Raw genomic sequence first — 70821 nt, 5'->3', positions numbered from 1 at the left:
AAAAGCATTTGCTTGAAGAACCGCCTCTCTGCTAGGATTTTTGCCAATATAGAAATGTGTTTTTTTCTGTCTTCTCTCCTCATCCCCCAGTTTCCCACCTGCTGTCTACATCCCTGGCTGACAGGACTGCAGGACAAGGATCTGTAGTTTTGGCCTCATGCAAGAGTATCATAATTGGGTTTTATTTTTTAAATCCTTGCAGGGCACTGCTGAGCCTGCCCGGAGCAGCCAATGCTGTGGGGCAGTGGGAGACCTGGAAGGGTTTTCTGAACCTCTCTGTGGGCCTGGAGGTTGGGAACTGAGCCTGAACCCACTCCAAACCCTCCAGTGAAAGAGGTCTCTCCTCCCTGGAAAACTGCATGATGGTAAATGTGAGGCCAACAAGGATAGGAAATGCAAAATACCCTGGAGTGCAAGAGGAAGCATGTCCTGTCTGCATGGGGACACAGTGAGCACAAGTGCATGGAGGCGGGACTAGGTGGATACCATAGCAGGGTTCAGACCCGTTCTGTGCCTAAATATATCTCCACTTGCTCTTTATATAAATATATATTTGCATGTATATACATGTACACACACACATTTTATACCTAGCTACTAATACTTGCTGAGGTTTCCTTAAGGCAGCCCCCCTGTATTCCCCCCGTAGCTCAAGTAGCCATGCAGAGTCCCTCTACCACAGCCGGGCCCACGGCTTCTCCCACAGACCCCTTCTCCGCGCTCTATATGCGCTGGGGAGATCCTTCCCCACCCCAGTACTGCTTCCTTTATTATCTCTGCCCAGCTGTGGTTTATAAGTTTTTTAAATCTTTTCTAGGAACAGATAGAGATCAGAGTTACCCAGAATCCAAAAACGCAGACAGCTTGAAATGTGGTTAGACTCTGCCCTACTTTCATTGAGCTGAGAGCAAGGCTCTGCCAAGGTGCTCAGGGGAGAGGGGAGAAGGAGAAAAGAGAAATACCCATCTCAGCAAACCGCCCCTTCCTCCTGCCCTGAGAAACAAACCTAACCCATCCCCCTCCAAGCCTGCTGCATCTGTTTGAACCACACTGCTTCTCCTCCTGGTTTGCCCAGGAGCTGCAGGGGAGCAGGACACCGAGACATAGAGCCTGGGAGAGATGCTCTTCTGCACCGCAACACTTGACACAGGCGCAGGCCTCTCTCCAAGCTGAGAGAGGCATGAGGGTTTCGCTGAATCAGGGCTATGAGGTCGGCAATGCAGGGAGTGCTGCAGATTAAGAATGAGATGTGTCAGTAGAGTTTTTGCCATCCACACACTCACCAACAGCTTTTCCCCATACTAAGTTGCTCTGAGTCTGGGGGAGCTGCAGAAGTGGAAGAGCCGCCTGGGACTTCCCTCCTGTGAGAAATCCCCTCCCTGGGAAGTCCACACAGGGTTGCAGAGCTGCTGCGGGGCTGCGCCTCCACAGTGAGCACGGCTCCCTTGTGCTGTGAGGTTCCTCCAACAGCAGTACTCCCAAGCATCTGCACTGACCTGGAAAGAGATACTGCTGAAAAAATGCTGGGAGGCCTTTTTCCTTCTCTCAGTGGTGCCAGCCCACAAGACCAACCTGTAGACCAGGATGCACGTTTCCCTTGCCCATTTTGCCCGGGGTCTGATTCTGATAACCCTGGGCTTTTCTCACAAGCGTTGATTGGTGTTCAGAGGAGATGGGACTCGGGTGGGGGAGAACAGCTTCCAGATATGTACCTCCAACTCTATGACTTTCTCCAAAGTAAAGAATATTTGCTAAGTGATTCCAACTATATTCCTCCAGCTTTGGAGCAGTACATAGACAGACAAGCCAGCTGCAGCCACTGTATTTTAAGGGCTTTGCGTAACCCTGCTTGGAAGAGCATGTACCAAAGCAAGGATAGGGGCAGCAGTGGGGTATTTTTGCTGGTGCTCTAACTAGTGGTAGCAACAGTGAGGTGTTTCAGGAGAAGGGTTTGCTGTAGTCAAGGCCACAGAGGGATGCTAAAGAAGGTATTGCCTGAAAGATAATATAGTCCAAGATCATTATGGTATTATTAACACCATTTACAGGGACTGACTTGAACAGCCTTGGAAGGAAGAATGAAAAAATGCCAGCATACACATTACATTCTCCTGCAAGAAGTTTTTTCATCCTATTGAAAACCTTTGTTAGAAAGAATGATGAGAATGGTAATAATAAGGCACTATAATTATACCTGATCCTTCCTATAATCTCTCTCTCCACAGAGTTCGGGAGCACTTTACTGCTATTATTGGATTTGAACAGTCCCATCTGGTAACATACGACTGATTTGTTTGCATGGCTTATTTTAGGTATTTCAGCACGTATATTAGAGCTGCCTTCGTATCTAGCTGATTCCCTGCACAGACTGTGAGAGGACTGTGAGAGCAGGAAAAGATCTTCGGCTCCTGTTCTCCACCGCCCTGCTCTCCCATCCCAATTCCTTGGAGAGCTCTTCACAGAAGTCCAAGGATAGAAGGAGCCATCAGTCCTTCCTCACCTGACCCAGTACTGCAGAGCAAGGGTTACAACCTAGAGGATGGATACTACCTAGAACATCTGGATTTGCACCTATATTATTTTAGCTCAGTGAATCCCAAAACCACCCTAGATGCACCTAAAAGTTTAGCAGCAAGGACCTGACACGTACCTTGTGCTAATGTACTGCTCTGCGGTCAGAATAGCTTCTACCTTTCAGGCTGAAGCTTTCAAGCTGCTGCATGCGTGTGTTCTCAGCACACACAGAACCAGGGAAGGCGTGACAGATGCTGGCGTCTTTCTGGACTCGGCATTACTTGCAATGCCATCTCAGTTACAGTGATGCTGGCAAGCTGCCGCCGCAGCTCCCATTCACCGTGGCGGCTTAAATGAGCAAGCAGCTCCATCAATGTCAAGAACTTTGCTGGCCCCTTGCAGGAGCTCTTGGGTGTGAAGCTGGGGACTTGCTACTTCACTCTGCCAGGGCCAGGAGAAAGCAGACACAATTCAAAATAATTCAACTCATGTTTAAAGTTACTATAAAAAAAAAAAAGAGATTAAAAAAAAATAATGAAAGCATGATACAAAAACTACAGTTTACATAAACTGTAAACTGTAAGCCTGTTTTCAGGCTGAAATTCACAGCTATTTGTTACTATTTTACAGTGCAAGGAACGTCTCTTGCAGACTGAATCCCCATAAAACTTAAGAAACACAAGTTACCTAATCCTTTTGTTGCTCTCGCTGCTTTTCAAGAGTTGTTTTCTCCCGTGAACTGTAGCAGGGTCTTCTCCTGCATCCCTTCCATGTCCCACCTGGCCTCATCAGCACAGACAGTTGGTGGGGTTTCCAGTGCCTGCCCATCCCCAAGGCTGTGAGCACATTTTGTTGAGGAGTTTAAAAGGTCCCATTAGTTCTGCATTAACTTTTCCTCCAGCTTCATTTTTGGAGTATTACATCCAGTCTCCTCACTTTCATTCTTTTAGATTCTTCAGAGCCATCTTTGTCAATTTGTTTACTTCTGGTTTATTTTTAAAAGACAAACCCCCAATGGACATAAGCTCTCAAGACCCTTTTGAAAACGCTTACTTGTCTGTAAGTGCTTTGTTTGTGATCCTCTCCAATCCTTTAGGCTATTGTTTATGAGCTGGAAGGCATCTGCGCTTGGGCTAATCATGCCGAATGCCAGCAATTCCCCCAGCATGATTTGTTGCACAAGCCAGTGGGAGCAGGGTTTGTTTTGATTACATTTAGTGTGGAAAACCTGTGTTTGCCCATATCTGCTGGACAAAACAGGGTGGGGGGGGCCTAATCCAAAATCTTCTGAGGAGAACAATAATCTGGTCATTGATTTCAATGGCATCTGGGACCAGCTCAAATGTCGAGAGCTCTGTCAGCAAGGGTGGTGCCATGGGAAAGCAGGTAGCCCAGGAGCCAAAAAATCTTCCTTTAAAAGCATATGCACGCCATTTGCTCTGGGTTGGATGAATCACACAGAGATCTAGGAGGTTGCCAGTGCTATACAGCATTTCGCACGGCCTTTTCAAAGCTGTGCAGCTCCTTTCCAATGTGAGATTAGTTGGGCTGGGACACCCCAGCCCTGCCCCAACCAGCACGCCTGGACAGTGCCCTCCCAGCCGTCAGCTCGGGCTGATGCTGGCCTCCCCTGATGCCCTCAGCTGACAAGTCAGACCCTTTCACTCATTCTGGACGGTGGCGACATTTTTCTCCTGAGCTTGTGCTGGTGCTTGCCTCCAGGCATCAGACAGGTGTCCCCATTTTTCTGCTCATGAAAGCTGGGAGGAAGCACCCGAGGGCTGCTCCCGCTGGGCTGCCATCAAGCGGCTGCTGGGGCGCAGAACCGCAGGCTGCAGGGCTGGGTGCACGGGCCTGCCACGTGCCGATACTCCCTCTGCCTCGAGAGGCCCCAGTGCAGGCACCAGGAGCTCCATGCGCACCCGGAGCCCAGCACAGCTATCCCAGCCTGAGCCTCTGGCTCAGCTGGCCCGGTCTAAGACTGCGCTTAGCCTGGCTTGTTCCCAGACTCCTGCCATAGCAGAGATGCGCCCAACAAGGCACAGAGCTCAAAGCTGCACCTGGATCCCACGTCTCCCCTGTTTCCTGGATGATCATTTCCTGGATGATCATTTCCTGCTCCAGAGGTGCTCCATTAATCCCTTTTTGTACTCACAAGGTTAGCATCTCCAGTGGCCTGCGGCAGGGACTTCCACAGCTTGAGCTGTATGTCACGTGAAGAAATGTCTCCTTTTGTTTCTTCTGAGTCTTGCACTTAAATATTTTATTGGATGCCTCCTCATTTTTTTAAGAAAACACACTCTGTGACCTAGTCCATGGCATTTAGGCTTCACAGATCTCTGCGGCAGACCTCAGCCATCTCTTTTCCTAGCTGAAAAGCCCTAGTCTACCGAGCCAGCCCTTACACGGGAAGCATTTGGAAGTACTCTGCTTTACCTGAATCAAAACCCAGCTCTGCCAGCCCCAACTGAGATCACAAAGCTCTGCTGGGAGCACGCAGAGACCCGGGCGGCTCTGCAGGGAGGCGCTGGGAGTCGCAGAGCGGATCTGCCACATCTCCCTCTCCTTTCACACCCTCTCTCTCTTCGAACGCTGCCCTCGGTAGCCCTGCCTTTGCACCAGGCAATGGCACAGGGCAGACAAGAAGCTCCAGTGCACGCAGCTATTATAACTTTACAGACACCAAACATCTAAGGAATCAGTGCAAAATGAACTCAATTGGCCAAAACCATCACATTCCCCTAACCAAGGTATTCTTGTAAATTAAGGTTTTTAGCACATTTAAAGACTAATGATGCAAATACACATTTTGGGAGGGACACCAGGGTAAGGGTCCAAAACTGAGACGCAGCTGTGTGTGCACAGAAGGTTTTATTTTGAAGCTTGCCTACCCAGGAGGAGCTCATTTACAGACACTGAGGATGCCCAAATGTTAATAAATTTTTTGAAATCTGTTTGCACAAACTTCTGGTTTTCGGTGAATCCTGATCCATCAAGGCAGATCCCTAATGGCATACAGACCCTTATGTCAGAGGTAATCAAGTATTATTACAAGAGCTGCTGGCTGTGGGGCCCCTCCTGTGCACACACATGGGTACATATGGAAGTTATTAACAAGTATCAGTGAAGGATTTTGGGAAATTAACCCCTGGGGCCCCAAAGCACCAACAACAGACAGCTAGTTGGGAGCAGATCAAGAGCAGTTTCCTGCAGGATGCCTGCAGCATGTTGGGACCAAAATCCAGGCCCTTCGCAGCCCATTAGAAGAAGCCCCTCTCACAAGGACTAAATTTTTAAACTTCTGCTGTTAGGAACAACAGTTGGGGGGGAAAAAAAAAATCTCCAAGGCTGTGTAAGTTTCCTCGACAAACTGAAATGAGTCAGCTGGAGAAATGTGTAACATAATATATAAAAATGCAAACAATTTTCTTCTATTCCCCAAATGGCACTCAAGAGGTTATAAGGAAGTTTGTAATTTCTTTGTAAGTCCCTTTAGAAGCCACCAAAAGAAACATTTGGATACGGGCCACCAGAGCTGCTCCTACATGGCAGAAGGATGAGTTCAGAGGCAGGGTGATTAAAGGGAACATCTCCCTCTCATTAATGAAAGCAGCAGGATGTCATTTGCAGTCACCCCACAGAAGAAAACTCTCACAGTTTTACTTTGCGCATCTTTTTGTCAATAGCTGATAGAAAAAGGTTTCTCTTCCAATGTCCAAGGAGAAAACAGAGAACTGTAAAGCCTACTGCAGCCGATGCACTTTTCACAGTCCTGTTCTTCCCAAATTGGTTTCCTTTCTTGCACCAGCCCTGATCTTCAAAGTGACCTCTCATTGGGAATAATGAGGATACTCACCCATAATGTGCTGTAAACTTCCATAATATTAACAATGCTTGGCAGTCATTCTCTGCTTTTCATCCACAGATCTCAAATCAATTCGCTACAGCCCTGCATGGAATCGACTTACTTGTAAGACAGAGATGAGCACTTGCTGTGCAATTAAAAAAAATATAAATGAGAAAAATAAAGTAGACTTTATTAAAATCCAAACTATTTCCTCCTCCCTTGGTGTGATTTTCCGAAGGCACAATCCTAGCAAACAAGGCTCTTCTGCAGCCCCCAGCCATACAACCCAAGATGTTCATTTTTGGCCAAATGAGAACAGTTCACAGCCAGGTCAGAGCAATCCACTTAGAAAGCTCTTCCCTCAGTGAGCTATAACCATGGCCATAAAACAGAAGCATTCCTGTGCTCGGTTATAAACGTGGAAGAAATTAGCTCACTTCTTCCCCCCTCCCCGGCTGCTGAAGGGAAGGTGGGAAGCAGCCAAGGCACCTTGCTGACAACACTCCCAAGGAAGAAAAGGAGCCGGGTGACAGGCAGGGTGCCTGGGGCAGCAGACCTGGTCCCACCCCTCCCACAGCAGGCAGAGAGGGAGAGCAGCCATGCAGGTGACCCCACCGAGGCAGGGCCTTCACCTGAGAGCCAGGGCACGGTCCAAAACCAAAGGTGCCTGGAACCACCCGAGATGCCCACAGGGGCTGGCAGGGCAGGCATAGAAGCTACAGGAGACTTGCGCTCTGCTGGAACAGTGGCACCCCAAAGAGCACTGAGAGTGAGCAATGGGGTGGTGCCTCGAGACGAGGCCAAATCCATGCCAGGCAGCAGCACCCAGAGTGGGCCTGTGGCCTTAGGAACGTCCCATGTAGCACTGGGAAAGGAGGATGGAAGTGGTTTTCCACCCACCGACATGCCACAGCACTCAGCTGGCGCTGCCACCATCCCAGTCCCTCTCCAGAGGGCTTTGCAAGCACAGCACCTGCAGCGACAGCACCACCACCCCTCCGCCCCACCAGCTCCTCCATGGCCAGTCCCACCTCCCTGCCCTACGAAAACACAGGACCGCAGAGCTGTTCAGGGGAAGGGACCATAAAAGGTCTCCTCTAGTCCAACCTGGGGCTCACACCAGGTTGCTCTAGCCTTGACCCAGCTGGTTCTTGAAAACTTCCAAGTGTGGAGACCACACAGCCTCTCCAGGCAACCTACCTCCCATCCGGCCTACCCTCACAGGGAAAAGGGTCTCTCATAGCCAGGCTGGACATCTGCTGTGTCTCATTCTTCCACTGTGCACCACTGTGGTGAGCCTGGCTCCTAAATAACCTTCTTGTAGATATAGGCAGGCTGCTGTTAGGTCCCTCCAAAGCTGAATGTCTCCCCTCCAGGCTGAATGAGCCCAGCTCCCTCAGCATCTCCTCACAGGGCAGGTGCTCCAGCCCCCAAGCTTCCTGGGGTCACCCCCACCTCCCAATCTCACTTCCAATTTATTGTGGTTTTGTTGCATCAGGAAGCCCAAAACTGGGTGCAATATTCTAACTGGGGTCTAAGAAGTGGCGAATACAGGGAGGTAATCACCCCTCTTGTCTGCTGGCGGTGCTCCTGTTAATGCAGCGCAGGATGCTGCTGGCCTTTGCTGCCAGGCACCCTGCAGGAGGATTCAGCTTTGCCATCTGCCAAGGCCCCTGGTCCTTGCACGGGTTACAGCACCTGGACATGGCTGCTTCGGGAGCTGGAGATACCAATAACCCTGAGCAAGAAGCCGGGGGTGTGCACCTGTGTGTGTGTGAGCAGGGGATACACAGGGCTCTCTCAGGGTGGGTCAAACCCCAGCCCCACTTGTGACACTGCCTGGGGTAACGCAGGGCACCCCAGCCCTCACCCAGGGCACCACAGCCTGACTCAGGCATCTGAGGGCTCCAATTCACCACCCAGCGACAATGACGGATACAATTACCTGCCTAGCTTTTTGCCCTGACCCTGCACGAGATCACAGCTACAGCAACAAGCAACACCATACCCACATCAGCCGCCACGGTGCACGCAAACCCTGCGATTGTGAACAATCCCAGCTCATGCTTTCGTGCTGGGCTGAACGCCGCAGCAGCTGCAGGGCTACCGAGCTGCCCCTGGCCTCCCCGAGACCGAGAGGAGCAGGCAGCAGGGAGAAGATGGCCACTTCTCTGGCACTTATTCAACTACCTCAGTTCATAAGCCAGTGCCCCCCCCCCAGGAGGCCAGGCACCTTGCCATCAGCAGAGCGACAGAACCCTGCATAGAATAATTCAGAGTGTCTAAGTTAGGCTCCTGTGACGAATCACACCCTGCATCTCTCTCCCCACACTGACCGCACACTGGCTCCTCAGACAAGATTCCTGAAGCCAAAAGACCAAATTCAGAGTAATCTCTCTCCACGTTCGTCTTTTTTCCCCCCGTACTGGTCTGAAAAGTTAGCGTGAGCTCAGCAGCCTGCCCGCCTGGCTGTGGATGCATGACAGCACGCCGATAGTGCTTCTCTTTTCTGTCATGAAATGGTTTGGATCTGGTTCACACATCAAATTTTACAGCATCTGAAGACACTGAATTTCTCCTTTCACATAGCTGTTTTCAGTCACTTATTTCAAGGACATCACACCTGCCTGCAGCCCTGAAATGAGCCATAACCCTATTTAAGCCAACTCTGTTCCTCTCATTTGTACTTATCCTCACCAGTTAAGAGTTCATGGACGCTGTGCTCTGCTTGAATTACTCATGTTTCTTTCAAAGACTCAGTACAAATTATAAGGTACTAAAAATACTTCTGAAAATCTCACCCCTACATTTTTAGGAAGTATCTTATGTTTAGAAAATTCTTTACTTGACTACGCTACAAGATGAATTAAGTTTATTGTTCACAGCTAGGACCATTCATTTATGTCCTGCTTTTGGTCACTGTAAGAAATTCACTCCTTTGGTTTCAGTTGATTGCCATGTCTTGGCACTAAACTAACTAGGTTTCCAACACTGCAAGGAAATGAAAATATCGCCATGCATTCATTGACTTTTAAAAATTAAGTATAAAAACATGTTTATTAAAATCTTTAAAAGTCTTATGTAAAAAATTCTTGCCTTTTTTGAGGCAAAACCAAAATGTTGTTTTACGTTCTGTAGATGGCAGCAGCATACTATCAGATGAGCATAAGAAAGGGCACTGGATCCCATCTGTTCACACCCTTCCAGGACAGACCTGACTCTCCAGACCAGGACTACCTTCGTAGTAATACCATGCCTTTAGTATAACTTAACTCATCCGCACTCCCAAAAATCTGTTCAAATAAAGCAATGCAAAAGCCAGTGAAGCTGCATGTATCGTACACGGCTGCAATGGTTTCCCTCTAGTGCAAACGTTGGCCTCTGAAGTGGCACGCATCGCATTCGTGCTGCAAGGAGCGAAATGTGCTCTTGCTCTGCCGCGGCTCCAGGGGTGTCTAGTCAGCACAGGTGTTGTGCCCACCAACACCCAAGCTGCACTACTGTGGGACTGAATTCAGCCATACCACTTCATGAGGGCAGGTTTGTAGCACAAATGAGCTTAGGCACTTTGAGATAGAGGAAAACACAGGGCTGACCTGGGAGGATAGGCAACTCACCTTCTTTTCAAGCTTATAAATTATAAATGGAGGAAAGAGCAGGACTTGTAGCAGGGTGGAACCTCTGTTCTTCAGATTGGCTTTACCCCAGGCATCTCTGGGGAAGGCCACACATGCTGTGCACATACGAGGACACAGCTGTCGCAGCCAGTGGGTTCCAGCCCTGCTCCCCCTGCCCTCCGTTTCCTCTCCAGCAGCCAGTCCAGCCCCACCAGCGTGGCATGCGTGGCACCAGCACAGCCATGTAACAGGCACCTCCCTTTGTCTCCCTCACACGCAGCATCATCTCCCAGCCCAGGACAGAGAGGGGCTGGGGATGACACTCACCTCCACCCCTCCCCTTCCACCCGGGGATGAGACCACCTCCTCCCTCAGGCACACCCCCGAGGAACCCCCCGGCCCTGCTCCATCCCCCATCGCAGCGCCAGCGGGCAGGCTCCGGCAGCACAGTTCTCGCAGCGTGGGCACTGCCCGGCGGCTCCGGCACAGGGGCTCGGAGAAGACCAGGGGGGTTCCCCCCATCTCATCAAAGTGCAAGGGGTTGTTCCGGGTCCCTGCCACCACCAGCTCCAGCAGCCGGACCACGCAATCTGAAAACCAGTTCTTCAGGCGGAAATAGCCCTCCTGGAAAGAGATTCGGAGGCTGACGGGCCCCGTCGGCATCCGCACACTCAGGCTGAACAAGCAGTTCCCCTGTGAGCTGTCCCGCACCAGGTAAGTGCCGACGGGCTCCCGCTGGAGCTTGGCATGAGCCTCCCCCACAGACAAGGGGCCCCAGTAGAAGTCACTGGCCTGGAGGATATTGAGGGATCGCTCCAGGACCTCCCACTCACAGCTGCGAAACATCCGGAAACGATCGGGCAAGCTGGGGGGTGCAGGGCTGGGGAGAACCCTCCGATGCTGCCTTTGCGGACGAGAAACAGTGGCATGTGCGTTGTGCAGATCATCTGGCCTCCCTCTGATCATCTCTCAAAGAGCCCATGGATCCTGGAAAGATGCTGCCTTTACCATGCTTCCTCCTTTGCATCCAGCCTGCAGGACAGAAGGAGAGTGAGGCAAACCCAATACCTTCTTCTAACTGGCCAAGTGAAGACAGTACCAAAGAGGTTACCGAGGAGTTACTGTATGTCCCTCACCCATAGCTGTAGCGACAACCAAGGAAATACATGCAGGAAGGGCTCCAGCTGGGTCCCCACCAGTGCAAAGTAGCACCTTACAGAGCTCTGCATCCAGTGGGTTTCTGTGATTCACAGCTAGGGGCTCCCCAGCACACCCTTCATCAGGCTGGTTTGAACCTAGCAGATCTCGGTATTTCAAGATTTCCCTCTGTTGGACGTTTAGGGGCTTTTCAGAGGGGCCTTGAGACTGGTGAGGGAACACAACACCTCAAATCAGAAGGGAAAAATTTCCCAAAGCATCATTTACTTTGTCATTCAGTGAAAGGTAGAAAGGTTTTCTCATGCCTTTCTGACCCTTCCTCCAACAAAAGGACACACAACTGGACTTAAAAGAAGCAGAAAATGGGAATGAGCCTTTCCCACCAAACCCCATGAACCACTCCTTCGTCCCAGGACATCCCTTTTTCAGTGTTAGGAGAAAACAAAGGTCTCTGATCAAGACCCCTTCAAGAAATGTTACACCATCAACTTCGGGGCTTGGGACTGCCACGAATGAGACCACTTACGCTGATACCAGACACTGCTGACATCTCAGGAACAGTTCTGCTCAGGCTCTTCCAGCCCCTTAACTTCTGTTTCTGCCAGAGGGACATCTCCCCCCACCAGCAGGTGATGCTGCCCCCTCCCCATCACCATCCTCCGCTCATGTGCTGCCTTCGAAGTGCCCCACCTTACTTTCACAACCCTGCTCATCTCCTGTACCTCATGTTATCACCAGCCTGTCTGTTTTCCAAAACACAGATTCCTGAACCCAGTGTGGCCATCAGCCACCCAAGTAATTTCAATTATATTAAAAAAAAATACATATTCTTCGTGTGTGTGTGTGTATATATAAGCACAAAAACCACAGCCGCAAGCCAGAGGTTCATTCTGTGTGAGAAGCTGAGCTGTTACATACCACTTCCCCAGGCCCGACAAGTCAGTAGCTTACCGTCAAACCCTGCCCTTGGTCCCTTGACATACTCCATTAACCCAGTCACACTTGCTGACAGCACAGCCATGCTCGGAGCAGAACAGACTGCTGACACACAGCCTGCAGCAGGGTAGAGATGAGCTCCTCCATCTGTGGCAGTACCCCCCACCACAGACTTGCAGGAGCACAGGGGCTCATAGCGGGCAGGCAGCCCACCAGGGAAGGTGCAGGGACCTGTGGAAGGCTTGCTCTGGAGAGAGAACTTCAAGTTAGGCTTAGCTCCTTGTGAGGTTCCCCTTATCTCACACCCCTTGCCAGCTATTCGAAAGCCTCATGCTGCTTTCGGTGCTCATGCAGAGCCCACTCCCAGAGCCCACCCAGGGAGGACATGGAGCAGCAGGGTCAAACGTCTTTCCCTCACACAGGCACAGTAGTTTTGGAAAGGAGGCATCTGCCTGGCAACACCTTGCCTACATCTCTCTCAATACTTAATAGTAATACCAATAATGCAGTTGTCGGGCAGGTTTCCATACATGGTACCATAAACACCCTTTCCAAGAGCAGCTTGGGAAGCTTCTCCAGTTTCTAGTCCTCTGTTTTATAGTCCAAAAGCCACTAACATCCCCAGTACCACTCTGAATACTGCCGGTCCTGCCTACGTATCACCGCAGGAAGTAAATTCTGGTGGCAGGGGTAGGAAGGAGTTAATCTAGTTGGGTTTTTTCTTTTCCATGTGGAAAAAAAAAAAAAGGCAGCAGTTGAAAGCTGCTCAGATGGTTCAGCAAGTCAGAATAAATGTTGGGGGAAGTTGATTTAGTAAGCAGAATGCAAGTAAACAGAGTCACCACGTGCAGCGACTAGGGCCATCTATCACCACCAAAAACTCAACACTGTAGGCGCCAGAAGAAGTTGCAGCATCTGTGTCCCTTTCCTTCTCCTGGCTACTGGGTAAGGAAGCTACAGAGTCCTCTGACATTAGCTGCTATAAAAAAAGAAGGTCATACCCCCCCCAGATGCCTCCAGGGCTGCAGCTATAGCCTTGAGGGGAATGAGGACAAGCCTTGCTCCCACCAGCAGCCACTGTTCCCAGACAGCAACTTCTCTTGGGTTCAAACAGAAATTTTGACAATCTCATGGGTCTAGGTTGGAACATGAATTCAAGCAGGAAAACAGAAGCAGGCAGCTGTCTTTCATTTCCAGGATAGTTTTAAAAATAACAAATAGATAATTTGTTTAAGGCTGCAGATGCTATTTGACAGAAAAAAAAATAAATAAACTTGTTTGTCCCAGTTTTCAACCTTGAGTCATCCTCACAAGTCCTTTAAGAAAAATCCACTGCTACTACAAGTCTGACTAAGAACTGAGACTGTGTCATTGTTTTGAATTCAAAGTAAATGCAAAAATAGCACCCTCACAATTTGTTCACTCGGTTTGAAATCTACATATGGGTCAGAGACTCGGATGGCGTGAATTTGTTTAGCTTCAGTGACCCATTTCCAACAGATGACTGCCTGGCCTGCAACACAGTATTAGTTATACTAATATTACCTCTAAAAGTGCTTCCTGATATTACCTTTAGGGTTCATTTTTAATGGGTCAACAGGTCCTATGTGTGCATGGCCTCCCACATCAAGGAGGATGAACGGACCGTCAGGATTAAGCCAGACCAGGGGTGTAATGAAATACACATGCATAATTAGTTCTGCTTCTGATTTGCCACACCATTATTTGCTTTCCCTCCCGCTCCTCAAAAAACAGCCCCAAAAACCCCAACGCCCAAACACATTACTACCTCCCTACTGCAAGACCGTCAGAACAGTGCTTGCAGCCAAAGCAACATACCCTAAAAAGCCAGCGTCCTGCCACTTAAAAGGCTGGATAAATTTCCCCAGACCTTCTGGGGATTTACTGCAAGTTCAAGAGCTTTTCAAAATAAGTGCTCTTGACACAGGGCATTCTGCTTTCCTCCTCGCTCACTACCCGGGCAAAGCAGCGTATTTCATATAAGGAGACAACCATAGTTAAACTAGGGGACTGTACGCAGCCTCTGGTGTCAGCCAAGCCAGCCGTGCACCCCGGGGCTTGACAAATCTGGCATGTTCAACAGCAGCTTCAAGTACTCAGCTATGATGCATTCTTGCACTCTTCCTCCAGGACACTTGAAAGAGCTTACCTCTTTACCACCCATAGGGATGAGTTTCTGGATGTCAGGCCTGGAACTGGTCCAAATTCAAAAGCTCTGATGCGGCACTTCCCAGTTTTTGCAAAGCTTTACTTAAGAGCAGATCCATCCTTTGAAAAGAAAGAGACATCCATCAAACTGATGACTAAGCCCATTAGTTCACTCTAATGTGGATCTAAAATACAACAAATCGGGGGACAGGTTGTCTGTCTCAACCTCTTTGACCTGTATTATTGTAGAAGTATGTATACGCACTTCAGATTGCAACAGACACAACGGATTAGTGTTGCTGTTATTATTATTATTGCTACTTTCAATGCCATGAGCTGATTAGGTCCAGACAGCTCACAGATGGCCTAAGGACATATGCAAACACCATAAAGTTGCCATCGTCTTCTGGAAGTGCGTACCATAAAACCCAAACATTAAGAGATTATGGCAACAGGAATAAGCTTTAGGATTCGGAACAGCAAACTCAAACTTGTGCTCAATGCAATGCACAACATTTAGAGCATCTTAAACAGCGCAGATAGCCATTCGTGGCTAAGTTATCCGAATAGCAACCCAGTCCATTCTGCCCTGCGCTCTTCTGCCCTGCTCCCCTGGCTCTTGAGGCTTTTCTTTCTCACCTCACGGTTGGAAAACAGCAGATCTGCTAGCAGATCCATCAGCAAGCTGAAAAAGTGAACCCAGCTTCCTGCATGCCTTCCAGAGGCAGCCTCTGTAAGGCTTCACGTATACCTAAGGTCCATTGCTTAACATCATTTCTCTGCATCTCCCCCCAAGCTGAGCCCAGACCGGGCACACACCCCACAAGCCAGGTTGACTCACAGTTAGCAGAACTGTGGGTCTATCCCACTACTACACTACCTGCTCCATTTGGCTTCAGCACCTCCCAGTTATCAATCCTGCAGTTAGATGGAGGCTGGGATAATTTGGAAAAGCTCTCCCTACGGTACTCGGCAAGACCTTGCAGCACTATCCCCATTCCAGGCAGCAGAGCCTGAGCAGACGTCTCTTGCTTGCACATATGCATCCCACAGAAACGCGCTGACTACTGATTTGTGGCTAGAGAGGATGTTTCAAAGGAAAGCTCGAGCCAACATCTGGAAGAGAAACTTCCCCGGTAAGAGCCAAGCACGCAGCGCTGTGTTTTAATGGTGGGCCAGCCTGGTTCCCACGGCCGCCGCTGTCTGCCGCACGCTGGCACTGGTTTAAATCACGCAGTCACCGCCACGGCGCACAAACTGCGCAGCCCCTTGTCGCGAGCGCCCTACCATGGCCAAGGCAACCGAGGCTGATCCAGAAAGGGCTCACAGAGGGGGAAGGGAAAGGCAGGAGGTGCACAGACAGACGTGCGCGAGAGAGCACAGAGGGAGCTGTGGTTAGGCGAGGAATGTGGTGCAGCTCAGCTAAGGGAACCAACGTTAATCACAGCCAAGTCCTCCAGCACAAAGCAGGCCTAGGAGACGTTGCAGTTCCCTCTATCTTTTATGCCATGGCTATAAATAGGGTTTGATGCGAGGCTGCCATTATGTCTGACACGGGAAGGAATACGTGGAAAAAATTAAAAAAAAAACCCACAAAAACCCCCACACCACATATACACACCCCAAAACCAAAACTGTGTTTCCCTATAAGACCAGTGTCCAACAAAGATGCAATATAAACAAAAAATATAAAATGTATAAATAATATATTTAGAAAGTCAAGGCACTACACACACTGTGACAGTTCTTGCCCCCATGCAGCAGAGATGCCGAGCAGGAGGATCCTGGGTACGGGCTCTGGGAACCAGCTGCTCAAGACCTTGCAAGAGGACTGGTCTTATCAAACCCTTCCCAGTGTTTTGGGCTTGGAGAACATACTTCAAAACCCACAGATAACTTCCTATGGATCTGATATTTAGGTTTTGTACTTCTTACTGTATTTTTCTACGACATGTGCTTTCTGCGTTAACGTGACACTTTGGTTGTACAGGCTAAAAGGTTTTTACCCCAAGAAAACCCACAAGAAACCATGATGTGAGTTTTTATATTGAATATATTGCCATATATTCTTCAAGGCAGCAAAGTCTGCAAGCATGTTTGGTTTCTGCATAACGTGCTTCAAAAAAAAAAAAAAGAGGGTGACAGTTTACAGGGAAAGCTAGTTGCTTTTACTGGACTAACCGAAAGAGCTGGAAGAAAGACTGTTTTCAGGGTCACCTCCTCACATCTTGGAAATACCATGCACATTCAGAACAACTACTTCCAAATGAAACAGCCCATTCCTCATAGAAATAGCCCAGTGTGAAACAGTAATCCCACCGTTTCTGAGTAACAGAGAAGCCGCATCGCTTCCCTGAACTCAAAGGCTGCTGTGCAGTAGCCACAAGCAGCTACAGCTTGTTCCACAGCAAGTAAAACTACCAAAACTACTAACTGACTTCTGGGAAAGACAGCTTCTATTGGAGACGGAATTATTTTTTTCTCCTTCATAACTGGGGAAGAGAGAATTAAAAATAAAAAAAAAAGTTAGAAAAAGGAAATCAGTAAGGGTTACTGCTAAGTTTCAAAGCTGCAGCTAAGCCTATCGTGCCATGGCTTAAGGAAAGAGAGTTGCCATTGCTTACCTCTGGCCAGCACAACAGCATTTTTGTTAAGCGAGGGTTGCGTTGTTCCTGACCTTTGCAGCTTCATAGCGAGCAGCCATCCCTGCGAATGTCAGTGCAGCAGAGCTACACAAAGCCTCAGCCCTGTCCTCAGTAGGGGAACACGGTCCCCACGCGGCTGACTGGCCTCCCCACCCGCTGGGGAAGCAGCCCTCCGGTGAGGCACACAGGGCTCTCTCCAGTTTGGGTACAGTAACGAGGAGACGGGGAGGGGGCACAGTAAGGACGAGGAAAGAGGCAAAACACCACCGGTCCCTCATGGCTCCCTACTGGAAACGCTCTGTCCCATCTCGCTGCCGAGATGGGGACCAGTGGGAAGGGGGCTGCGATGCCCGGGGCTGCGTCCTCGCCCTCAGTCGGGCCACCGGTCACAGCTCCTCAGCCTTGCCAGCTCCACCCATCCCCAGAGCAGCAACGCAGGTGTGTTTCCTCTGCTCCAGCCTCTCTCAGCTACATTGACTTTTTTCAGTTGTTCCAGGGCCCTATTTGAGGAAACGAGTAAATCCTGAGAAGCAAAGGCCATCAGCAGTCCCTGCAATGGCCGTGGCCTCTTATCAAAACCATTGATTTAGCAGGAAAGGAATTCAAGGAAGCAGCTAACTAAGAAATGAGCAGCGTCTCCAGCTAAAACTGGTTCAGTATCATGATCAGGACTAGGATTTTAGAGAAGAGTTCCCATCGCTTAATCAACGCGAGACGGAACACAGAGGCACAGGAGAGAGATCCGCCCTTGGCTCTTGAGAAAGACCAGCTTCAGAAGATGCGAGGGGCCATTAAGCAGTACCAGTTACCGTGCCTTCAGAGGAAGGGGTGAGGGTCACAAAGCACACATCCACCGCAACACTAAGTTTTATAATGGGGGATTTCCAGCACACAAAATAAAGAAACTAGTCCTGAGAGCCAAAAGTGAAAAGAAAAAAAAAAAAAGTCATGAGCAGTTATTTAGGAAATCTTAAAGTGACAGAGTGTGCAGACCTCCCACAAACGATGGAGCAGAGACGCTGCCTGGCTAAGAGGACAGGCTCAGGGGACAACACGGGTCACACCACAGGCGTTAGCTGTTATGTGGGACAGCTTGTAGGCGCCTCTGCCATGGATCAGAGACACCAAACACACACACTACAAAACCACAGTTCCTGCCCAACCTCTCTACAACCCCAGTAATCCTTCAGAAGATGAAAAACTAACCCTGGTGGAGCCGATATAAAGGAATATAAATTACTGATGGTAGGGAGCAAATTTACATGAGGATGGCTGTCATGAAACTGGGACAACAGGTAGCCAAGATAAACAAAACCAAACCCAGAAAACAAATGGCATTTTCAGTTTATCAAAAACAGAAAACCTCTGGGGGAATCATTCAGTTGACTGGGATACCAGCAAGAGGGGATGAGGACACTGCAGAAAAGCTACATGAGCAAAAAGATACTCTCTGGGCTTTTTTTCTTGCACAGCATGCTGAGGAGATTCCCCAGTATTTAATGCTATTTAACCTGAAGCGGGGGAATGGGGTGCTCTATCAGAAGAGGTGGGGACAAATGACATTAAAAAGCAGAAAGTCAGTGGGACAGTGGACTATATCCAGGGATTTTGAAGGAATTTGGAAATGGCTGGTTAAGATGCAAAGAGAAGTGCTTTCTCAATCAAATCAGCTGCTACTACCATTGCCAGAGGGCTGCAAGTGTTGTGAGGGATGTTCTTTTGACAGGCACTGCTAAGGCAGGAGCAGCACACGGCTACCTGACTGGGGGGGAGAAGCAATCCCTAGACTGAGCTCCCCCTCAGGAAGATGGTATCTGAAGAAGCAACAAGCTGCCAGGACATGCCTTGTGCTTCCTCAAAGCCTCCATGCCAGAAGCACACCAAAAAGCGAGACACCGTGCACAAGGTAAAGAGCCAGTGGCACCCCAGGACCTGTAAAGCAGATGGACAGAAGACAAGGAGCAGTCGTGCCCTGGGGTGAGGGGAGGTGGAAAAGGGTTGTCCTGAGGAAACCAAGGCACTTCAGCCCCTGCATATCCAACCACCCTTCTGCCACCCTCCCAGCTGCTGCATCTTTCCCCTGGATCGACCCAGCCCACTTTGCAGAGCATCCCTCCCCACGACAGGTCAGTGCGTACAAGTAGCCCAAAGTCTCTCCCAGCTCAAGTGCGAGCGGCTCCCTTCCCCCTGCCCCATGCAAACACACACGTTGACCCAGATCCCTTTCTAGCAATTGTCTCCCCTGCCTCCAAGCTGCCATTGCCCACGACATATCAAAACACCAGAGGTCTAACCTCGTCCCCCCCAGCAGGCAGCTTCCAGCCTCATGTAACTTAAACCTAGGCAGCCAGCTGTAAAAGCGGCGAGCCCCCTCCATCACCTTCCCAGGGCTAAGTGACAAGGACACTTCACTCTCTGCAGGCCAGAGAAGTCAGAGGTCACTCAAAATTCGGCAGGCTGGCAAGTACCCAGAGGTCAGGCAAGACTCTGTCCTGACAAATGCAAGTGCACGCAGACTTGTAGGAAAACAAACTGGGTCTGTATTTCGAAAAGCGATAAATTAAGTGGCACAGCTGACCAATGAGCCGAGTAACCGTGCTGAGGGTTCGTTAAGGAAAGCTCTAGCTCCTGCAAAAGCAGTCATTAAAAACCAAGAAGCAAAGCAAACACTAGCATGAGGTTGCAAAATGGATGGATGGGAACATAACACTAATGTCACCACCTGAGATAATACATTCAGTACCAGTCACCTTAAATAAAAACAAATAGAGCTGAAACAAAGGGGATGAGCCTAAAGATGGGTGATAAGAAATCACATGTAAGTGTTCGGACAGAGAAAGACTGGAGAAACTTCATGCTCGGCTTAGAGAGCAGATAGATACAAGGGGATGCAAGAGACAGATACAGTACCATCGGGCTGTTCTTTTTATATTCTTTCATAAAACTAGAAGAGAGGAAGTTCAAAGGTGACCGAGATTGAAAAGTAACTAATTTTAAAACTCATAAAAGGAAGATCTCCAATCACATAGACATTAAAATGCTGCTGGGGAAAGTGAGAGAGCTGATCTGAGGAGTCTCATTTCTCATCTTTCTCAAATGTCTCTGCAAAGTACCCACCAAGCTATGCTTGAGCAGACCTTAGGCAGAGGAATCCAGCAGCAAAGGACTGGGTTTTTTAGCATCACCTTTTTAAGTCACCTCCTAACCATTCAAACTTTACATAAGACTAAGGGGAGCCCAGTACAAGGCATAAACGTTCTTTAACTGTGCAAAATTGAAGAAGAAAACAGGGTATATAAAGTCACTATGAGGAATCAACTAGGGACCTGCTGCAGAGTAGTTAAAGCAGCTCAGCCCATTTTTTCCTTATTTTTAATGACTAACAAGAACAGCACCTCTCACTTGGATGCACCGACTTGAATATTGGTCTGCAACCTACACAAAAGGCAGATTTCACCGATTACTGCTAAAGCAGCCCAGAACCAGAAACGGTTGTTGCAATGAGGTTAGAAAGAGACATTCCTGCAGTCTCAGTGTCCCCTTAAATGGGGCTCTTGGTCCTTCATGTCACTTAGCTGGGCCTCAGAGGATGAACGTAACTTCTAGCAGGAGGGACTGGAGAATGTTTCTTCAGCTCCATCTTTCTTCCCTCCACATCCCAAAATCTCACCAGGAAACAAAGAAGAACTCAAATATGGATGAAGAACAACATTGCTGGTCTGTTAAAAAGCATAACCAAATCATTCCTGCAGGCATCTCTGCATATCACCATGAGCGTGCCGACCCAGGTAAACCTATGCTGAAGCCCCCTCAGCTTTAGCAAGGCACCTTCAGCAAGCTGCCCAGAAGCCCAGCTACGCAGTTCAGGTTGCAGGAACAGAACAGAGATCTTTGACATTTTCCAACTGCTAATAGTCACATTTATTTTCTCCCTGACAGCCTTAGCCTAAGTGTCCAAACAAACTTTGCTACTGAGGAAGTACAAAAGTAGATCCAAAACTGCTTCTGAACTGCAGAATCACACACACAAAAACCCAACCCTGTTGCACAAGTCACAATGTGCAGTAAAAATTTTTCTTCAGCATTTGCTGGGGATGAGGGGGAGGACAAAAACTCTCTTCTTTGACAAAGGCAACAATGCTGACAACTTAACCCAATTTTGCCAGTTCCCAAAGAGCTGATGTAAAGCTAAAGCAGCCTATTTGCAAAATTAATATTGGCACTGTTCAATTCTTTCCCTCATCCTTCGCATGTGTTTGCGAACAAGCAGAGGCACAGAAAGCGCATGGGGAGCAGGAAGGGAGAAGGCAGAGAGAATGTGCATTATCAAAATACCTTGAGAGCAGTTCTTGGAAATGTGCAGCCTGCAAGCCTGTATCAGACACTCATTTCCTGTGAAGTGCACACGAGCCTTTTCATTTCTCCACTGAAGAGGACAAAAATAAGGGGGCAGCTTTAAAGTCTCCAAAGACAACACAAAACCAGCATTTAGTGATTTCACTGAAATGGAATTAACATTTTTATACTACTAAATCAAACAGAAGCAGAGATTCCCAGAAGTTTAAAAAAGTAGGACTTTCTACACCTCTCACTTCTAAATCTTAACCTGAAATCTTGCACTTGGTCAGGGGGGTGGGGGGAATGAATGTTATTCAAATCATTTTGACCACTCACTAACACAAAGCCACCAAATCCTGCTACTTCAAACACCACTGCACTTTTTTTTTTAAGGGTCTGAGACAGATTTCAGCAAAATGGTGAGATAATAAATACCTTACTGAGGCAGAAGGCTGCAGGATATGCACAAATGCAAATGAGAAGAGCAGGCAGTAGTGAAGTAGACTGACAGAATAGAAGGGGGTAAACTGATACCATGCCTGCCTTCTGCCTCTACTCACATGTAATCAAAGATCAAATTAATGTAGCATTTAGTTGCATTATTTTCAATAAATATATGATGCTGCCTAATGACACACAAACTTAATGCCTTTACTCTGTAAAAAGGTATCATCCCTGTATGGCATACTCAGCTCTTGTACCATCCACATTTTCATTTACAGAGAGAGATGCAAGTGCCCACCTCTCCTGACTTGCAAGCTTTTGGCAAGCACCACTAGCCGAGGTCTGCAGCAGCCTGGAACAGCTCAGGAACATGCCACCTCTCCACAGCTTTTATTAATCTAACCACAGTGTCAACCTGACTCAAGAGATGTCATATTTAAGTATTGGCACTATCTGTTTATTGTAACCAAAATAATGAAGGAGAAACCAGGAGAGAGAAGCCTGTGGGTGGTAGGGGGAGATGGGGGTGGCGAGAAGCTGCAGGGAAAGACTTGGGAGGAAAAGAGCGAAACCCCAGTGGGGATGGAGAGAAAGAGGAGCAAAGGAAGAAACACAGCTCCAAAGGCACATTTTCTCCTTTGTTTCTCAGCAATGCAACCACATGTTAGTGACAGCAACTAAGAATTTACACCACCCAACTCCAGCTCCATCCTTGCGCAAACCGACCACCAACTTCACAGAAATCCCAGTTGGACTGGAGGCAAGAGGCACTGGCTGCATGTTTGAAGCTGTCATCTGGAAACTGAATTTGGCCCTCTCCGAGCAGGCACAGCAGAGGCAGGGACACACACCTGGGAGGTTCTGCAGAAGCTCAGCCTTTCCCTGGTGCTCCTCTGTGCCTGCTTTTTGGGACCCCAGCACAGTTTACCTGTGCCTTCCACTGCAATCTTAAAAGTCCTGTGCAGCCTCTCAACCTCACTACATTTAAGCAAGTGACATGCAAGCCAGGTTATTGAAGGACATACCACATACTGAACAACAACAAGGAGCACAGACATTAAAAAAGGCCCAGATCCCAGTCTAGCTCAGGAAAAGATGGGAACCTGTGTGGGAGGCTGACATCCCAGTAATCCCACGGGTTTGTGCCCAAGAGCCTTCCACTCTGGAGGGGACAAGAATCCATACTTCAACAATGACATTTTAAATCACATACCCAGCAGAATCACTCGCGAACACAGAAACAAAGCTTGGCTTCATCTGCAGCAACCAGCCACATCTCGTCGTAACTTGATTCAACCAAGACCAACATTATGCGATAATAGAGCCTCAGTCCCACAAACTTCTGTGCATGTGCATAATTTTTAAGCACATGACCATAGCCCCGCTATGACTGAATGGGCTATTTGATGTTCAGGCAGCATCTGAACTGCAGTTACAAATGTTTGGAGGGAGAAGATATGCCTGCATGCATTCTTAAGGGCACAGGCAATACAGAATGAAACATCGGGTAACCGGTTGTAGTTATTTCTGATCCCACTTCACTTTACAGAGTTGAGCATGGTCAATGTGTGACTGCGTTTTTCACTTAAGTTCTCGGTGAGCTGCAAGGACTAGAACTAGCAAATGGCACTGTCTGGACCACATAGTCCTAAATAGCAGCTTGCTAACAATACTCTTTACCCTCAACTTTCCAGAACAATGGTCAAGCCACATCCCCCTCCTTCACCCATGCAAAGGAAGAAAGAAGTCAGGGACATCAATTTAATATTGAGTTCCTCTCGGTTACCTCTGGGGTTCATCCAGATCCTGCTTCTACTGAGTAGGAAGAAATACACACTTAAACTAAACTAAAAAAAAAAAAAAAAAAAAATTCCTAAGAGCAGCATGAGCTGAGGTTTTAGGTGGTAACTATTCCAAAATTCTCAGTAAGAGCGTGTGCGTTTATGGGAAAAAGTGAGTAGTAGATCCTACATGGCTGCAAGCACCATGACTCAGATTGCATAAAGAAGGAGGTTTTAGCGATAACCTTTGCCGATGAGGCTTTTCATGGGTGCGCAGCACTGATCTTCTGAGAAAAAGGCAGGTGTGAGGCTGCGTTCTGACTGTGCTGGGTCTGGAAGATGACGAGTTCCTCTGCCTTTCAAGGGCAACCCCAACGGGCATGTACACTCCTGGTTCATGCTTACCCCATTTCCCTGTAATGCCTTCGATTCTGGTGGGCGGCTTGCTTTTCCAGCTAAAACTAAGCATAACACCCTGCACACCCCTTCTCCAGTGGTTTATGTGAAGGGAAAGAAGACCAAGTAACCCGCTCTCCAGACCCGTGCGGCTGCTTCCCTACAGACCCATGTGAGACATTACATAATTTGCAGGTTTCACTTTAAAACAAGCATCATCTCCCTGTCCCGATACTGTGAAGAACACCTTGATGGCAAGACAAGTCCCACGGAGCCTCCAAGGCTGCTCCCAGTACACCACGGACACCCCAACACAGCACATGGCTCCCTTCAGGGCCGGCAGTGAGTTGCCAGCACCCCAAATCCTCCCCTAACCACCGCCACCCCACCTCCAAGTCCCAGCACGCTCCCTCTTCCCCCGCCAGCAACAGCCCCAGCGCCCCCCGGAGCCAAACCGGCGGGGGGGCGGGTGCTCCTGCCCTTGTATGAAGCCAATGGGGGACCGGAGGAGACAGACATACAGACAGACAACACCCCACCCCCCACCCCCCAAAAAGGGCCGTTTTCAGTTAACGCCGCACAACTTACTCTCGGCACCTCCGAGGCCGCGAGCGAGCGGCGCTGCCGCCCGTGCGAGCGAGCGCTCAGTGCCGGGGCGACAGCGGCGCTGCCCGGCCTTGCCCCCGCCGCCGCTCTCCCGCCCCGAAGCGAAACTGAGGCGGCCCTACTCCCCGCCGCCCGGCGCCGCCGCGCTCCGCATCCCCCCGCTGGCCCCTCAACTCACCAAGGGGCCGGTGCGCGGCTTACCGGAGGCGCGGCGGCTGGCCGCCGGGCCCTCCTCGGCCGCGGGGTGGGCGCCGCGGCGGCGGCGGCTTCGGCTCTGGGGAACGGAGCGGAGGGGAGGGGAGAGAGAGGAGGGAAGGGGAGGAAACCCCCCAAGTGTTTCTTTTCCGAGGAAGGAGCCACGGGGGAGGGGAAGGGGAGGGGTTTCTCCCTCCTCCACCACCCCGTCTTTCCACGGCGTGGCTCTTACGGGGGGGGAAAGTAAAGATGAAAAAAAGTTGGTTTGTTTTTTTTTTTTAAAGAAAAGTTGCACGGATTGGGGGAAAGAGAGAAGGAAGGGGAAAAAAAAAAAAAAGGAAAGGAGCGGCTGTGAAAGCCCCTCCGCCGCAGACCGGCAGGGGAACCGCACCGGGAGGCTCCGCAACATCCACCGCCCCCCGGGACCCGCCGGAGCCGCGCGCTGCCCCGGGGAGGCAGCGGGCCCCGACGGCAGCAGCGGGGGAGCGGGGCTCGGCCCCTCTTGCCGGTTACCGCCTGCTGCCCTCCAGCACTAGAACTCGCAGGCGCTGGGGAGGGGGTGCTGTGCCCGGGGCTGGGGCAGCAGAGCTGTGTAACACACCTGGGCGGGGGGTTTTGTCCGGGACCGAGGAGCTGTGCACAGCGCCGGGGTAGCGGAGCCAGCGAGCGAGGGCCCTTTACAGCAAGCGGAAAACGGGGAGACTGTCCCGGCCTTTCTCTTCGCTGCCAGAGCTCCCCCAGCTCCGGTCGGGCACTGCATGACCCCCACAGAAGGGCACCCGGCACCCTGGCAGCGCAGCGTGTGCGGCCACGTAAAGCGCAGTTGAGGAGCGTGCCTGAAGATGCATGCTGTTGCGTTGGTGGGTTGAACGAAAATAGGGGAAATTTGGGAAAAAATGGGAAAAGGTGCAAAAATTTAATGATGCAAAATATAAATAATGCACCACTGCAAGCATAGCATTGCTCAAAGAGAACAGACCTAATAGGAGAAAAGATAAATGCCACAATTCAGTACAAAACCTCACAGTTTAAGAGCCTAGGCTGCAATTAGGCTATGACTGGATCGCACCATTGCAGCTCTCACTCACCTATATATTTTCTCCAGATCCCACCGAGGCTGGTGCGTGCATACCAGGTGAGTTGCCTTGTTGAAAAAGCTGTATGGGAACACCAAACACAGACGTGCATCTAGTGATGCAAAGCAGCTGTAACTCCGGGCTGAGCAGCTGACTAGAAGAGCTTTACAGCTCCTTTGCATTGCTAGGGAGCATGAAGCAGTCAGAAACACACCACTGAATCTGATCTGCAGCCTTGCCAGAAGTTCCACTGAGTATTGAGACATCGGTCCTTGTTTTTTCTTTCAACCGAGCATGAGGATGCTGCTGACCACAGAAGAATTGCTGAACTTCCATAAGAATCTGGGCAAAGCATGAAGAACTCTTTTTCAAGGAGGCTTCAGTGGGAGGACCTGCTGTTGGAGTCCTAAATCACAGCAGAGATGAAGCGCTCATCTGTTCCATTTTTGGTTTATAAGTAGGCTTGTCACACTTTTCTTTGTATTTTTGGATGGCAGCTTCAAAAATATCCTGTGGTTTGCTTTACAGTTGCCTAGTAGGGAGTCCATTTACCTCTGTGGGTATTTATAGCATTTATTGGGAGACTTCGTAGGCTCTACCAGCCACCTTGCCTTAACATTAAATGGACTAGTCTAATTCTGCCTTTTATTCTCCTCTCCATCTTTGCCTGTGAAAGGTAACAACAAGCCTCACTGCTCAGCGATTGTTTGTGGGTCTCAATCCTCTCTCTAATCCACTTGAAACCGTGACCTCGCAGCAGTTACAGCTGAAGCATGTTGCAGCAATCCTTTTCAGCAATAAAAGACGGTGAGAGACGTCACGATGGCACCATTGACCACAATTTTCCAAAGCTCAGACTTGACTCACAGAGACCAAAACCTGTTCAGGATCGAGGTGCTTCTGAGGTGGCTTCATTATAGGGTGGAAAACACAAGGATGCTGAAGTAGCTTTGTGTCCTGTGACACAGAGGAGGAGTCAGCAAGCAAACTATGCTCAAGCACCAGCTTTACTAGTGCTGCATTTCTTCCCTGCTAGCCTGAAACCAAGCCTGGATGTATTCAAGGTGAAAAACAAACCCTGCCTTTAAGTGAGTTTTCTTAAGAAAAAAGAATACAAGCAAATTCACTAGAACCAAGAGAGTCCCTACTCTCTCACTGCTGGATTGATACGTTTTTCCCCAGCTGCTTTCAGTGCATAGATACCCGCCTGAAAGGCTCTGTGTAATGACAATGAGGATGCAGGCAGGCTAATGGTCCTGCCATGTGCAACCTGCTTTGAACACTGCCCACTGGTGCATCTCTGGAGAAAGCTGGATCCAGCCTAACAACAGGGTTTCTAAGATGCCCAGGATGCTGCTGACAGTGTGGAGAGGAATAGCTCCTGAGAAGAGGCCAGGATTTGTTCTTACGATTTACAAGTTTTATCCCACCCCTCATTTTTTCCTCTAAGGATACATATACCCTCACTATCCCTGATACTAAAACTTTAAAAAACATTAAACATTAAAGTATTAATTGATAGAGCTGCTGACGGAATGAACCATTTCCAGAGAGTTTCGTCGGAAGCCCAGCTGCTGGGGTCAGTAGGTCTGAGTGCTTTCTACCTTTGTATCACAGTTCTGCGTTGTGGCATTTCTTTCTTTGTTCTTCAGTAACCCCCAAGTCTTTGGTAAGTTCAAAGCTGTTGATATCTAACAGCCCAAGAGCCAGTAACACCCTAACAGCTTCGCTCTTTCTCAGCATGCAGATTCCTTACGGCCTACACAAGGTAGAAAGAGCCACAAACTGCCTATTTGTCCCTGTCAGTTTGGGAGGTGTGGGAAGAAGAAAGGTATTTTGTGGCAGGTCACTGCAAACTGCTGAATAAAGATGGTTTTCTGGAAAAGCAAAAGGCATGCATTGCCCCAGAGGAAGGGAGAAGGTAATATGGTGAGGGAAAGAACTGAGGTGGAGAGAATAAAGCACTGAAAATCTGCAGAAGAAAGGAAGAGAGGTACAGAAAAGTGAAAGAAGAAGAACATAGAAGGCACGGGGTGAGAAGGTGGGAGAACACGTTAGATGTGTCAGTACTGCTTTGCCCTTCAGCCAGCAAACCAGTAAGTGGAAGCTCAGCTGGGGCTGGGAGCATCATCTCCAGATGATGGGTGACTAATTATTTTGGAGTTCAGTGCCTTACTGGGCCCCCAGACCCAAACATGCTGTTGCTGAACAGAGTGCAAACTGGCTTCGTGGATGGGATGTGAGTGGGAGGTGAAACACGCTGCATTTAGTCTGCCCTGGCAATGGAGCAATCCAAGGGGCCCGGACATAACCTGGAAGTTCCTGCCAGGTGACCAAATGGAAAGGAAAGGGAGAGAAGAAAGCGTGGGGCTGGCCTGGGTATCCTGGCGTGAGAAATGACGCAGGCAGTGCATGAGATTTTGTACAGAGAAGAAGATAGAAGGATGCTTGGGGAGTGCGTAGAAAACGACTGCCACAATCTCCTGATGCGCTGTGAGTCCAGCCTGCAAACAGTACAAAATGTACCACCTTTTACTGCATACAGTCTTAGGTGGTTTTCCCTTTTGGCCTTTCCTTCTCTTTCTAGGTGGTCCTTCTCATAACTTTCTGGAAGCCTCCTTTTAGGAGATGCTCACAGTGAAACATGAAGAAGAAGAAGAAGAAGGAAAAAAACCCACCACAAAAAGAGAAAGCCAGGAGGACAAAACCAAAACACAAAAATCCTCCAGCCCCTTTCCTCCCCCCCCCCAACCCCAAACAAAAACACCTTTCTGTGGTTTAGAGCGAGCAGAGCCGGTATTAGTTCAGCTCTCACGAGAAAAATTAGCACAAGTAGTGGCCCCTTTGCGTGAAGTGGTGTCCAGGCCTCTCCTTCCCTTCTAAGAGCAGGGCTCTTCCCAGTAACAATGAGAAGTTGCTTTCCAGGAAAGCGAAGGTACAGGGGCTGCCCAGAGCGGAGTGACCTAGCATGGCTGTGGGGAGCCGTGTGCTGCTCCTTGCAGGTGGCCAACCTCCAGCACAGAGCTGGTGCGCTCCCATACAGAGGGATGCTGTGCTTTGCAGCTGGCAGGATTGCTCAGCATGAGCAGGCTTAAGGGTCGGGAGCCATAACCAGTGATGCAGTGGGTGCCCCACATGCTGCTGCCAATCCACCTTCATTCGAGTCTGCAATACCCTCTGCTGTTATGGTTTTCCCCCACAGCCGCCGTAGACACCGTGCTTATGTGCTTCAGATTGCGCCCGGGGCTCCTGCATGCTCCTTGCCTGGGCCTGAGGTTCAAGGAGCGGTGGGGAACACAGGCATGTTCTTCCAGCACCGTCCGGCAATGTGCAGTCTGACGCGCCTGCAGGCAGCAAGGGCAGGAGGCGAAGTTGGGAAGCCAAGTGAGCCGGTGTGCTGCTGAGCCTGGGCGCCACGGTTGCCATTGGGAAGCTGGGCTTTGCAGAGTGGCTGCTGCGGGGTGCAGCGGCCTGCAGCTGAGCTGCAGCGAGCAGTGGCTGCAGCACTGGGCAGAGGTAGCTCAGTGGGACAGAGGGATGCTTTGCTGGTGGCTGTTCAGGCTGCTGTTTCAAGGAAGGGGCTTCCCTGTGCAAAGCAGGGCAGGTGGGCACAACCGGCCCCTTTCCTCACAATCACATAGGCCCAAAAAGCTGAGATTAAACATACCCAATCTTCTGCTTTGGGCTTTTATAATATGCAGTTATTTCTGTGATAAGACAAGTATAGCAAGACGTTGTATGTTTATTATTGCCAAACTCCAAATGCAGAGGAGGGGAAGAAAGGGAAGGCAGTTCCCACTTGTTGCCAGCGCAGTTATGGCTCTGTACATACCGTGGTTTGGTTGGGGGAGGAAGACCCAGCAGTCAGTGACCTTCTAGGTTTTCAAAGAAAGCACCAGGCTGCATAGCCTGGAAGGTATTTAGGTCAGATTTAAGCAGCTGCAGAGGAAACAAAACAGCCTTTTGTAACTGTACAGCAAACCGCTCCCTCCCCTCTGAATCTGGCCTATATGTCAAACACCCTAGAGCAGTAACAGAGGAAGATCTGGGACTGGGGCAAGGAGCTACCAGCCCGCTACACCAATGGACTTAGATGTGAGCTCCCTGGGGCTCTGTGGCCCCATAAATCTGTAACCACCTCAGGTAACTCCTCCCAACATTGCTGCCTACCAGATATAGAGGGAGAAGCTCAGTTAAGGATTTAATTGAGGCCTATTGCTTCTTCCATGTTATCCCACATTTTCAGGCCACGTTCCTGGAGTGCCATCCAAAAGTGGTGGACCTTGCCTGGAACACCCCTGCCCATGGTTCCCCAGATTTGTTCCCCCACGCTGAGACAGGAGGTGATGCTGAACCCTACTCACAGGAGACTTGCACTGAGTTCTGACCTATGCCCACCTGCTCCAGGGTTTTCCCCAAAGCAAACAAAAACAGCCATGAGGCCACCCCGAAGGAGTGCAGGGAGCAAGCCGAGACACAGACCCCAGAGCAGAAAGGCCCTAAGTCATTGCTGGACCTAGAAACAGGGGCTTCCTTGGCAAAGGAAGCTGAGCCTCTAAATTGAAGAAAAATAACACAGAAGGCAAGAAGGAGTATAGCTATGGGCTATAATTTTGGGAGCGGTTGCAGCAGAGGCATTGCAGGCTGTTACCAACTGACAGCAGTGTCTGTTGCATTAGACTAATTTCCAGACTGGTCTACTTTGCTGATGATCACAGGACAAAAGACCCTGTCACATTAAGCATTGTTGCTTTGTTAAACATCTTATCTTGATTCAGAAACTGCTGATGGTTGGGAAGCTGCCATCACCCTAAGTAAACTACTCAAGCACTTAACTACTTTCTCCATTGTAAAATGTATACCTCACCTCTAGACTGTTTTTTCTTGTGCCATTGTTGGGCAGAGCAGCTAGCAGAGGAGCAAAAATTTAATCCTACACAGGTATATTTAGGCTTTGATCATATCAGTCCTAAGCTCTCCTACTCCATAAGATGTCTTCGAACACCTTAACAGTCTTTAGAGCTCTTGCAGGAAGCCTCTGCAGCTTGTCAACTTCCTCCTTGAAGTGTAGGTGTCAAAACTGGGAATTGTTTCACATCAGTAATCATATCCACGGAATTAGCAGATGCTATATAATCTCCTGCAATGTAATCTCATTACACCTGCTCCGCATTCCCTGCTTATACATCTGAGGATGCAATTAGCCCTTCTGACTGCAGCGTTGTGCTGGGAGCTCACATTCAGCTGCTCCTGCATCGTGAGTCAAACCTTTCCTGGAGTCACTTCTTCCATGGACAGAGCTGCCAGACAAGAAGCGTGGCTCATGCTGAGTAATTTACCATTGGGCTGTTTCAAAAACACACATTATGTGCTTGTACCAACTTCAACATTTTGACACTTGCTGGCTAGTCAATTTTCAGTCCAGTTACTACAAAATTTGTTAATTTGGTATCACACTAGTTTTTTTAAAAAATCAAAACACAGTGTAAGGTTCTATCACGTTCCTTCCTGGAGCCATATTACGTCAACAGCTTTTACATTTATCAGCCAAATCCATAACCCAAACCTATAATTTACATCTCCAAAAGTTACCAACTCAGTTTTATGGATTCTTTTCCATAAACACAAGAGACTTGGCAGTTACTAGAACTCTTCCCTTGTTTTTAAATGATCCTTGTATGTGTCGTTTCCTTATTCTGTCTGAGGTCAATAAGGAGCTGGTAGGCCTGTAATTACAAGTGTCGGATTACTTCTGGTTTTCACTATTATTTTGTTTTAGCCTATGGGGAATCTGCCAGATTTTCAAAGTGAAGGAAGGTTAAGTCTAGACAAGAGCTGGAGAGAAACTCCTCTCCTTCCCCTGCTGCTTCTCAATTAAATACATTAAAATAGGTGCTTACTCTAACAGTGTGTACAGGTTTTGTAGAGAGCTGGCGAGTAGCTTGCTCAGCTAGTTAACCAAAACAGATCCAGGGGATGGGAACCAGCAGAGACTCCTGAATCTGTCCCAAATAGGACAGTTTCTGATTAAGGAGGAAATGGAAAGCTGAGACAGGAAAGAGTTTATTTGATGATGGGTGCTCATATATAATTTATAAGCAATAAATGTTTCTAGCTATTTCATTAGTTGCAAATAAAGTGATACAAATGTGCACCACTTGCAGCTGATGCATGGTGTGTGCCTGGGGCTGCTTCCAGCTGAATGGTGGTAGTTCACGTGGGGATGATTTAACACTCCGGCAGCCCCACTATCCAAATTCTGCTGCAGGTTAATCCCTGGAGCAGATGCACACCACTTTTTCAACCACTCATAGCTTGGCTTATTAACTTAAACTGTCAAAGACTTCCATTTAAATTATCACATTGGCCCCAGACTGTGGTGGGTAAAGAGCCAGCATCTATTTGTTTCTCCCACCTTCTGCAGGGCTGGAGAGCTGTGGGACAAGGAGTGCAACAGTCACATGCTTGGAGCAAGGGGAGAGAAACCAACTTAAGCCATCACAGCATTTTTTGAGCTTAATACGTCAGTGGCTATTTCACGCATCAGAAACTCATTCACATCAGTGAAATTCAACAGAAAATTAGGGAAAACCAAAAGTAAAGTACACCACCTGAGGTACCTGGATGGGTCTGCAGCTATTGAGCAGAGCCTGGGATGGCAAGACCTCTCGGGCTACAAGACATTCACATCCTACCTCAACTCCTCCTATGTGGGCAGCTCATTTAAACCCTTGTGACTCCTTGAGACCATCTCCGAGGCAAGCAAGGTTTGTGGATGGAGCTCAAGGGAGGGAGATGTCCACGTGGAAATGTCCACAGGGTGCAGATCCGTGGTTCAGCCCCTCAGTGAGGCCTCTCCTTCTCATAAGTCCTGTTCTCCTTCCAGAACAAGTCAAATTAGGGTATGAGGCCTTCACCTCCTCAACCTTGTGCAGAGGGAAGGAATGAGAGGGCAGCTTTCCTCAGGTAGGGGGACACCAAGCAGTGTGCATGACAAGGAGCAGAAGACCCATCAGGGATCCATGCACTGGGGAGGTGGGGGCTTCCCTGTGGTCATTAAGTGCCTCTCTGCTCCCACCGACCTCACTGGGGGCTGCCCAAGCAGTGCCTGCACCCAACACCAACAGCTCTGCACTTACCAGATTTCCCTTGTCTCTTCGCAGGCATCCTTCCCCTGCTCTGGGCTGCTGGAGCAGGGAAGGAGCTGGTCCCTGTCCCGGAGCAGGAACTGCTCTGTGGGCCCCGACAGCACCCCAGACCTGCCTGCTGCCCGCAAACCCAGAGCCTGGGAGCCAGCATGCTGGGGCTGATTATGGGATACATTTTGCCCTGTGATCACTTTTATTTTCCTGTCCATTGTAGATTGCAGCATATCCTCACAATGTGGGGCTTTATATAGAGGTGCATCCTCTCTATATCCTCTGGAATAAATCAGTTAAGCTAGCAATAGCATAGGTTTTAATTGTATAACTGCACAAGAGAGTTTGGGGTACAGGGGTATTACTAATAAATCACCATAAACAGATCAATATGTCAGTACTTCAGTGCTTGAATCCAGCCAGCTATGGGGAATTTGTCCCTTGGTAGCAATCAATCTGCTGTACTTAAAGTTTCCTCACCAGATCTGCAGCTAGCACAAACTGATCAATGCTGTTCCAAGTCAGCTAAGTGTAACAGCTTTGCATGTCCCAGTGTTCACCCTTGCAAGTCTCCTCCTCCTTTGCAAAGATACAGAGGTTAAATTATCCTTTGCTAAGTACATGGGATATCTCTAACTCCCAGTTCTTGAGCAAAACCAGCCTTTCTTACCACCAGGCCAGTGTAGCCCAGCCAACACCCCAGCATCTTGCTGGGTGGAGTTGTAAGTTAGTCCTCCACAGGCCGCAATTCCACTGCAGTAGCCTCCAGCACTTCTAAGAAGTAGATGCACAAAAATTAGTTTTGTGAGCCACACAAATTTTGCCATGCATCCTGCATAGGACCCTCCTCCTGGGGTGGGGTTTGCTGGTGCCGAGGGAGATACGCAGTCTTGCAAGATGCTGGGCTGTTCTTTCAGAGGGGTAAGTAGCATTGCTAGAGAAGACATGAATGACCGGGAAAAGATTTCAACAATCTGGCTTTGGCTTATAGGATGACAGTCCTGCTGCCGAGGGAGCACCCAGAGCTGCGTGCCAGTGCAGCCTTCTCCACTGAGCTCTATCCCACATCACCTATTGCTAATTGATGTGTTCTGTGAGGAATTTTTCCTTTCCCATGAGGTCCCTGCTGATGGAGCCTTCTACCAGAAGTGACTTGGGATGCAAGTCACAGGAGCCAGAACTCACTAGAGAACACATCCTTCCCACTCAAGACCCAGAGGTCATCTGTGTGACCCAGTGCAAAGAGAACCCAGATCCTACTGGCTGCTGGAGTGGAGGAGAGGGTCCAGGGTGAGGGGGGAGAGGGTGATGGGAATAGTAATGAACATACTACCAGGGTAAGCATTTTTACACCAAGATCCCAGGGTTATCCCAAACAAGGCTTGTGCCTGAAAATTGGTGTTAAGCAGAGGTCAGGGGTACCAGATAAATTTGGTGACTACCACATATCTACAAGCTCTGTCCAGAGCGCTAGGCTGTTAACAAGCTCCCTGGAACCAGCTCTCAGCATGTAGCACTCAGAGGATGTTGCTTGTGGGTACAAGTTCTCAGAGGTGACATTCCCCATGTCCTGGGGACGTGAGTCAGCCAAGGCCTGGGGACCTGGGAGTGATACCCTGTGCTGTGCTTTCATGGCTGGCTGGACAATGCCACAACTTTTGATGGATTCATTCCACTGCTCCCCAGAGGTGGGTCTGGCTCAGAAGGATGGGCTGTGTCGTGCTTCAGGTCTGCATGCCTGATGCTCTCTCCTTTTCAGATTGCAGTTAAATGGCAATGGATTTTCCTAGCCACAGCCCATTGTCACACCAACCACAAAGGTTTGTGAAAGGGGTACACATCACTTGTGCTCCTGACATAGGGTTCTATTCCTCAAGAACCACACCACAGACAGAAGAACTGCAAGCTTAGCAGCCACTGCCTAACAATTACACTGCTTTCTGGTGGCTTGTCATGAAGAAGTTCCAGCAATCCACAGGAAGACCCTGCCCTTTGTAACAGCAGCAGCGATTGATTAGTGAATGCATTTTACAAATCTGTTCTACAAAAAAAAGCTCTCTTGCTTTTTACCTTCTGTAATCAGACACCCACCTCTGACGGTTGTAGGAAAGAAGCTGTAGATGGTACTATGGCCTCTCTCCTTCCACATGGTTGCCCAAGCGCTTGTGGTCTGCTTTCCTGCTCCTCCTCCATGGAGGCCTAAGCAATGCACTGGACTTTCCAAACCTGTAAGAATTCATGTTCTAATTTCTTTTCTAATGGCTTACCTGGAGGGGAGGTTGTGAGCTGCACAGCTCTTATTTCTTCTCTGTGATGGGTCCCCAAGGTTATCTTTCAACTGCTGTGGTGCAGAGCCTATTTTGCCAGGATGAGTTTGAGCTAGGGAGGAGAAGTGGTCTATAAGCTTCTATGCTGTTTTCTCTCAAGCTTTGCAGGCTGTTCTGAAAATGTATTGTGTAATTTAGGAGACTGATGTGCTGAACTGAGCAGAGAGTTTTCAATTACCAATATAAAAATGACTCCATAAGAACAGACATTCATTCTGCTCTCACCAACTGTTCCACCAAGGTGTCCAACTGCTCACAGCATGGTTTGACACTGCTTCATTTGACTGCTGAATCCTTGACTGAAGGGGAATGGTTGTGGTTTGCATTAGGAGGCCTCGTAGACTCTGACTGCTGGAGGGAATGCAGAGTGCCAGCAAGCAGTATTCCCAGCCATACTCAAGTATTGACTTTCTTGAATAAGCAGCCACCCCCTTTCTGGGCAACTAATGAGAAAAACTGTGCAGAAACCTCTCTAGCTGAGAGGGGTCCATTTTTGCAGAAGAGGAACGGAGCAGCTACGGCAGTGCTGTCTGCTGTTTATATGCTGCAACTTGGCCCCACAGTAGTGTCAGTTCACAGTATGGGAGAGTGACTCTCGCCCCTGGAGCAATGCGATTCCAGCAAGCGTTAAGAGTTCAGAAGAGCTTCTCCATCAGAGAGCGACAGAAGTTCAGCACTGGTGTCAAGCACTGAGCCTGTTTGATGTCACTACGATGCTCCTGGGTCACAGTTAAAACATCTCACACTGCGCCAACTGCAGTACAGGCGGTTTCCATAATCAGTAATGCATCTTCTGGAGGTAGTCAAGGTCACAGCCGTACCTCCATGACTGCAACTCCTCACAGATTCCTATTGCGCCCAGTAGGTTGATTGCAGCTTTAGCCCCCATGGACATCAATAACTTCTCGTTACTGTTACAGAACCCCATCCAAGGCAGGCTCCCTGCAAGGCACAGACTAGCTCTCCACAGCTCCTCCCTGCCCCGGGCACCCAAGGGAGAGCTTGCAGGAGCTGGGTCAGGCCAAAGGCTCCAGGACCAGCTGGAGGAGGTGGAGGCTGCCATGGTTTCACCTGTTTGCACAGGTGAGAAGCTTTGGAATCGGGAGAAGGGGGCAGGCTGGGTTGCTGCAACTGGGGGAAGAGCCAAGCCAGGAGGAAAGCAAGTAGGAGCCCTGTTGTGGAGGGTCGTGTGTTTGGCAGGGCAGTCCCTTGCTGTGTGGTCAAGTGTGGGGAACTGGGAAATGCTGCCCAGGCAGGGGAAGCTGCGCTCTTGTGCCCCCACCCCATTTCGCAGCTGGACCCCCGGAGCCATGAAGTGATGACGGAAGACAAAGATGGCGGCACTCCCCCGCGCGCTGCCTCCCTCGGGCCGTGACGGCTCCGGGCCGGTGGAGAGGCGGAGGCCCAGGGCGCCCCGGGGAGGCGGGGAGCAGGGCGGTGCAGCTGGCGCAGTCCGCCCCGCCTCCGGGCTGCGTTCTCCTGCCGCGGCCTTGCTCTGCTGCCCGGGCCAGACAGAGCGGTAGGAGGGGGCCGGGGCGCAGCGTGCGGGCGACGCGGGGAGCGGGGCCGGGGCGGCCGCCAGCAGCCGCAGCGCTGCGGGGGCCGCTCTCGGCGTCGGACGGGGAGGCCCGCACCTCGGAGCCAGGGGGACGCCAGGGTCGGAGCTCTGCTGGGCCCAGGCAGGGCGGGCCCGGGAGGCAAGGTCAGGCTCTGCCAGGAGCCCAAGTCGTCAGGCAGGCCTGTGAGGAAGGGCCAGGTCCATGGTTACCCCAGGAAGCCAGCCCGCAGCTGTCAGGATCAGGCCCGGTGAGGGCAGCTGGGGTCGGACGTAGCCCGGCAATCAGCAGGCAGGGACAGAGTCCCTGGGGCTAGGGCATTGCTGCTGGAGACCAGCAGTCCTGCAGCATTGCTGGGGCTGGTTCTGGGACGAGCTTAAAAGGGCTCGTGGGCAGGAGAGAAAGTTGCAGGGGAGGCCCCAGGTGTGGCTGATTGTGTGCTCTCAGGGCCCTGACAGCAGCCTCCCTGCTCAGCCCACCCCCTCTGTCTTCGCACTTTACAGGGGTCTGGGCTCAGGAGGGACTTGCTGTACAGTGATTTTTAATTGCTGTGGGGTCTTGGGGCTATTTAAGGGAGCAGAGGCCTGAGACAAGTCACTGGGAAGGGGATATGACATGAGAGATTTGGGGATGGGGATAGTCAGGCTGCCTATGGGGGGTCCCAGGGTCAGAAGGCCTTGGGGGTAAAGGGGAGATATTCAAACCACCCCCGAAAGATCCCCAGAGGCTGGGTAGTACTGGGCGGGTTTCATTCAGGAGCCTGGGGTTGAGTAAAAGTCAGATGTATCTCAGCGATTGCCAGGCAGATTGGCAGTGATGAGACAGGTTTGAGGTCAAGTGGGTGCCTAGCAGGTTGTGGTCTCATATCCCATGCAAGGTCCTTGGCCCTGAGGGGTGCACAGGCGGGTGGCAACGGTGACCTGCTGTGTGGCATGTAGCCAGCTGCTCTCTCGAAGGTGCGGACTGGTGGTGTGAAAGAGGAGAAGCACCAAGGTAAAAGAGGAGAAGGTGGTAACAGTCTAGTACTGGAGGCAGCATCGTCATTCCTGAAATTGTCTTTTTGGTCCAGGACAGGTGCCTGGCTGACTGCAGCTAGCTGGGGGAATTCTGCATCGTTCCCTCTTGCCAGATCTCCTGTGCCTTCTGGTTGGGTTGCAGCTGCTGCAGAGACACGGAGAGAAGACTTTTTCCTCCTGCATAGTGAAAGCTTGTTTCTTCCTAGGAGCATCGCTAATATGTGCTGGGAGGAGGATTCCCCAAACAGGCAGGCAGGGACGGCAGCTGGGGATGTTGAATGGGGAGCTATAAATCAGTAAGCTGCTAATTAAGACCACAGGAGGCTGGTAAGTTACTGAAGGCCTGTATTACTCTCTTTCAGAGCTGTGGGCCATTAATAAGATCCCTGGGACCTACTCCGAGCACGTGGCTCTCCAGGGACGTTACTTGTGAGCACCCTATGCTGGGCATGTTCTCAGAGTTGAAGTTCCCTGTGCCCTGGGGCCATGTGGCAGCCAAGGCCTGGGGACCCTCAGAGGGACACCCTGTGCTGTGCTTGCACGGCTGGCTGGACAACGCCAACACCTTTGACAAGCTCATTCCACTGCTCCCCAGAGGTAGGTCTGGCCCCTCAGGACGGTTCTTGCTACGTTGCAGGGCTGCACATTTGATACTCTCTCCCTTTCAGATTGCTATTATGTGGCCATGGATTTTTCTGGCCATGGCTTGTCATCCCACCGACCTGCAGGCTCCCCCTACCATTTTCTGGATTACGTGAGTGATGTGCGCCGGGTGGCAGCAGGTGGGTAGTTGAAGGGACCCTTAAGGAGATATTTGTGCAGGGGATGCTATATTGCTCCTGCTCCTTGGAAAAGGCAGGTAGCGTTTACTGCTAGGATTGGGGTTAGTTCCCTCTGCTTCTCCCTAGCCTGATGTTAGCTGGTGCTTTGTGACCACAGATGGAATAAGCATCCTGTTTCTCAGTATTTTGTGAGAGGAAGAAACAATAAGCCCTGGGAAGCAAGTGTTTCTATACTAGAAAGCAGTTAGTGGCGAAATGGTGGATGCAACTACATAGTTCTGCCAGGCTGACTTTTTGTAAGAAGCCAGTGACCTCTAACCAGTGTTAGGTATAAATTGGAGACTTCTGTTTCTCCCTGATGACAGCTTGTTGCTTGCTTTAGTATCATACAAAGAAATCTGAAAGCCAGGGTGTCTTGGGCTCCTAATAACTCCTGATCTAACTGCCCACCTATATGATCTTGGGGGAGGCTGTGGCATGTGCAGTTTTGCATCCCTCATTCAGTATACAGAGAGCCTCTAGAAGTTCTTTGACATGGCAAAAGGTAAAACACGCCTTTCAGTGAGATGTATTCCATATGGGCAGCACTGATGAAGTGGTATTTTCTTGTAAGCCTCTCGGAGTGCCCTAAAAATGGACTGAAGATCCTGATGTGCTAAATGGTGCAGAGAGCTTTCACTTGGAATGATCATACTTTCCTCAAGGCAGTGGACCTGGCTCTGTGTCCTCCCAGCTCTTGCGGAATGCCCTGCAGTAGGATGCTCTGTCAAGGTCTCTCGCTTCCAGCAGATGCTGCCCAGTCAGGCTTCTTTGCTGCTTCTTGCCAGTCTTGTGTCTGGCAGTGAATGGGAATTTGCTGTACTTTGCCATACAGAGAGAGCTTCAGAGCCTCGTGGCTTAACTACCAAGGAAATGAGGTGGTAGATGCTTGCTTTCTTTAAAATTGGCCTACTTAGCCACCGTGTTTCTGGATTAGGAAGCAAATTAAGCAGTGCAAAAGCCCTCCTGGGAGAAGGGGCCCATGTTGGTGGAGAAACGGCAAGGTGCCGCTGCTCTGGTTTCTAATGCAGCACTGTTTTTTGTCTGTTGCCACTTAGCCTTGCAGTGGAGACGGTTCACCCTGATGGGTCACAGTATGGGTAAGTGGCTCTTGTCCTTGTAAGCTGTGAGATCTGAGGAGCTGGATTGGAATATTTATTATATTGTGTCAAGTACCAGGTTCCTGTTTGTGAGTGATTACAAAATCTGTACCCTTGTTTGAAATGCCTCTGCTTTCAAGACCCTGTACAAACAGTGGTAACTCTTGCTGTGGGCCTTTCTCCCACCCCCAGGAGGGAACAGTGAGAAGTGAAGAAGGGTAATCTACGGCAGGAGAATTTGCAGCAGGCCTTTCTGCCTGGTCCCTGAAAGGCCACAAAGCCTGGGGACAGCAAGGCCCTTCTTGGTGGGTCGTGGAGCTTGCTGAGGGGAACTGGATTCCAGGGTCCATCTCTTTGTCCCTGGGACATGATTAGGTTTTGCCATGATTTGGGTTTTTGCTCCCTAGGGCTGCTCTGGCCACAGCTCACAGTACCTGTTCACCGTACTGTTTCAACTAGTAACTCTTCCCTGGCCTTTGCTGCCTGAAAGGGAGATGGGGATAGCGCAGGATGGGGAGTCCAGCTGGCCAATAGCCCTGCTTTCTGCCTGCATCCTGCCTGCTGGGAGAGCTTTATTCTGTTGCTGGGGCTTTGTTCCTTGGTACAACATGCATTTGTGCTCCTAAGGCAGCTCCTGCTGTGGGGGAGTTTCTGTTACCAGGGGTGTCCAGTCCATAACTGAGCACACTTCTTTCCTTTACAGGTGGGTCTGTGGCAGGAATGGTGAGTAAAGCATCCTTTCTTCATGGGTTTTGTAATTTCTGCAGCTGGAACAACAAAGGGGAGAGGAATGGACAGACTGTGTGGGACTTGGATCTCAGGGGAGGAGAGGCCCTTCTCTGACCCCCTCTCCATTGTAGCAGGACGAAGACATCACTCAATGCTCAGCTTTCTCTTTCTCTCATACTGTTTCGTCTCTCCTCAGTTCTGTTTCCTTTATCCTGAGATGGTGGACACGCTGATCCTGCTGAAAAATCTTGGCTTTCTGCTAGCGCCAGAGGTTAGATTTCACGTGTCCTTCTCCCTCCCTTTTAAAAATAAAAAGAGATGTGTTTTTTTCCTTCCTCTCATTTGTTCAGAGAAAGCACTGATGTGACCAGTTCCTGGCAGGTCACACAAGTCTCAGGGCTCTTCCTTTATGGCAGGCATAGATCTGCTCCTTGTTGCATGGACTGAGGTCCCTGCTTAGGGTAGCCCTTGGGGGACACTTGGTAGTGCTACACAGCCTGCAGTCCCTTAGCACCAAAATTCACTTGTCTATGCCATGCCCTTCTACAAAGGGAACTGGAGCTTCTCTGTCCAAGCAACTGCCAGCCGAGGTTGTCTTTTTGCCAACAGCTTGTTGGGTGACCTGCATGCAAGGTTGGTGGATTTCTTTTTCTTTTTCTGTTCCTGGCAGGACATAAAGCTGCATTCCCAACCTGCTACCAGATGCTGGAGCTTTGGTTGGCAGAAGTGGGACAGAAGTCCAGGGCCAGAGAGACAAAAGATACCAGATTTCCCTTGTTTTTTTGGACAGTTGTCCTCAACTCAAAAGTGAGGTAGAAAGGGGTAGGAAGAGATTGCAGGAGTAAAAAGTTAAGTTCTTTACAGCAGTGCTTAGCTTTCTGTTCCTACCTTGCCTTTTAAATACTGCTGTTCCCTTTTCCCCAGAAATGGGCATTTTTAATATGATGTCCATAACTGGTAGCAGTTCTGATTGTTGCTGAAGGGCAAAATGTCCTCTGCTACCCTCTGAGAAGGGGTAGAACGATTCAGAAGAGAGGGGTTACTTGTGTTCCTTACCTCTCTTTGTTTCAGGACACTGAGGCATGGCTGAAATCAAAACGGATGGTGATTGACAGATTACTGAGTCTAGAGGCAAAGCAGCAAACTCCCAAAGCACGTAGCCCTGAAGCAGCATTGCAGAGGTGGGTTCCCATCTGTCCTCTTCATTTGCTGCCTGCCCTCACCTTGGACAGAGTTATGGCTACTTGAACCAGAAGGGGAAACTGTTCCTCTACTTCCCCTTTCAAGTCCTCCTCTGGAATTTCAGCAAGACCTTTTGCTTCTGCTGGTAGAAGCTGCTGCTGCTTCCTGCTCCTCTCTGAAGCACTCTGAGAGCTCCCTGTCACCTTGTCATGCCATTTTTGCTTGGCTTCCTCCCTTTCCCAGCAGAACAATCTCTCTGCCATGTCTCCCCCAGGCTCTTAGAAGCAAACAGACATCTGACAGCAGAGGGTGGGGCAATCCTACTGCAGCGAGGAGCAACTGAGACGCCCGCCGGTAAGGGGCTGCTTGGAGACAGGGCTCATCACAAGGCTGGGCCAATGCTGGGTGTGGGAAGGGAGCAATGCCAACAGCCATTGTCTTCCACAGGGTACAGGGTGCCCTAGCTATAAGTTTATGCAGCCTGAATGGGATCAATTAGGTCTGAAGGCAGAGCACTCCCTTCCTAGCAACTGGGGTTGGTGCGCGAGTCCTAGAATGTGTAAAGAAAAGGAATCAAAAAAAGGGAAAATATGAATTAATCGTATTCCTCTTGTCTCAAAAAGTCTTGGGCAGACCCCAAAGGTGAACAGAAGGAGAGCAACTTGTGCAATACATGAAAACTTTCTCTTGTTTTTTCATTCCAGGCCTGGTATATAACAGAGACATGAGAGTCCGTACGGTGAGCATTGCTTTTCTGATGTGCCCCCTGCCGCTTCTGAGCCCTGAGCTTACAGAAGACTCGGAGATAGTGGAGGCCTGTTCACTGAGCCCAGGCCTTGCCTCCACCCAACTCTTTACTTTCTGCTTCCCTAATTCCCACATCTCTCTCAAATGCTGCTGTTAAAAGAGCCTGCGCTCGATCATTAACTGACTCAGCTTACAGTCACTGGAAAACATTACAGATTTTTTTTTTTTTAGCAATTCCTCTGCCCCAGGGCCTCCTGGCCACATTTTTCTGCTGTTATAACTCTTCAGGCAGCTGATGGATGGATGCTTTAGGTCAGCTTCCTTGTCAGGTCATCTGTATGAGAAAGGGGGAGAGTGGAGCAAAGTCCTTGTTTGATATTTTGATAGCTTTGTGCCACTTTTGAGCAAGTAGGGCCGCCTCTACCTGTGCTCCTGCCAGGCTATGAAAGCCAGAGTAGTGTACTGTCTCCTTTTTAGTAAAAGGATTTTTAAAGCTTTTCTCTGCTATGAGATCATTCCCATATGTGCTATATCCCAGCAGGCAGTGTTGCTGGCAGCCCTGAAACACAGCTGGACAGAAGGAGCCTTTGCAGAGCCAGTTATTCTTGTGTGCAGCCTGGCCGCCTGTCATGTCCCAGCACAGCAGCTTCAGGGCCACAGCCACGTCTGCCTTCAGAGCTGCTAGTGTGGCAGGGGTCAGGGACACCCACTGCCCCCAGCTGCTGTCCCTGACTTTGCCGCTCTCTCTATCTTTGCACCTGCAGCAGAATCGAGAGTCCTTCACAGTGGAGCAGTGCGTGAAGCTCCTGCAGAAGATTCAGGACCGTGTTCTCATCATTGTGTGAGTGAGGCACAAGCCAAACCAACCCTCGTTGCCTCCCTGTAGCCCTAGGTAGAGGGGTGAAGGTTAGAGAGGAGTCCTCTGCTACCCCTTCCTCTGCAGCAGCCACCCAGACCTTTGGGCCAGTTGGCACACCAGTACAGCCTCACATGTGAGAAGCATTTCCTAGCTCCCCCACCACTGCCTTGGGCAGCAGGCAGAGAGCAGCTGGCAGGTCCTCCTGCTGGCCTGGTGCTGCATTTTCAGGCTGGGCCTCCCTGGTGCAAGGCCGACCAAGGAACTGCCTGACCTGTCCTGTCCTCCCCCCACTCATGCCTTCACATTGCTGTCCCATGACTTTCTGTCCCTTGGCCCCACAGCAAGGGACCATCCTGGCAAACACACAACCCTCCACGGCACCACTTCTACTTGCTTTCCTCCTGGCCTGGCTCTTCCCCCAGTCACAGCAACACAGCCTGCCCCCTTCTTCAGACCCCAAAACCTCTTCCCTGAGCGAACTCGTGAAGCCATGGCAGCTTCCACCTCCAGCTGGTCCTGGAGCCCCTGGCCAGACCCAGCTATTGCAAGCTCTCCCCTGCAGTGCCAGGGGCAGGGAGGAGCTGAGGGGAGTAGCCAGGGGCTTGTGCAGAGCCACACATGCTGTTAAGCTGATTCTGTCAGTCCTCTGCATTTTTCCAATACCCTTGGAGGGCAAGATGTGCAGGGCTCTGGCTCCCTTGGCCTCTGTGGTGCTGTTAAAAGACTCTAGGAAATGAAAGGAAGTGCTAGAAGTTGAAAAATGATATGCAGTTTTGGCTTTCCCGGTCTTTTAAAATTGTAAGAACTTTGAGATTGTCCTGCTTGTCCAGAAATGCAACATCATGGTGAGGACAAGTCCTCTAGGCCATACAGAGTACATGCCTTTGAGCCTGGGGTGTCACCTTGTCCCATCACCAACAGGACAGTAGGAGACAGCATGATCTTAGCTCTGCAGGGAAGTCTAATGGTGGCTTCTCCAGGAGGACTGCCCTGATACCTCCATCTCCAAGTAGCGCACACCCTGTTGAAAACAGAAGTATGGAATGGGGAAAGGGACAGAGGGGAGATGTAGAAGCTGGCTGGAAAAAAAAAATGAAGAGCAGAAGACAGGGTGGGGGCAGGGACTGATGTACACAGACCAGTTAAGGAGCCAGCCCTGGGGGGTTTTAATCAGTCTCCACTCTGACACTACTAGGCAGGCACCCAAGGTTTTAAATGGATAGTTTGATAGAAAATAGCTGCTTAGCCAAGCTGTGCCGTGCTCCTCTGACTACCCTGTATTACCCTGTAACCCTGCTGTTGAGAAGCAGCCTGGAAAGAGCAACTGGGTCTTTCACTCCATTGTCTTGGGGACAGGACAGCAGCAAAGACAAACAGAGGCACACTGCATGCTGTACTGAGGCTTGCTGTTGCTTTTCAGAGCACAAGATGGACTCTTGGTACCACACAAGCTCAGCAGCAGAAATCACTTTGTGAAAGCTCTACAGGAGGCAATTGAATCTACCCTCAAAGAGGTGAGAGCAAATTCCATCCTTGCATCTCCACTCCAAGTGCCACCAACCTGGGAGCAGCAGCTAGGAAGCAACTCACCTTGGTGGACAGCCCCTGCTAGGTGATTTGTCCTGAACATCACAGTCCTCACATGGGGGGAAGCCAACTTTGCCCCTGCTGCTGAAGTCCCAAGTCAGTACTACTGGCCTCTGGACCCAGCTCTTACCCAGTCCTCCCAGCCCTGTCCTGCCTCACCCCCTGCACCCTGAATTGCCACACAGCAAGCACAGCTTGCCCAAGGGAACACTTGGTCCACATCTTATGTCTTCTCCCTCCAGCACATCCAGCTAGTAGAGGTGCCTGGGAGTCATTTTGTGCACCTGAATGAACCAGAGGTGGTGTCTGGGATCATCAGCAACTTCCTGACAGCACAGAATGCCAGAGCCAGGCTCTAGGAAGAAGGGTCAGTGCTGCAGCAATCCAGGAGAACAGTGAGCTAAAAAGGAGGTTCTGGAGGAATTGTCACCGTTCCTACCTCACACCCAACATCAGTTCCATGGTACCTTTCCCAAGGCTTAGCTCACTGCAAGGTGGAAGCAGGTTTGCCAGGGAGTTCCCTGGGGGACAGCTGAGCAAAATATCCCTGTTGTCAAAGGGAAAAGGAATTGTTCCTCCACTTTCAGCTCTGTGAGTACAGGGATAGATGCCCAGAGTGGCTTTCCCCTTGCTTTTTCCTAACTTGCACCCTGAAATGGAGCAGGAATACAGGCAGAGGCATCTTCCATGACAGCAGCAGCAATACCAGCTATAGGTGGCTCATCTCAACTTCTTCCTGAGGATGGTGCAACCAGTCTCCTCCCAGGATTAGACCTAAAAAACCAGGAGCATTCTGCTTCTCTGCTTACTTCCATGGATGCCCAAGCTCAGAGGGCTTCAGTGTCTCTGTTCTGCTGTGAGAGCTGCTGCTTGTTTAAAAGTCAGCTTAAGTAAGAGCACACCTGGGCACAGAAAGCCATTTTAATGAATGCCTAGGGAATGAGTCACTAATCCTCTAGCTGAAGCAGCTAGGAGAATACTAATAATGGAAAAGTTGTCAGATTATTTCTGTCATAAATAAAGATTAATCTTCCACCATTAACTCTGTCATCTTGACTGTATAGGAGAGTGAACCTCCTTTCTTTTGGGATGCTCACCCAAGCAGCTAAAACACCAGTCTTAGGAGGCAGTGATTCTTACATGCATTCTGCTTTAGGTAACAGCATATTAAGGATCCATCTGCCTCCTAGTTAAATTGATGCAAAAAGTCAAATAAAGCAAGCAGGTCTGGCAGTCTCCCCATGCAATGGAAACTGCATTCATAGTGGGTTTTCTAGGGGAGAATAAATCTGTTTTAACCCAGCTCTGTGGAATTTACCAGCATTTCCACCTTACATTCATGGTCACACCCATATTGAGGCTGCAGGCAGTAAAAAGATGTGTAGAAGCCTGGGTCTGGGTGCATTACAGCCCGTTCTGATCACTGAGTGCACCGGGGTGAACAATCGTCGAGTACGAATCTCCACAAATATGACATGGGTGGTACAAATGCATTGCCCCACAGCTGGATGTGCCTGTTGCCATCCTTACCTGCCTCCTGTGGGCTGGTGACAGGTTAAGTGGAAATGGGCCTTGGCAAGAGTCTGGTTTCTCCCTCCAAAGCGAGGCTGACCTCTCACCTTGTTCTGGTGATGGTGCTGAACAGCAGAAATTGCCATAGCCCTGCCTGTAGAGGTCCACACACAGCTGAAAAGACTGGGCACCTCAACACCTGTCTGAGAGGAAGCTGCCTGGAAGGTAAACACCAAAGGGAAGGGATAGCACTCTGTACCACACCGCTGATCTTTGCTTGTGACAAGAGGTCGGGGAACTTCCCAGTCGGGCTTTTCCCAAGGTCACTTCCTCCTCTTCTTACCCCCAGATAATATGTGCCGAGGAGTACAGGCATACAAGCCATGACTTTAATCACCACCCCAGCACACAAGAAGCTGTCCCCCACAGCAGACCACAGGAGAGAGGCATTCCCATGTTCTGAGAACATAGCAGCAGTTTATTTACAGTTCTTCAGCCATTCACTGCCCCTGCAGAAGTGGTGCTAGGTCAATCCCAGCTCTCACCAAGCTTTAGGAGGGACATGGGTGTCAGGGAGATGTCACAGGTTGCCACAGGTACTGCTTCAGCCCCTTGACCTGAGCACCCTGGGAAGTGGTGATGCAGAGCTGGATGATGGCCAGGAGAGCAGGATACCAGTGCAAGAGAAGAAAACTCCCCCTCCAGTGGCAGTTGCTGGGATCTCCCACTTCAGATCCAAGGGCAGGGAGAAGCTGAAATTCCTTGAAATCCTTTGGCACATGAAGGCCACAGGCATGTCTCCTGCCCTCTCCAGCACAGGCATCTGAGGAAATAGCTCGGCATGGCTTAGTAAGGCCGAAATTTGCGCTGGGCTCGCATCAGCGCAATTCTCTGCTTGTCCTCCTCAAACTTCTTCCTCAACTGGGCAATGTCTGAAAGATGCAGAAAGAGAAAGAGGACAGGTCACACAGGAGCAGCAGATGTGGAGAGCTTCACTTCCACACACCAGGAGGGGCTCAAGTTCTTACAACCACAAACACACACTTCCCAAAGGAGGTCCTTTTGCATCTGGGCCAAGTGCCAAGCTGGGGCTCCGAGCCATTCATCTCTGGCAGTGCTGCAGCACCCCCTTGGGGAGGAAAGAGGGTAGTTTTCCCTTTCAGTTGCTGCCTTTGTGCAGACTGAAGAAACATCTATTGGAAAGCCATGACCTGCGCACTCTCCCGCAAAATATTCCAGCAGCGCTCTTGCCAGGACAGGCGGTGGCAAGGGGCCCCCCGCCAGCCAAGAGCTGGCAAGGCCATTTGCACAACCACCCAGCCAACTGCTCACCTACAGCTGGACCTGCCCTCCACTGAATGAAAAAGGACACTTTTTAGGACACAGTGTGAGAGACAAGAGATACAGGCAGGAGTAGGAGGAGACTCGGACACTTACGTTCTCTCTTAGTCTCGCGATGCTGCCAGGCATAGAAGTTGAGCAGCTCTTTGCGTGCCCTTTTCTGCTTCTCCCTCTCCAGCACCCGCAGGCTGGCAGCCTCTGTTCGGGGCAGGCCAGGCTTCCGGCCCTTCCGTGTTACCTTCACCCAGCCTTCCTCATCTGGAACGCCCTCCTCCTTGGCCGCTTTGGCTTCTTCCTGTAAAGTCAGGAGAGTGAGGCAGCTCAGTGCAGACAGGCTGCCAGCCAGCCTGATGCACAGCTCCCCTACAACCCCCTTACACACGTGCAATGCTACAGCTCCTGCTTCTGCACAAGATTTGAAGGAAGGTGTGGGACCAAGGGCGCATGCATTCAACTCTCAGTTACAACACTGCATGCCAGCCAGGACCCAATTTACTTGTTGGTACCTATTGTAAGCCCTGGGTGGAAGGGTCAGGTGTTGTGGACCAAACCAGGACCTGACTGCCCACCAGCAACTGGGAGTAAAACAACCTTGACAACCACTGTGTTTCCCTCTGCCCTTTCCACTGAGGCCTGGGCACCAAGAGATGCTCTCTTCCTTTCCTGTCCCCAAACTAACTGCTTAGCTGGGTTGCCTCCCCAGCCTAGCCTCACCTCTTCTATCTTTTTGTCATAGTCTTGCATATAGGCATCCACCTCAGCCTTCAGCTCTTCCTGATCCACAACTGAGGCCGCATAGCTGTCAATCCACTCTGAGACAGAGAGAGCAGAAGTCAGCAACAGCCTCTGTTAAAAGCAAGCCCTAGCATGATGCTTTGGGCAGAGATGTTCTTTGGAGAGAACCGCTGTGGAGGTGGACATAGTCTGTTCATGTTTCTGTTCAGCCTCCCCACTGCCACAGCTCAACCAACTTGTGGCCCAGCCTACAGCCAGTAAACGATGGTAAGAGCTTGCAACTTTCTCAAGCAGGAGTGGGCTAGTCTTAAGCCAAAGAGATGCAACATTCAGGGCTGCCAGTGGGTCACATCCAAAGTGCTATCATCTTGACAGACACCTGGTGCCTGTTACTGACTTCCATTTTGACGGTAAGACACAAACAGTTTCTCTGAATTTATGTGATACTGAAGAGGTGTAGGGGAAAAACTACCCTTCCATGGTACCAAGTGATCCCATTCCCCCATAGGGTCACTGGACCAGACCACAACATCCTGAATAAAAAGATTGCTACCTTGTAATAATAAAGCAGGACAATGAAACACTGGATGTCACCCGTCTCAGTAAAAAATGGTCAGAATTAATCTGGGACGTACAAGGTAGGGTTCAGTGATGAATGGGTATAGCTTTTCCCCAGCACTAACTAGCAGGAAGATAGCTAGGGCTGACTTACTGCTAATACCAGTTTTCACAGGGTGACTCTCTGTTGATATCAGCAAGGGACTTTCCCGTGACAGGGCCTTGGCTGCCTGGACACCAGCTGGTTTCCTGAACACCACATATGCTACTTGAAATCCCTAAAAGAAAAAGACAGCTAGGCCACTCAGATACACCAGGGCAACTGGTGATGCAGAAAGGAGCTACAGTACAAAGAAAATAAAATACAATAAAATAAAAATGAAACCACAAGTTACAGTGGGATAGCAAAAAAAGATAATGTAAACTTAAATAAGTAATGACATTGCCCAATGTGCCCAAATCGTTTCCCATATGAGAATGTTCCAAATAGTACCATTCAGTGCTTGCGATTTTTTCCCATTCTGACCACTAAAGCATCAGTATTCTCCCCTGCCCCAAGCTTTACCGTTACAGTTTTGCGGTTGAAGAATTTGGACGTGAGTTTTTCTTTTTTCTCTCCCGGCTCTGGCTTCTCACAAATGTCCACAGACTGGACACGCCCGCAGCGGGTGAACAGCCTAGACAGAGAGTCCTAGGTGCAAAAAAATAGAGAAGAAAAATGGTATAGGAAAGCAGGAGTAATTCCTCTCCCCACCCTTTCCCGCAGGGACTACAGAGCGCACTGGGAGGCTCTCCGGTACGACCCCAGCCCCTCTGCCCACAGCTACCCCGAGGCACGCCTGGCTCCTTCGCCCACGGCCCGGCGCTCCTGAGGCGATGCCCTCGGCTTCCAGCCGCCCCCGCCGCCAGGCCGGGCCCCACGCTTCCCCCGCCGCGCCGGTGAGACACCCCTACCCCACTCACTGGGCTGCAGTACGGGGGGACGTTGAGTACGAAGAGGGTGCGGTGAGGGGGGTGCGTGGTGCCGGCCCCTTCCCGCACCTGGTGCTCCTTCACCAAAAGACAGTGGGGCGAGCGCTGCCGTTCCCCGAATTTCACCGTCAGAGCTGCGGGCAACACACTGGTTAAAGATCCTGCTGCCAGCCCGGCCACGCTCCCGCTCCCTCCCCGCTGCCCAGCCTCCCCTCCTCACCCGTGTAGCCCGCCGGTGCCGCTCCAACCACACGCTGGCCGATGGCCGCCATCTTAGCTCGGCGGGAAGCGGTGGGGCGCGGGCGCCGCCGGGAGGTGTAGTTCCTCGGTCGGCCGCGGCCCTGCTAATGGCGGCGGCGGGTCCCTCAGGGCGGGCAGCGCCTTCCCTCCCGCCCTGCGGGACCCGCCGCCGCCCGGTAATCGAGTGTAACAAAAAGGTTTCCCCACCCAGAGCATCCTGTAAGATGCTCTGTAAGAAAGCTTATTACACACCCTCATTTAGTTTAACAGCCTCGAAAATGAAGGCCTGAACAGTGTAAAAGACAGCCAGTGTGCTTAATCCTAGAAAGGCAGGTAAAACAATAAATAAGTCTTGAAGATATATAAAAACATTCAAAGACAACTGTAAGAACAGCTGGTTTTAAAGACTCTTGTTAATCAGGAAAGGAAAAAAAAAAGATGACCTTTACAGAGAAACTTGTATTTATGACTGAACGGAAGAACAGGACCACTCCAAAATAAATATTGAAGCCACACACGTACAAGGTGAAAAAAGATCAGTGAAGGTAAGAAATAACATGGAGAGTTGACTCACCAAACAACTATCCAAGTTAATCAACATTATCAGAAGAAATGGTACATGCAAAAGCTATTAAAATGTACCAGCCAAACTTGCAAATTGTGGCATCACTTCGGAAGTCAGCGTGTTTTTGAAAAAGAAACACTATTACAAATTACCTACCACCTGTCCTGGCCAGCCATACTGAATTAGTGCAAGCAATCAGTTTTTCATATGTAAGTTTATAAACTCCAACAGCCCAGGAAAAAAAAAACAAAACCAAAACCAAAAAAAATACATAACCATGCTGCAAGAGAGCAAACGTGCACAGATGTGAAGTCAGAAGGTGGTAGGTGAGCTCACTGGAATGCAAACAAGATTAGCATGACACTTGCAGGACAGCCAGGAGAAACTGGAGAGCTGCAAAGTCAACTGGTTGAAAAGGACTAGGAACAACCAGTTACTCTTCTTTCAGTGCTCAACAAAAGAAGCCACACTCTTTAAGTGTTATAACTTCAGAGAGCTGACCGAGAACAGGAAGAGCAATGCACACCAAGACACTGCTGCAAGACAAACATGGAGTGGTGTTTCGACAATCATTGACTTCACAGATTAAAAAAAAAAAATAATACTGCCATAGATCACAGAGCTAGAGAATAGAGCAGTAGTTCCTCCAAGGAAGGACATTAATGTCATTGTAATTTCTCACAGATAACCTAAACACAATGCATAATTTACAAAGTGCATCTTGCTATCTGGCTTTTGGAATGGACATGAATCTATTAATTAAAAAAATGCTTGAATCTCTCCTTTCAGAAGAGAAAAGATAGGCACTCAATACATATGTCTTCACATTTTCACAGCTTTTATCTAGCTGATAATGAAAGTACCCTACTTCACCTAGAACAGATGCCCTGATTTCTAAGTTTTGGTGGTTTTTTTTTTCTTATAAAATTACTTTTTAAATTACTAGGCTGTCATTAACATAGGCCCTTGTTCTTCTCTGTGACAACAGAATTGGAACTACGTAGGGACACAAATTGCTCCCACTCAGTAGCAAGAACCAGTTACTAATTTCAATAACCCAGATTAAAAGGCTTAGTGTATCAATTCTCTCATCCATATACACCTCTTGGTCTTCATCACATTACCAATTATCTTCAGAACTTTCTATCTTCTTCCAAAAACATGCTTCATTCCATGTCGGAACAACTCCACCTATCTTTAGTTGCTTCACAGGATCTAAAAAGGCTTAGAATTCACTCTCTGTATAACAAACGTTTATTCAGAAACAGATAATACATTATCTTCTCCAACCCCTAATGCTTCCTCTCCCCCCCCTTTTTTAATAAAACACAGGTGTTTGATGTGCAATCTAAAAAAGGAGAACAATAGCTGTCTTAGGTCCCCTCCCCTACAAACATCTGCTGTTCACATGAAGCACCCTACTAATAATGCGTCATCGGCTTCCAAACCAAAGAGAGTACTCTGGAAAAACAAGTCCTGCCAAGTCCTCAGTTATTTCCATGGCTAAAAGGAATACAGTGAGAGGAATGCTGTGCATGAGCTAAATAGAGTTAAGAGTTAATACAGAACAAGAAAGCAAAAGAAACACAGGGTTGACCAGGAAATGGAATCTGGACCTACAACAGTTACAGAGAGTTCATTAAAAGTTCAGCAGAGCTGAACAGAATGGATTAGGTTAGTCTCCTACCTAGAAGGATCAAATTCAAACCCCAGCCAGATTCTGGAAGTGACTCTTAGCTTTCCTCTCTTATAATACAATTTGAACAAATACAAACAAATGGCACTACCAGGACTTCAAATATCCATGGCAATAAGGCTGTACTAACAAAGACAGTATTGGAAGTGCCACCTAGTGGCCCACGGCTTGTCACAGGTGCTCACTGGCCCAAGGTACATCCTGGCTGCTCTGCATGGGACTTGCTTAACACTCCTTTCCTATGTGCCCCATACAGCACTAACTGCTCTCCTCTCCAAAACCTCTCCCTGAAGCCATGAAGTGCAGCAATCACCCTCCAAATCCATGCATGCAAGCAGCATGCCTGCACAGCAGCCAAACATTGCCCAAATGGCATCTCTCCAAGAAGTGAGTTCTCAGGTGCAAGAAAAGACTGCTTCCTGTATATTAGTATCTGAAAGGCCCCATCTCCTTCCTTTTTATAGGAGATTGCGTAAGTTAAAAGGTAAGAAAACAAAAATGTATGTCCCTGCATCAGCAGGAGGATGCAATACAGTCTAATGGGAGTGAAACACCTCGATCTCCTCTAGCTCTGAACACAAGATTGGTTCTTATTTTTGAGTCCAGAAAGAAGAAAGCAACTGAGCCTGACCTACAGGGCTAATACATTCATTGTACAAGTACCAGAGCCTTTTGTTTTCCCCCCACCTCTCTGCATTACCAGAGTTGAAGCATCCCTCCCACAGCACAATGGGTGGTGCACTTGCGCATATGTCCTTTCTGCCTGATGCCTCTGTTGGCTGGTACACACAGCAGGAAGCCCAGTTTTTCCACACTTCTTCTCAATGTCACAGCTGCTGAGCAGAAAAATATCCAACAGCCAGAATGAAGTAGTATGCCACCAAATGCATACAAGTCAAAAATGCAAGATGGTGCTTCCTGTATGGAGCCACACCTGACTTTGTACCCAGTGCAGCAATTTCAGAAACAATGCAGTGTTCTTGCCTGTTGATAACCAAGGAGATGCACCTTTTAGTTAAAGGTCGGTAAGAAGAAAAGAGAAGGAGATCACCACTCCTTCCCTCAAAGTCTATGTGCACTTTTAATGGCCACTAGGGGCTTTGGAGTAAAGGAGGGAGTTACATGGTATATGCTTGGTAATACATTACTGGCAGAAGGGGGAGGTTATTTTTTTGGAAAAAAAAAATCATAGAAGAAAACTCCAACTATGAAAACAGAAAGTACACACACAAGAGGAAACACTATTGTACAGTAAGGTAGCGATCATAGAAAACAAAAAATTTCAAGGCAGGCAAATGCAAATAACATCTGCACTCCTGCACTTTTCTCATTCCCCAACTTAAATGAGTTTTCCAGTCCAGTGCTTGCTCCCTCTTCTCAGAGTTTAATTTTGAATTCTGTGGGCTGCACAGAGGCAGAGACCCCTGAAGATTTGAAGAGTGCCTTCAAGATAGTGTCAGGGTCCACCTCAGCTGGGGGATTTGAGGAGGTGCTTGCACTTGACCGGCGTGGTTCCCCTTCCTTCTTCACTGAAGGAGTATCACTCAGTCGGCTGGAGGATTAAAAAAAGCAGTATTTAACCTCATTATGAAATAAAATTTAACACTATGTCTGCATTTACTGTTCTCAGTGTTGCCTCCTCCCTAATATTAGAGATAGAGGTTTTAAATATGCTTTCCTCACAAGAAAATGTCCTCATCTCAGACTCATTTTGAGCCTCTGGGCTGGGAATGCTATGGAGTCAAGCTATACTGCACTCAGCTCAACATAGAGCGCCACAGAGAAGAAAAGAAGGAGAATACTCATGGGACAGTAATTTGCCAACAGTTTTCCTCCCCTCCCCTCAGGTTCTCCTCAAAACAGAACCTGCAAATGTGTTTGGTTCTTCCCCCCACCCAAAGGACACTTACAGCAATATAGGCTGGTCTGAGGTGATGACATTCCCATTCATATGGAGGTTGCATTTCATTGGTTGACCTAAACAAACATAATAAAAAAGTCCTTATATGAGAATCGTGGTAAGGCAAGACCCCAGAAGTGTCACACACCAGTGCAAGCAATAGAGTTCCAAACGCTGGGGAAAACGTGAGAAAGAACATCTGATACATCTTTTGTTCCAAAATCACAACAGTGGAAGAGCCACTGAAACACTCAGTACGTTATGAAGACTCACACTAATTAAGAAATTACATATATGTACAAAACCCAAGAGACAGAAGAGAATCTCCCATTCTCAGCTGTCTGCTCCTCATCTGACATTAGTAACATGTCACTCATCTAGAAAAAGCCTCTATTTGCAGCTAAAAATTAACAGCTAATTTCAGCCTATAACTTGCAGGTAGATCCAGATTAACACTTGCACTGTTCAAATTTATGGAGAAGCCGATACTAATTGTTTTACAGGTCTGATTCAAAATGTCTCTGACTATGCCTGACAGTTTTGCAAATATTAGTTTTACTTGTACTTTGCAAACAGCTATTCTGTAAGCAGATAAAGCCTTCCTAAGGACTATCTAGCTCTTGGCACTGGTTTAGAAACAAAAGGAATTTAATCTGGAAGTTAGACCAGCAGAATCACTGGGAACCCAGCTCTTGGCTTTGAGCATTCTCTTTTTAGGAAATCTATTTTAATTTCCCTTAAATAAACTGTGCATATATTCAGCTAGTTACATAGGAGTGATTACATTGTTTAACTCTTGAACTGATTTTCTGGCATCTCCTCTCTCTTGGTAGCATGTGAGCATCTGAGATGCTTTTAAATTCTATGCTGAGGTAGGAAAGTCTTTGTTGATTTATCTATCCTAAATGCAACTCTGGCCTCAAACTTACCATCTAAGCACCTGTTATTGTATTTCTTATACGCTGTGATAGCATCTTCTTTCTTCACAAATACTACCTCAGCCACTCCAGGGTGCACCAGCCGGGCTCGCTTCAGAGCGCCGCACACACAGAATAACTCCTGAGGGCAGAGAGTGAGTCATGACCATGGTCACAAAGGTACCACTTCAGCCAAAGACACTTGAGTGAGAAGGGTTTGGTTTCTTAATTGTACCACCCATCCTGCTTAGTAAATACGTGTCAGAATCTTGCCACCTGTCTTATTTTGTGTTTGCTATGTATGAGTAGTTGGCATCAGTCATAGATGTTGCACAAAGCTCTATACTGCTACCAACACAAGCAGAAAGGTTCAAGGCCAGTACTCTATACTGTTTGTCACACATGAAGACCAGGCTCATTCTCAGCCTGCTGAGAATAGCAGCACCTAGATAATTTTGCTGGGGGCATAAATACAAGGACACCACCAGCATGATTTGGCATGAACTCTTCTAAGTGATGCCAGGTATTCAGTACAGCCTAGAAATGGTATTTTGTCCCAACTTCTTAGGCACACACTTTTTAAAAAGAGTGAACAAAAATCAAAACAGAAAAAAAATCAGGAGCTCTCAAAGTTTTTGTAAGGAAAGCAAACCCATGTCATACCCCTCCTCACTGCATTCACCATAGATCAAGTGATTTATCAAAAGAGGTAGGTTAAGGGAAGGAAGTGTCACTCATCCACAGTTCAGCAGTAAGCAACACTCACAACAATGTCTTCCTCTGTGACTCGAGGATGCAGATTGTTTACGGTCATCTTTGTGCCTTCCAAAGGACTGAATGCCAGCTGCCAACACAAATGAATGCACCACATAAAGGTTAGAAATGCAGCAGGCAAGACAGCACAGCAGAGAAAGCATTAAAAAAAGTCACTAAAGGGATGCCTGGGAAAGTCTGTACACACACAAAGGCAAGAGCTATGGCTAGTAACAGGAAGTACTAATGCATACAAAAGCCCAGCTCGTCTGATGATGAAAAGGAGTCCCTTTTCCATGCTAATTTATCTCTGAAGTAACTTTTCTCTTTCATTCCCATGTATTCCTAACTTAATCTGCACACACAGTACTCTCTGGTCATGCCCACACTCCAAAGCACATAGTCTCTGCTGCACTCTACACCAGCCAGCAAAACCCAAAATGTGGCTCCTGCCCTTCAAGAGCATGCTGAACGCAACCTGCTTGGGAACACCTGGTGGGTCATCTCTACCCAACATCAGACAGTTTGGCAAAGCAATTCCAGGCAGGTTGTCTACAAATTGCCCAAGAGGTCTTCTGTACAGATACAGCAAGAAGCTGCATCTGGAAGAATCCTGTTTTTCTTCTTGCTAACAGGAGCAGACAGAAGACAATGCAACTAATAGTGTTAAAACATTATTCCTAGTGACATGGAAGCCTCCAAGGGATATTCAAACAACAACTGCCACCTCCCTGTAACATGGATTCCTCCAGGATCATGTGCTCCCATGCTAGATAAAGAGGCTGAGAGAGGCAAGATGCACTAACTGAGAATTCAGAGTCTCTTAAACACTGAAGGAAAGGATGTTTTGAAACCTGACTAATTCTTGGGACATGGGTTTCTGTTATTACAATAAGCTTGATGGACTCCCAGAAATAATGGTGGAAGGCAGGCAGAAATGAGCTGCTTGCCTAACCAATGAACAGCAAGTTTCAGCAACTTCTATAAAGAGCATCTCCCACTTCCCTGAGCTCACCTCAACAGGTGCTGGTTCTTTTGGAGGCTCTTCCTTTGTCACTAAGGTCCGGGACATGTTTGTCAAGGCCTTCGTCCGCATAGGAGAGGGAGGTGCAGGTGGAGCTGTGTATGTATCATTCTGGACCACTTTAGTCAGGGGAACAGTCTTAGACAGAGAGAACTTATTGCCACTCAGCCCAGCCTACAGGAAGAAAGAATGAAGTCTGAGAGCCGCAGGCTGCAAAAGTCATCCCTCCAAGCACCAACAGCAAGAAAGCGTTACTAGCATGCACCAAGAACTGTATGTCCTTCCCAGTGTCAAAACCATACAGTGCTGCAGACTTTCCACTTTGAGACAAAAATCAACTAAGCTTTCTGGGCATATGTTTATCCCAAAAGAGAACTTCCCTCACTGACAAGCACTTTCTGGTTTCATATGCTTCTCAAATGAACTTTACCAGTGCGATTTGAACTTGAAAAGCTCTTTTTAACCAAAGATTTTCAAGTACTTCAAAAAGTGTACACCAAGATTGCTCATTAACAATGAGATTGATCTGCCCTAGTACAAACAGCAATACTTATTCAGAAACACCAAGCTACGGAACACCAAGACATGGCGCATAACCTTTCTAGTTGGAACTACCTGGGGAGTTTAAAAGCCAGAATAAAAATTGTGCTTGGCAGCTGTTGTGAACACTGGAGATAACACATTTACTCCTGAAAAAAAACCCCATAGGGCTGATTTTAAGCATCACAAATGGCTAGGAGCTCTATTCTGAATACCCACATGAGAAAAAAACAAAACATGGGATAATCATTGCACTAAACTGCCTGTGTGATGGTAAAACTGCATTAATTTGCTTTCTTAGAACCACAGAATAATTTAGGCTGTCCAGCCCTCATGTCTGAAACAGGGGATAACTTCAAAGTCACACCAGGTTAGCTCAGGGCCTCATCCAGTTGAAGTCTGAATATCTCCAAGAATGGCAATTTCACAACCTCTCTGGGTCCCTGTGCCAGAGGCTGACCAATATCCTGAGAACTGCACAACTCTCCCCCTGTATCTAACTAGTTTCTTCTGCTGGAACACATTTGTTGGTTCATCTTCTCCCTGTTCACTCCTGAAAAGGACCTGGGTTTTGCCTTTTCCACAACCACCTAGTAGGCAGTAAAAGTGCATGGACTGATCTCACTACAGCCTTCTCAGCCTTAAGAGACACTGCATGCTCACTCTCTCCTCAGCCCCCTGACCACTCTGTCATACTAATTCCGGTCTGTCTTGTATTGCAGAACCCAAAGACAGGCACAGTACTCCAGGTGCATTCTCAAAATGTCAAACAGATGGCAATAATTATCTTCCTTGATTTGCTAGCTATGATCTTACTAATATACAATCTACAGTTAGCCTTCCTTGTGCAAGGATGGGCTGCTGACTCATTCTAAGTCTATCACCCAGCAAGAACCCCAGGCTCTTTCCTACAAAGCCGTTTTCTAGGCAGTCAGTTCTTCGCTTAAGTTGCAGAGGGTTATCCATCCCAAGAGCAAAGCCTCGCATTTGTCTGTGTTGAAATTCCATCTTCTCCAGAGCACCAGTACTCCCCAACAAGCTGCCAACTAAGATCTTGCATGGCAATAGATTTGCTGCTTTGATGTCCAGCCTCTAGAAGCAGCAGAAAGCTTCCCTTGCTGCCTGCTCAAACAATAACGAGATATGTTCAAAGCACTTCTGCAACAAGAAGAAAGTCAAGAGCTAACATGCAGCAACCTGCCAGCAAGGGAGAAAGCACATATTCTGTCTGCAAAAGGCCTCTAAAACCACAGTTAGCCTAAAAGGGACTCGGTCCCAAAAATAACACTAGAAGCATTGGCATAAAGGGAAAGGTGGGGTAAAGAGCAAACATTTCAGGAGAAAACATCATTTACATACTTTAAAAGAACATAAGCCCTGTAAAGCCGCAGCCTGTGCATCCACCCAATGTGAGCATGGCGTGGTGGGGACTGTTCAGATAATCCCTTACCGCGTTGTGCAGGAAACTGTTTGTGGTGGTGATTTTCATCTGTTTGCTAGTAAGGGGAGAGACACTTTCATCATCATCTTCCATGTCATACAGACCCTGAAGAGGCAAGGTAACAGTTTATAAGCAGGTAGATTTAATCTAGACATCATTTCCAAAATAAATAGTTTTCCCCTGCTTTCAGCCTTCTTCAGGTAATGGATGTGACTATATTGGACTTTACTCCTGTCCTTGCAGCTTGGGTAGAGCTGAAAGTACGCAACTCCATTTCACAACATCCATGTGAAAACTATCAAACTTCTTTTCTGGAAATGCCACAGTAAAGCTGTTTCCCTAGGTGTACTGAAACCACACACACATCTCTCTAATTCCTGGAACCTCATCAGGACTAATGAAACCACATTCATGGAATAAAGCCTCAGTGTCTTACTTTTCAGCACACCGTTACCTTTAAAGTTTAAGCCTGTGCATAGGATTTTTTAAAAATTAAGCAGATGCCTGCCAAATACATCCGAACCGAACGTTCCTTTTGAATAGCCTGCTTTTCCCAGCACAGCACATATCCATCTGGCACTAGAAAACACTGCACTAAGAGGTTTACTGAATGAATAATTAGTTTCCCAGTTCAACTTAAAACTCATAGCCCTGCCTTGAAATACTGAAGCGAACTCCTACATAAACATATTTTCATAGACTCTAAATAATGTTAAGAAAGAGTCTATATACACATGGTGCTGCCCAGAACGTTAAGAAGTCACAACTCAAAACAGCTTCCCATTAATTCAGTAGAAAGGTGAGGAAAAATGGGGGGATTAGCAATGAGAGCTTGCAAAACAATTAGGTTTTCATAGTCAGAAAGATTCTGATTTACAAACAGTAAAGTTGTTCCAGTCACAGAAATGCTATGAAGGAAAAAAACAACAAAAGGGATGGTAGAACAGAGGACAATTGTGCAGAAAAGAAAAGAACTGGAAAAAATGCTAGCCATCAGGACAATGGACTTGACTTTTAGACAAATGAGATGAATTAAAGACATAGTGATGAGGTCAGAATAATGAAGACAATTCCTTAAGTGAGAGGGCAGCAGTTCGATGCAGAGGTAACATACACAAATAGCTACCATAATCAAGGCAAAAAAACCCCCCAGGACATGATATTCTCAATGTCAGTTTTCCACTATTTCATGTAATACTTTATGTATACACATACAATAAAGTAATTAATAAAAATGTGCAATTCCTCTCTGAAAGCACCCATGGTGGTAAGGTGTCTGAATGTCTGGGGTTGGTGACAAAAGCCTTTAAAATTGATCCCAGAAGAGCGAGCACAAATTCTAGAGTTTTCCTCAAAGTCTGCTTGATAAGGGATATGGCAACTTTGATAGTACATCAGAATACCAGTTAACATCATTCACTACCAGGTTTCCAGCAGGGACCCACAGCTGAGATTTCACAGGAAGATTATACCTTCTCCCACTTAACTGCAGAACATTTGACTATGTACAATCATACCCATTCTCTGAAGAGGTTGGAAGGATGGTAAATCAAAACAACAGACAACTTGATCTGATGTCATGCCACTGAGAAATTTACAGAGAAACATCTGAGCTAAAGGTCACAGTCTCTAGAAGGAAAAACGTTAGCACTTACAGATAAAAACCAGGAATAGCTACTTCGCATTCATATAACACATAAGGAATCAAGATCATTTAGACTACATGAAAACCTTAGTTACCATAAAAGTATCTTAATCACATCAGAATAGGGAGCTAAGCTGTTAGAGAACTTGCAAACACTCTACCTTTGTTTCCTACTTGAAGTTTTCTCTGCACCTGCCAATGTTTATGGACACCTTCCTTCCCCTTACACAAAGGTAGCAAAGAGCACAGAGTAGGCACACACCTGTTTGTGTGTATGGTTGTTCACCACATTGATCCTCATTCCTGCTGGATGAGAGTGTCCAGGAACTGGAGCCTTCTGCTGCAGTTAGAGGGAAAGAATCAAAGCATTAAAACACGAGAGTCCACAAGATTCCCATTTCACAAGATTGGAGCTCTTAGTTGATATCCTGAGACCACTTAAATCTCACTCTCCTGCTCTTGAAACATATCATCACAATATGCTACTAGACAACATCTATGTTTCCTGTAAGATGTTCAGTATGAGATGGCTTCACTTAATCAAGGAAATTAAAACCTAAGGCCACAGAAAGAAACTAATTCAAATTACTTGAGTTTTAGTCCAAGATTAGCGGGAAAGGGACTTAACTCCAGTCCTGCCAGCACTGACTAGATCTACATTTCTGCCAGTATGAAACCATGAATGGGTTAAATCAGCAAGTAAGCTTCTCTTCTTTCATACCACAGGGAACCAAAGACACCTTTTTCCATCAAACTCAAGAAGCTGGGACACAACACAAATTAATTCACTTCCATTTCAAAGTGGTATACACTGTCCCTTCACACTACCGCTGGAGTAAGCTGCAGTAGAATAAAATGATGCACGGGGTAGCATAGCTGACCCTTCTGGAGTCTGTTATCCCATGAAACAGGGAAACCACAACAGAAGTAGTCAGGGAACATAGCTGTACTAATCAGCAACTGAAATCAAGCAGCAACTCCCCCAAAAATGCCCTTTTGGTTTTTGAAAAAGCTGGAAGCTGTCCATTACAGAGAAGAATGTGTCTTGTTACAAAAACACTGCATACAGGAAGGAAAATCTTCAGATTTGCAACTCTCTGGACTGTGACTTACACCACAGCACCCGCATGTTTCGATTTGCTAAGCAATTCGGAAAAAAAGGGTACCTGTCCTATGGAAACATCCAGCAAAGCCATGGAAATTCTATGGGTTTCAAAAACTTTTTTCCTTCACTTATGAGAAACAAGGCCACAATACAGGTCATCAGAGCTGTGCGCTGCATCTCAGATCAAGATGCTTTAGTTGGATTCTGCTCCCACGTTTGGGAAGAGAGAAGAGGACCATGCACAATTTGGAATATCAGTATAAATCTTTTAAAAAAAATTAGGTAATTGCTCATGTGCATGGTTTTGTCTACAGTCTTAATTGCCATTATATTCTACAATATTTTATCTTGCACTATGTGGTCTAACAAACAGAAAGTACAACAGGTTAGACCAAGTCATAAAAAAAAAAGAAAAAAAATCATGTCAGAGTAAACTGCTGCTGTACCAAGTCTCTGGAAACTATTTTAACTCCTACAAAACTTTGTAGAAAATGTTCAACTCCTAATGGCTGATGGTGGTTTGGCTTAGAAGGACAGCATGAATACTCATTACCCTACTAATTAAAGACTATTGAACAGACTGCTCTATTGCTCTGCAATTAGCCCTTCTTACTGCTACAAGAGTCCTTTCTCTTTCTTAGGTCAGCCTGGCAGGAAACCTGCAAAGTAATGGGAAATTTCCTAGGCTAATTTAAAGAAATATGCTTGATGGACTTGAGCAAAATCTACAGCTGAACAGAAAGCAGACTCATCTAGGCTTTCAAACTGATGAGGAGATTTTCTGTGTATGTGTAAGCACACTGTTGATCTTTGGGAGGTGGAAAATGAAGGAAGTAGGCTAGGAACTTCAATTACATGCTTGTAGAGGTGAGGAACAAAACCACTCCTCAAACAACAATCCTGACAATCTGGAAACTTCTTTTCTGACTCTACCCACTGTACCTAACACACACATAGTTCAACAGTAGTTGTGTCTCAGACAAGTCTGCTAAGAATCAAGTTACTGCACACACAGCAAAGTGAAATTAGAAAACTGTCAGAGGAAATGACAGGCTAGGGTGATCAACTGATTATACTGCAAATGAAATAAATCTTGAGCCTCAGGAGGAATGCATCATGTTATCAGGCAACTCCCTAGAAAGGAGCTTTCCTGAAAACCAGACAAGTAGAAACAGAGAAACTGCAGACAGGCTCATTGAATTTTAGATCTTCTTAGATACAAACATAGCTGTATATTCTAAACTGTTATTCCACCACTAGGATAAACCAGTTATCTAAACAGGATAATCCACCATGTCAGACTTGCAAAGAAGGGTGGTATAAGAATGACAAAAAATGCATACGTTTTCTTCGCATTTAGGTGGGAAACAGAGACTACTTAACCATTCAAGACAACTACTTTAATGCTGACAGGAGTGCTGCTTTAGTCTTTATGGGGCCCAAAATTCAAATGAAAGCTGGGATTCTACAAAAAGCCCCAAGGAGCTGCAAGGACACCCAGAAGGCTGTAAAACTGCCTTGCAGGCTGGATTGAACTGTGACACCATCACTTCTACTGTAAACATGTGAACATATTCATGCATTATCATTTCTACTGGACTGCTGTAGAGTAACTGAGGGGCTCAGAAGTGGCTTGCTTGACCTACTTGGATAGTTTTGGTGATTTTCATGGCTGGATTTACTGTCCCCACAGTTGGGCTGATAGCAGCTGGAGCACTCCTTTTTAAGCTGATCTTCTCTCTGGCATCCACCACTTTGGTCACCTTTTCAGCCGCAACACTTTGCTGCTTACGGGAATTCAACATTTCTCGAGCATCCTGCACCTTCCCTTTGATTTTGAACCGAGCGTCCTTTTGAACCAGTTTTTCACGGGCATCTTTAACCCCCAGTTTGTGTCGGGCATCAGTGAGTCCTATCTTCTGTCGGGCATCAAACGTCCGCTGGAAGCTGACAGCTGGTGATGATCTATTTAGAAGATTTTGCTGGATCCCAATGCGAGATCTTACACCTGCAAACACTGGCCTTGTGTTAAGCCTGGGGAAAAAAAGAGTTTCAGACATTGTAAGATGTGATACAGTATCAGTAAAAGTATTTGTGTTGCTAAAAAAAAAAAAAAAAAAAAAGCTCATTACTGCACAGAAATCCACTCAGGTTAGATGTCCTAATACAACAGTATTGGTCCTAAGCTGTTTTATGCTGGATTTTACTTTCTACATAAACAGCTAAGGAACCAATTTCCAAAATCCATCTTCCAGCTCACATTTACAAACTTATGTAAAGGGTCTGAGTTCAGCTGTGCTAAATACATACTACATTTAAACAAAATTCATCAACAACTTTGGTATTTTGGGGACCCTTTGAAGACAAAGAGGAACAGAAACAGACTTTCTAGCTTTAGAACTGAGCAGGTCTGCTAAAGCATCTTTTGTAATACAATAACATGTCCTGATACAAAGGAAACGTGGGACTACAGGTGATTTCAAGAATTCTGGGCAGCAATGTGGGAGTGTAGGCTTGGATTTTAGGTTGTACAAGCACCAGTACCAATCTCAGTTCAAAGCCACCAGTTTCAAAGTTGATTAACTGCCAGCAAGAATACTTATCAGTCAAATTACTTTTTAACATCACTGCCTCTTCTTTAATCTATTAACAGAACTGCTGCACTTGATGGCCTTTACTTTTTAAGCACCTCATCATCACAATACTGAGCACAGAAAGATAACAGCCCATGGAAAGGAGAGCATTTGTACTTGTAAACATGTATTACCAAGAAGCAGCCCATTATGTAGTGAAAGCTGAAACTAGCTTCTTGTTACAGGTCTGATTCACTTTTTCAAAATCTCCCCTAAAAGGAAACAGCTTGTCTAATTTTTTAATACAGTTCCTCCTTTAAGTATTTTTTAAGGTTTTCTTTTTTCCATTGTGCGTTTTTGTGTTTTTTTTTTTTTTAAAGATGACAGAGTGGCAAGAGAAATTTTAAAGTTAATGTACTGAAAAAATATTCTTGCTGTTAGCTTTTTAAAATTCAAAGTAAGCTAGAAGGCTACAGTGTTCATATGCTTTCTGAAATGTACTGTCCAGTATTCTGAAGTCTAAAAGTAGATATTTGGAATTGGTTGTAGTACTCAAAAGGCTAACATCACAAATTCAAATTACAACGCAATTTGATTTCATCATACAGCTTTATATTAGTGTTTCCTGATCTAACCGTACAATGTTAACATTATTTACAGTCACGGCCTTTCAGTGGAGAAAACTGTTAAAAAAAGAAGATATGAAAGACCAAACCTCCACTTCTGCCTCTTTCATTTTTGTGTCCAGACAACTGCAGAGCTGGGACTGGTGTCCCATTTTGTTACCTAGCTAAGAATCCTACGGCTGCGCTCTCACACAGCCAAAGCACACTAGCTAAAAGAAACAGGAAGATTATTATGAGCATTTATTAAAATATATCAAGAATAATACAGAAGACTAACAGTACCCATAAAACAACAGCCACAGAAAAAGACTAACCTTGCACTTTCAAAAAGCACTAATTTAGCGATGTGAAAGCATTCAGTTAGAGTGCTGGAGAAGGGCTTGACGAGTGGTTCTTTTTAATGAGCATAAAAAGAGGTCAAAGGAAAACCACAAATATATGTATCAGCATTTAAGCCAGAATTAGTTAAAACTGTTAATGACATGAACTAATGAAATTGATTAGGAAACTCTGTACTGATGATTACACCATCTCTGAAAACTTGTATTTATCCTAATAAGCAAGTTATTTCCATACAGAACTGCTTACCCTACAACAGCATTAACTGTTTAGGCATTTTGTGCCACAGCACCCGAAATAAACGGGAATATCAAACATCTAATTAACTTTCCAGAACTCCAGGTTCTGGCTTGAATATTTGGTGGATTAGTTTTATAGGTGAAAATTTTTCTGTTATTTCATCTAGACTACTGAACAGCATATATATAGCAATTCAAGTTTATTCAGTTTATCCAGTCTAGTTAGCTACCTCAGAAATCTTATGAAGTAAGCTAAACATGACAAACAAGAGAATGCAAGGCACAAAAATTCTTACAGAGCTGCAGAGGGATTATTGTTCAGCAAATAAAAGCAAGAAGAATTCCTGGAAGCAATGAGAGTTAAGGAGGGATTTAAAAAAGGAGAAAGGAGGTGCTTGGCATATTAAGCAGCATAATACTGTTCCAAATACACGGGATAACATGAATGAAAGCACAAAGCCAAGGCCTTGTCTAGACTAGGATTTAAATATGTGTCTGAATGTTTTGCTAGTATACGTTAGCAGATAACTTTCAAAATACTACTCTAGACATGTAAGTGTAGACATGCAGAGTTAAAACCTAAGATTCCCCAATGACCATTAAATTAAAAAAACCCAAACATCAAAACAGCAACAAAAAAAGGATCACACTTAGCCAACAGAGATGGAGAGAAACCTACGGACAAGATCTTCAGAAGCATTAAGAGACTATGGCAAAAAGGAAGATGAAAAGCTACCAAAGGAGAAGCCAGCTAACTACCAACAGCAGCACTAGAGTAAATGGCCCAGCCTACACTGGAGACATCGGCCGCACAAAGATGGAATCTAATCTTGTAGTGGATACACAAACACACTCCCCATCCACACAAGCATTTCAAACAGTCTGTCAAAGTATCATTAACTGTACTACAAAGACTACAGTCTCCAGAGGCCAAGCAGCAATTTTGATGAAGCCATTGCAGCCTGAAGCCTCGCCTGTGCGGATCCCGATCAGCTTTGCTACGCTTACGGCTCCCTGTAGCACAACTACACTCCCACGGCTATCCCACAATGCACCGTGCCGCTCGGCAACGCGCCGCTTCTGGGAGCTGCGGGGGGACCGGGCACCCCCAGGGCGCTGCCTGGCGAAGAGCGGCAGCCCAGCAGCTGGATCCTGGTAATCCTACCGGATTACCGAGGGGGCTCGGGGGTGGGGGTGTCGCCGAGGCCCTGCTGATCCCGGCTTGGGGAGCATCACTGGGTTAATCGGCGGGGAGAAACAGCAGGTAGCGAGGAAAGCGCAGGTCGGAAGCACTAATGAAGGGATGGGCTGTGCCAGGGATCTCGGGAGAAACAGGGCCCGAGAAGAGGACAGGCGGTGGGTGGACCTGCCCTACCGAGGCTGGAACCCACGGGGCAGCGCCCAGCACACGGGGGTGAGGTGGGGGGACGGACCCCCCCGCCCCGGCCCCAGCCCGCCCCAGTCCTGAGCGACGGCCACTACCGCCAATCTGCATCAAAGGCACGGCCCCGCAGACCGACGCCTAAGCCAATAGGAGGGCAAGAGCGGAGAACAGGGCCGGGCCGCGCTGAGGCAGGCTGCGGCCCGCAGCCTCCGGAGCGGAGCTACCAGAAGGGAGACGAGAGGAACCACCGGAGGCCGCCCGGCCCGAGGCGCTGCTCTCCCGACCGCTCACCTCCCTTTCACCGTCACACCGCGTTTCCGTATAAGCTCGTCCAGAGAGAGGTCCGCCATCTTGTCGCGGGGCCCAACGATAAGACGCAGCGAGCGAGTCCCGGACATGACATCATACCGCTTCCGTTTTTCGCCCCGCCTGTAGAAGTAAGACAGTTCCCGCCCCCGGCCCCTCCCTCGTGCGTGACGCGTGGGGGCGGGGAGGGCGTCCCACAACCCCCAGCGGCGCCATGGCCCTTCATTTACATACGGTCACCGGCGTGTCCCTTCACGGTTCGGCCCGCGGCAGCGGTTACGCGGCGTAGGATAGATACGAGACCGAAAGAGTGATCAGGACAATGGAAAGTTAACTGGTGTGCTGTGGGGTGGCGTGGGGAGCTGCTCGCCCTGACCTATAGAGCTAACGCCCTGGGTTCTCCTAGCGGGGGTGGAAAGAGAGCGTTATGCCTTAAACTTATGAGTAAGGAAAATAACGACCCGGGGTGACGCCCGGGTCCTCACTGCGAATGTGAGAGGAATTTTTGCGCGGGTACAGGTCGCCCCCGGGTGGCCCGCTTACTTCGCGGGATGCCCGGGTGCCGTGATCTGCCCGACCCTCTGTGCCGCCCGTCCCAAGGACAGAACCGGGCGGCGGGGCCCGCGCGGCACTTCTGCGATGGTGCTGCAGGGAGAGACTTTGCCGCCCCGCCCATCCCATCCAGCGGTGTTTTCGTGTAGTGGCGATGAACTTGATCAAATCTCTTTAAAGAAAAAAAAATCTTAACTGGTGTCTCCTCACCCCATCTGCTCCATCCACTTCATGCATAATGCAGTCTGTCTGAACGGTCCTGAGCATCTTCACGAGGCTTGGAAAATGTCACCAAAGCCCTCACTAACACTTAGTGTGGCTGGTGGAAGTGATTCTTTTTTTTATGCTTTTGTGGGGAGAATTACACCATTTAAAATCAGACTAAGGTCAAGACAATTCACGTGAAAGGGACAAGCCTTCTTGTGCCGGCTTGGGTGGATGTGAGCTTTCCAGCACTTTTCCAGTATTGCCCTGTCCCAACTCACCGTCTGCGGCGTCTGTACCTGCAGGATGGTGGCTCTGGGTTTCACCACAGGCCCCAGTGCTGTTGGGCCTCCCTCAAAAGGCCCTTTGCAGCACAAAGGGCTGTCTTCCAAACACAGAGTTTTGCTCCTGCCCGCAGCTCTGTCTCTCCCCCGGCAGCTGTCAGGAGGATCGGTTGTGCAGTTTGCTTCTGCGCCCTCACTGTTAGCTTCCCACTGTCTGTCTGCTACAATGCCCTGAGCTGCAGCGACCCCGAGGCACCGCAGTGTCCGCCGCAGCGTCTGCCACGTTGCTGTGGAGCTGCGAGCCCACGTGCGATCCACAGGAAAGGTCCTGGGAGGAAGTTCTTGGACTTGGCAGGGCAGGAGCTGCCAGCAAGGGCTGGGGACAAATGCAGAGGAGACAGGCGCAGCTGAGGCAGCTGCTCACAGCCATGTGAGCTCAGCATCCCACAGCACAGATTTTTCTCAGGAGCGTTTCAAGCCTTCGTGAGCCCGCAGTCATACCAGTAGTGATGCTCAGCCACGGCTTAGTTGTCCACTGGTACTTGAGCTGGATCAAGGGTGGCACATGACTGCAATGCTATCAAATTAGGGTACACAATAATAAGTTTATGCCCTTTTTGTGCTTTTGTGCTGCCTTTCTGCAGCTGTTGAGGTAGTTTTTGTCCAGGATTTGGTTTCAGTATCCCAAGACAAACACTTGTACAAAACTAAACTGCTTGAAACATCTCAGCTTCAGCTATGAAAGATCTCAGCATTGACCCTCAGGTCAATTGCCCAGTCATTCCTTCAAAATTACCCATGTTGTTATTTGAGTGATCTTAATTCTCACAGGAGTCTGTCATGAGGGATAATGAATTTCTAGGGAAACTTTTTGATGAAATAGCTGCTATTTGCCTTCCCAGGTACCCTTCTGGAAAATGGGCATGTGAGATGTATCTCCATGCATTTAACCAGAGTCTGGTCATTACTTTCAAAAGTGAAAAACCTTCTAAAGAGAAGTCAGTGATATAATGCAAGTATTAATTATGTGTTTTTGCAAGATCTGGGAAAATCCAGAGGTGCTGGCTAGCTGTGGTGGTGACTGTGTCTGGGGTCAGGCTTTCTCCCTCTGAGGGGAAGGGACAGTGATTGGGCTAGAGTTTCTGCTGTGTCTATGAAGTATTTGCTCTGGGATAACTGAGGGAGGACATCTGTCTTGCAGGACCTATAGGTTTCATTACCATCTTTTTACACACACACACAAAAAAAAAATAAATCTGAGACCCTAAGTGCTCTACTAACAGCACTGACCAGGTACTTCTAATGATCTAAATGGGGTCCACTGGATAATCACAAGGCTGTCTTTCTCCTTATTCCAAGAGCTGAGACTCGTGCATGCTGGTTCTGTTGCTTTCTTTCAATGGGCAGGAGACTTGCTGAGAGCCAAAGGATCTGCTTGCACTTTGTCCCTCCCCGTATCCAAACCCCTGAACCCTGGTCCATTGTAGCTGTTAGAAAGTAAGTCACTGAGGGACAAGAGACAAATCCCATGGCTCACTGACCCATCCGTTCTCTCACCAAAGCTTCCTGCATGTGTGAAATAAATGAAAGTACATCACAGAGAGACGAAAGGTCAAAACACAGCTAACAGTGAAGCAGATATCCATGGATTATAACTGCTGTCATTCAGATCTCCCACCAAAGTCTGAAGGACTGAAATAGCAACTAGTTGCATCCTACAGAGCGAAGAAAAGCCATCGTGCCTTAGCTCCAGGGATAATCCTGCATCACTGGTAGGATGATAGTGTAACACAGGGGAATCCTTTCTGCATACCAGGTGGAGGATCTAACCCACTTGGCTATGTGAATTCATTTGTGTGGAGCTCTTGTCTTGCAGGAGATGCTGTCTCTGGCAGGGATGAGCAAACTTAGACTCCCATTGTTTGCCATCCATCTGTGAGATGTAAGGTGTAGAGATATGGGTAGACTTGCCCCCCTTCTTCTGGATGAAGAGTATATGAGCAGGGAAAGGGTCTCAGGGTCTCCACTGAGATTTGAACAAAGTCTAGGTCGGAACTGTCTTAGCTTGGTTTAGATAGCAAATGAGACCAAGCGAGGAGGAGGCTCTTGCATGGTTGTGTTGACTGATGAGAAGGGAGAGGAGGAGGAGGAGCTGGTGGGAAATACAACTCACTTCTCAGGCCATAGAAAAGTCTGCTTGTCGCCAAGAGTTACAGGGTGGAAGAAGCTATGGGAGAACAACATTTCAGTAGTAGCAGTAGCATTTCTCCAAGTCTCTTAATGATGGTGTAGAGACAAAGATGGAAAGGAAGACAGCTCTGGTTATTTCATTATTGCACCCCCTGCAACACGGAGGAAGGCAGGGTGTATCTGTGTGACTCAACCTGTTTTTCAGGTTCTTGTTTGGAGGCTTCAGGCTACCTCAGGACAGCTCAGCAGCAGCCACAGCCATTATCCCTGCCCCCAGCGACCTTTCTAGAACAATGGTGTTTTGTTGATTGCTCCAAAGTGCTTAGACTTAGCTGGGACATTCGATACTAAAATCCTTGCATCTCGCTTTACTGGTAGAAGAGGTTTAAGGAATG

General features: G+C 48.2%; 4 protein-coding genes across 4 annotated transcripts; 1 reads left to right on the top strand and 3 right to left on the bottom strand.

Annotated features, from left to right (window-relative positions):
• Nucleotides 1-10260: 10260 nt before the first annotated feature.
• Nucleotides 10261-10944, bottom strand: LOC309403823 (suppressor of cytokine signaling 1-like; the record flags this gene model as incomplete). The annotated part of the gene is made up of 1 exon (XM_081998105.1): nt 10261-10944. The coding sequence occupies one exon, from the start codon at nt 10942-10944 to the stop codon at nt 10261-10263; it is 684 nt and encodes a 227-aa protein (XP_081854231.1).
• A 27256-nt stretch (nt 10945-38200) lies between these two features.
• Nucleotides 38201-45144, top strand: SERHL2 (serine hydrolase like 2; the record flags this gene model as incomplete). Its single annotated transcript, XM_082012996.1, has 11 exons — nt 38201-38357; nt 38429-38542; nt 39640-39681; nt 40385-40404; nt 40607-40681; nt 41482-41591; nt 41867-41946; nt 42297-42331; nt 43104-43180; nt 44619-44712; nt 45028-45144. The coding sequence occupies 11 exons, from the start codon at nt 38201-38203 to the stop codon at nt 45142-45144; spliced, it is 921 nt and encodes a 306-aa protein (XP_081869122.1).
• Nucleotides 45145-47143: 1999 nt separating this feature from the next.
• Nucleotides 47144-50175, bottom strand: RRP7A (ribosomal RNA processing 7 homolog A; the record flags this gene model as incomplete). Its single annotated transcript, XM_082007973.1, has 7 exons — nt 47144-47229; nt 47735-47933; nt 48353-48450; nt 49086-49209; nt 49497-49622; nt 49895-50037; nt 50124-50175. The coding sequence occupies 7 exons, from the start codon at nt 50173-50175 to the stop codon at nt 47144-47146; spliced, it is 828 nt and encodes a 275-aa protein (XP_081864099.1).
• A 3606-nt stretch (nt 50176-53781) lies between these two features.
• On the bottom strand, nt 53782-67255 carry POLDIP3 (DNA polymerase delta interacting protein 3; the record flags this gene model as incomplete). Its single annotated transcript, XM_082012751.1, has 9 exons — nt 67182-67255; nt 63376-63763; nt 60887-60964; nt 58989-59084; nt 56990-57172; nt 55988-56065; nt 55234-55363; nt 54315-54381; nt 53782-53956 (listed from the first exon to the last, which is right to left on the bottom strand). Exons 1-9 carry the CDS (start codon nt 67238-67240, stop codon nt 53782-53784), a joined length of 1254 nt encoding a protein of 417 aa, XP_081868877.1. The 5' UTR covers nt 67241-67255.
• Between the last annotated feature and the right edge of the window lie 3566 nt (nt 67256-70821).

Source organism: Phaethon aethereus (genome assembly GCF_964289735.1).
Source record: "Phaethon aethereus genome assembly, chromosome: 1".
In the NCBI taxonomy this organism is placed as follows: domain Eukaryota; kingdom Metazoa; phylum Chordata; class Aves; order Phaethontiformes; family Phaethontidae; genus Phaethon; species Phaethon aethereus.
The sequence above is the reverse complement of the archived record's forward strand: the minus strand, read 5'-3'. Positions and strand labels throughout refer to the sequence as shown.